The sequence below is a fragment of the Syngnathus floridae genome, chromosome 15 (assembly GCF_059516105.1).
Source record: "Syngnathus floridae isolate MCC-2025c chromosome 15, RoL_Sflo_1.0, whole genome shotgun sequence".
NCBI classification, from domain to species: domain Eukaryota; kingdom Metazoa; phylum Chordata; class Actinopteri; order Syngnathiformes; family Syngnathidae; genus Syngnathus; species Syngnathus floridae.
In genome coordinates, this window is record NC_142427.1 from 3,944,875 (window position 1) to 4,007,415 (window position 62,541).

At 43.9% G+C, this 62,541-nt stretch overlaps 6 protein-coding genes and 2 long non-coding RNA genes across 21 annotated transcripts; 2 read left to right on the top strand and 6 right to left on the bottom strand.

The window, feature by feature from the left end:
- Positions 1–1,799: 1,799 nt before the first annotated feature.
- Positions 1,800–13,332, bottom strand: LOC148385929 (uncharacterized). Its single transcript, XR_015863252.1, has 3 exons — positions 13,210–13,332; positions 13,007–13,084; positions 1,800–2,953 (listed from the first exon to the last, which is right to left on the bottom strand). It is a non-coding gene; the product is annotated as an uncharacterized LOC148385929 (long non-coding RNA).
- A 6,695-nt stretch (positions 13,333–20,027) lies between these two features.
- Positions 20,028–22,903, bottom strand: LOC148385930 (guanylyl cyclase-activating protein 1-like). Its single transcript, XM_088397615.1, has 5 exons — positions 22,578–22,903; positions 22,015–22,370; positions 21,740–21,889; positions 20,925–21,012; positions 20,028–20,832 (listed from the first exon to the last, which is right to left on the bottom strand). Exons 2-5 carry the CDS (start codon positions 22,207–22,209, stop codon positions 20,708–20,710), a joined length of 558 nt encoding a protein of 185 aa, XP_088253741.1. The 5' UTR covers positions 22,210–22,370; positions 22,578–22,903; the 3' UTR covers positions 20,028–20,707.
- A 148-nt stretch (positions 22,904–23,051) lies between these two features.
- Positions 23,052–26,078, bottom strand: LOC148385931 (capZ-interacting protein-like). 4 transcript variants are annotated; one of them, XM_088397605.1, is made up of 7 exons: positions 25,924–26,078; positions 25,342–25,450; positions 24,536–24,631; positions 24,272–24,340; positions 24,141–24,206; positions 23,863–24,084; positions 23,052–23,789 (listed from the first exon to the last, which is right to left on the bottom strand). In XM_088397605.1, the coding sequence occupies exons 2-7, from the start codon at positions 25,369–25,371 to the stop codon at positions 23,499–23,501; spliced, it is 774 nt and encodes a 257-aa protein (XP_088253731.1). In that variant the 5' UTR covers positions 25,372–25,450; positions 25,924–26,078; the 3' UTR covers positions 23,052–23,498. The 4 variants fall into 4 exon arrangements, with proteins under 4 accessions (XP_088253731.1, XP_088253732.1, XP_088253733.1 ...); XM_088397606.1 differs by lacking the exon at positions 25,924–26,078 and adding an exon at positions 25,517–25,653; XM_088397607.1 differs by lacking the exon at positions 25,924–26,078 and adding an exon at positions 25,573–25,591.
- A 566-nt stretch (positions 26,079–26,644) lies between these two features.
- On the bottom strand, positions 26,645–33,486 carry LOC148385932 (stromal interaction molecule 1-like). Of its 2 annotated transcripts, none has more exons than XM_088397604.1 (8): positions 32,899–33,486; positions 32,547–32,642; positions 28,384–28,545; positions 28,210–28,310; positions 27,895–28,130; positions 27,609–27,689; positions 27,492–27,534; positions 26,645–27,416 (listed from the first exon to the last, which is right to left on the bottom strand). In XM_088397604.1, exons 2-8 carry the CDS (start codon positions 32,577–32,579, stop codon positions 27,062–27,064), a joined length of 1,011 nt encoding a protein of 336 aa, XP_088253730.1. In that variant the 5' UTR covers positions 32,580–32,642; positions 32,899–33,486; the 3' UTR covers positions 26,645–27,061. The 2 variants fall into 2 exon arrangements, with proteins under 2 accessions (XP_088253730.1, XP_088253729.1); XM_088397603.1 differs by having other exon boundaries at positions 27,609–27,695; positions 32,899–33,468.
- A 1,511-nt stretch (positions 33,487–34,997) lies between these two features.
- rhogb (ras homolog family member Gb) lies at positions 34,998–38,487 on the top strand. Of its 3 annotated transcripts, none has more exons than XM_088397614.1 (5): positions 34,998–35,228; positions 36,696–36,757; positions 36,882–37,043; positions 37,417–37,587; positions 37,652–38,487. In XM_088397614.1, the coding sequence occupies exons 3-5, from the start codon at positions 36,915–36,917 to the stop codon at positions 37,925–37,927; spliced, it is 576 nt and encodes a 191-aa protein (XP_088253740.1). In that variant the 5' UTR covers positions 34,998–35,228; positions 36,696–36,757; positions 36,882–36,914; the 3' UTR covers positions 37,928–38,487. The 3 variants fall into 3 exon arrangements, with proteins under 3 accessions (XP_088253740.1, XP_088253737.1, XP_088253739.1); XM_088397611.1 differs by having other exon boundaries at positions 35,001–35,228; positions 36,903–37,043; XM_088397613.1 differs by lacking the exon at positions 34,998–35,228 and adding an exon at positions 36,444–36,626 and having other exon boundaries at positions 36,903–37,043.
- Positions 36,611–37,587, bottom strand: LOC148385934 (uncharacterized). The gene is made up of 2 exons (XR_015862894.1): positions 37,395–37,587; positions 36,611–37,116 (listed from the first exon to the last, which is right to left on the bottom strand). It is a non-coding gene; the product is annotated as an uncharacterized LOC148385934 (long non-coding RNA).
- Positions 37,779–41,749, bottom strand: LOC148385935 (acyltransferase PGAP2-like). Of its 7 annotated transcripts, XR_015862892.1 has the most exons (11): positions 41,444–41,748; positions 40,795–40,963; positions 40,467–40,716; positions 40,062–40,168; positions 39,874–39,982; positions 39,670–39,750; positions 39,148–39,201; positions 38,890–38,964; positions 38,748–38,797; positions 38,032–38,602; positions 37,779–37,923 (listed from the first exon to the last, which is right to left on the bottom strand). XR_015862892.1 is itself a non-coding variant. In XM_088397598.1 (9 exons), the coding sequence occupies exons 2-9, from the start codon at positions 40,960–40,962 to the stop codon at positions 38,515–38,517; spliced, it is 1,074 nt and encodes a 357-aa protein (XP_088253724.1). In that variant the 5' UTR covers position 40,963; positions 41,444–41,749; the 3' UTR covers positions 38,001–38,514. The 7 variants fall into 7 exon arrangements, 4 of the variants coding, with proteins under 4 accessions (XP_088253724.1, XP_088253725.1, XP_088253727.1 ...); XR_015862891.1 differs by having other exon boundaries at positions 38,748–38,964; positions 41,444–41,749; XM_088397598.1 differs by lacking the exon at positions 37,779–37,923 and having other exon boundaries at positions 38,001–38,602; positions 38,748–38,964; positions 41,444–41,749.
- Positions 41,750–42,373: 624 nt separating this feature from the next.
- timd4 (T cell immunoglobulin and mucin domain containing 4) lies at positions 42,374–44,921 on the top strand. 2 transcript variants are annotated; one of them, XM_088397610.1, is made up of 8 exons: positions 42,374–42,687; positions 42,969–43,144; positions 43,213–43,375; positions 43,505–43,597; positions 43,763–43,845; positions 44,190–44,301; positions 44,446–44,479; positions 44,735–44,921. In XM_088397610.1, exons 1-8 carry the CDS (start codon positions 42,594–42,596, stop codon positions 44,817–44,819), a joined length of 840 nt encoding a protein of 279 aa, XP_088253736.1. In that variant the 5' UTR covers positions 42,374–42,593; the 3' UTR covers positions 44,820–44,921. The 2 variants fall into 2 exon arrangements, with proteins under 2 accessions (XP_088253736.1, XP_088253735.1); XM_088397609.1 differs by having other exon boundaries at positions 42,966–43,144; positions 43,213–43,597.
- Positions 44,922–62,541: the final 17,620 nt, after the last annotated feature.

A 62,541-nucleotide genomic window follows, 5' to 3' on the forward strand; every position in this document is an offset into this window, starting at 1 on the left:
AGAGAGAGCTGAGCCAAAACGCAAAGCTCTCAATTTACCGGTCGATTTACGCTCCTACCCTCACCTATGGTCACGAGCTCTGGGCCGTGACCGAAAGATCGAGATCCAGGATACAAGCGGCCGAAATGAGTTTTCTCCGCAAGATGTCCGGGTTCTCCCTTAGAGATAGGGTGAGAAGCTCGGTCATCCAGGTCATCCAGGAGAGACTCGGAGTAGAGTCGCTACTCCGCCACGTTGAGAGGAGCCAGATGAGGGGGCTCGGGCATCTCATCAGGACGCTTCCTGGACACCTCCCTGGGGAGGTGTTCCGGGCATGTCCCACCGATAGGAGACCCCAGGGACTATGTCAGCTGGCCTGGGAACGCCTTGGGATCCCCCGGGATGAGCTGGATGAAGTGGCTGGGGAGAGGGAAGTCTGGCAGTCCCTCCTAAAGCTGCTGTCCCTGCGATCGGACCCCGGATAAGCGGAAGAAGATGGATGGATGGATGGATGGATGGATGGATGGATGGATGGATGGATGGATGGATGGATGGATGGATAAAAATGTGTTCACAAAATAAATTAACTTAATTATAAATCAATAATATCTTGTTTACAAAATAAATTGATAACTTAATAATAAATAAAGATTTGCTCATAAAAATTTAACTTGACCTCTTTTGGGATAAAAAACAACTTTTTTTTTCTCTTAAAATTGAATTGTTGCATTGAACATTTGATTTTGATTTGACAAGTATTGAACAAGCATTGAATAGTCTTGAAGCTTGAATGAGTCTTTTGCACTCATACTACATTTTAGTGAGAAACATGGGCTTGTACCTCACTTTGTCATTCTTGGTGGGAGGGAGGCAACTGCTGTGATCAAGTTCTTCTCCAGGCTCAGTCTGTTTTTTTGCTTTGCATTGCAGAGAACGAGGTCTCACATAAATATGTTGAGGCAAAGGGCAGCAGCTGCTCCAAAGCTTTCTGTCCCAGCTCAGGGTGCTCCTGCCTCACACACACCCAAAACTGTGTGAGAGTGGATGCGCCAAACTTCATCTGCAGGCCACGGTTAGATGCCACTTCCATCAGTTTTTCCTGGTGAGTGACAGGAAGCTTGCTTCTCTTTGCTTCAGACATTGGTTTCTCATCCAATACAGCTGTGCAGATTTCTCCTCCATGTCAGCAAAGTAGCAATGAAAGCCCTTTATCAAGTTAGCCAAATGTCCCACTATGACTAACTTCACTGGAGCTGTGTCCACATCTTCATTGGAGAGAAAAGCATCCACCTGAGGAAAGCAGGTGAAATCCTCCTGACCACATGCCCTTTTCCACAGCTCTTTTTTCTCCAGCAAACCACCCACCTTGTCATACAGGTTCAGGATGCTGGTGTCTTTGCCCTGCAGAGACACATTCAGTTCGTTCAGTTTGCTGAATATATCTGCCAGATAGCAAAGCTTTGCAAGCCAGTCCGCGCTCTCGAACAAGGTGGCATGGGGATCCATGCTCTGCCAGAAAGGTGTGCACTTCAGCTCCTAACTCCAACAGCCTGTTGAGTATCTTCCCTAGAGAGAGCCAGCGCACTTCTGTATGCAGGAGGAGTTGCGTGTGTTCAGCTCCCATGTTTTCACAGAGGCGGCGGAACAAACGTGCATTAAGTGGCCTTGACTTGATGAAGTTGATCACTTTGATGCTGTCGTTCAAAACATCATGCAACACGGGGCTCATTTTCTTGGACGCTAACGCTTCCCTGTGAATCACACAGTGAGTCCACTTAATGTTGGGATTTTCCTTTTTAATCCACGCAATGAGCCCTTTCGCACTGCCCGTCATTGATGCAGCCGCATCTGTGCAGACGCTGCTGCAGGATTTCCAGCTGATACCATTTTCAGAGTTAACGACATTAAAAATGTCCTCTGCGGTTGTTCTCCCCTCCAGACTTTTGCAGAAAAGTATGTGTTCACAAATGTCGTCAGTCTCAATGTATCTCACAAAAGCAACAAGTTGTGCGTTTCCACTGACATCTCTGGATTCATCCAGCTGGAGTGAAAAACAGTCGCCAAGTTAACACACAACTTGTTCGATAATGTCTGCACCCATTCAGTTTATTCTGCGACAAACAGTGTCATTAGACAAAGGCACAGTTTTTAATGTATCCGCAGATTTTTTTGTCTAGCATAGTTTCGGCCAATACAACAGCGGCGGGGAGCAGCAGCTCTTCAGCTATGGTGAACGTTTTTTTGGCTTTAGCTACGAGCAAAGAAACCGCATAAGAAGCCTTCAGGGCTTTGGGTGATGTGGTGGGGGCTTTTCGCATTGTGTCTTGGGATGACTTGAAGTCAGAAATTTTCCTCCTGAAGAACTCCAGTGGCTTACCAACATGGCATCCGTGTTTTGTGGTGAGATGCTGCTGGAGATGTGCCGGCTTCATGCTAGCGTTGCCTAATTTCTCCCCGCAAAAAAAGCACAGCGTTTTGGGTGGGTTACAACTTGTGGACGTAAATCCCATCAAACAATAGTCTTCCATGTACTGTCGGTACATCGTCGGCTCCGGTTTTGCCTTCATTTTTCACTTGTTTCTCCGTGTTTTCAACAGCAGCATCGCTGCTACGCTTTAGCCACATCTCCATGTTACAGTGTGTCATCAAGGCAACCGCAGGTGACTGCTATTGATTTGTGGAGAGTCCGTTTATTAAGGATTAATAAGGATCACCCCCTTTTGGATTGGGGAGGGGTATATGCTCCAGTCTGGCGGGCGTCAAGATGGCGCCAGTCGTGACGGCGCTCTCTTTGGCTGTCGCCATTTTGGTTTGCTGGCGCCATTTTTGGATGTGGACATGTATGGGCATGTATTTTTGTGAATCAAACCAGATGCAGCACCTGAGCCAGTGCGTTTAGGGATGAAGGGGAGAGTTTTGTTGAGAAAAAGAAGGGGAGGGGTGTTTGTATCAGTGTTTTGTTGAGAAAACGCATCTGAAAGAGAAAAAAATCAAGGTGTTGTCGCATGTAATTTCACAAACAATAGTAAAGTCAACGTTATTGGTGCCAAAGTTATTTGAAAGAGAAAAAATCAAGGTGTTTGACATACAATAGTTTAGGGGATCAAGGGGTGTGTTTTGTTGAGAAAAAGACATCTAAAGGAGAAAAAAATCAAGGTGTTGTCGCATGTAATTTGACAAACAATAGTAGAGTCAACGTTATTGGTGCCAAAGTTATCTGAAAGAGAAAAAGGAGAAGAAATCCTCTGAAAGAGATTGGAGGTCAGCATGGTGCCAAAGTTATCTGAAAGAGAGACTGTTGGAATCGTTTAATTTTGGAGGGAGACAGATGAAGGCCTCTGTTTTTATGAAGGTTGTCTAAGTTCAAAACATATCCTGATTAAAAACACGTGATACATAGAGGTGTGGTTTGAGAGAGGGGCTGGACCTGTTGTTGGTGTATTACGCCAGAGTATCGTGCTGCTAGTTCACAGAAAAGAGCTAAGCTAAAAGTGTGATGCTAAACTGCAAACCTGAAGCTCAAATCATGATAGCAGAAACGCCGGTCAGTATCCATCTTTGCCGTAAAAGCCCTGATGGCTTGTTAGACGCACCTAGGAAGAAACAAATGCATCTAAAGCGTTTGCAACAACGTCCTACAGAAAAACTTGAGCGGAGCTGGCATCTAACACCGGAGACTCTATGGGGATTTAAATTTTTTTACGAGATTGGTGAGTTGTCTTTCTTTATGAGAAATCAAGAGGGCTCTGGATCAAACAACAACTATGTGCAGACCGGAGCGTATGGTTCATTGAACTCAAATGACTGGGGTGTTTTAAATCAACTCCTGCCTGAGGTTTTGACCGAGTTTGTCAATGGATACGGATTAGACGGGGAGCTGAATGTAACTTGGATTTCCAGAATTACAGCCAGCGGAAGATGTTTTTTCCGGCTTAAAGTTCCTCCTCAAACTGTTGATGGGACAGAAGATAGAGAGGTAATCGACGTAATGTATCTAACGCTAGAAGTGTTTAATAGTGAATGTGGAGTTTTCCAAACAATACTGAATATACCACTGGCCGAGTGGTATGAACGAATGCAAGCATTTGGTGAGAGTATTACGGGACTCTTCCTATCGAGCCGTGTCTGGACAAACGTTGTCGGAGTGAAACGTAAACTGACTTTAGATTAACCCTTACTAAAAAAAATTAACTTTAAACTCCCCACCTCTGGCCCCTCACCCCATCCTCAGCACAGTAGCCTGCGCCCCCCTAACCCCCCTTTTTCACCTACAGTCACAGAAAGGTGGGGTTGTAGTCATTAGCATAACTATCTAAAATGTATAAGAGCGGACTTGCAGACTCCTCTTTCACACACAAGAGCTCGGTCTACACATCAGAGAAAGAAGATGGCTCAAAAAATCCTCGCCAAACGACTTTTACCAAGTTTTGTACCTATGGAACATGGGCCTGGGAATCACACTCTGGTCCAGCCCTGACAACTCTGGTGCAGCGACAGACGATGCTGACACGGCCTTCATAGCGACACCACGGCCAAGCACGGCGGCTGAACGACCGGGACCAACGCCAGCGACAGGGCTGAAAAGGTTTGAGATTCTTCCAGTGCCTACTCCCGACCCGAGCGATCGCATGTGCTCCTCAGGCAGTCCTGTCTACATTCTACCGTGGCACCATTGAGAGCGTCCTCACCAGTTGCATCGCTGTCTGGGGTGGTAACTGCAATGAACAGAACTTGAAGGCCCTGCAGCGCATAGTGAATACGGCTGGTACGATTATTGGTGCTTCGCTCCCCTCCCTGAAGGACATTTACACCTCCCATCTCGCCCGCAAGGCAACCTCGATTGCGAGAGATGTGAGTCACCCAGCTCACTCTTTGTTTGACCTTCTGCCCTCTAGGAAGAGGTACAGGAGCCTGCGCTCCTGCACCACCAGACTCGCCAACAGCTTCTTTCTCCAAGCTGTTAGGACCCTGAACTCGCTACCCCCTTCTGCGTAGCGTGCGGCACTGTTGCGCTATTTTCTGGAATGTCTGCTGTACGCGCACTTGCTCCTTTTTTTTTTTTTTTTTTTTGCTCCTCTTATTTATTTATTTGTTGTGTTATTTATTCAGCACGCTGTTGTCATACTTGTTTACTTGTTTGTCTGTTGTGGGCCATGTCTTGTCACCGTGGGATAGGGGGGAACGAAATTTCGGTTTCTTTGTGTGTCTTTGGCATGTGGAGAAATTGAGAATAAAGCTGACTTTGACTTTGAATGTCACCGGTCTGCCTCGACAATCTGCAGCCCGATTGTCTCTATGGAGCTTTGTCATCAACCTTTGATGGGTTTGAGACCCCTGAGACCTCGGCAATCACAATGGAGCAGCAGCAGCAACAGCAGCAACAGCAGCAGCAGCAACAGCAGCAGCAGCAGCGTAAACCGTGGTCCTCGTCGCGAGCCGTCGAGCTGTTTGACGACGCATGCGCACGCTATCCTGAAAATGGCATGGATTTGCCTTGCTCATCAGCCGATGACATAAGACTCATGCTCAATGCAGAGACAGAGGTGCCCCGGTGATTTTGGGGGGTATATAGAGCTGGCTGCGGGGGCGGACGACACAATCGTTACCAATTACCCCTCGCCCACAGCTGGAGACATCCCACTGATGGACCATGAGTTGGCATCATTCCTACGGTGACTTCGACGCCTGTGAGAGTCAACGCACAGCAGGAGGAACACAATATGACGGTAGAGCCTCTTAAATGGCTGATGGTTGAAGATTACATACGCGTGAAATTGATGGTCGCTCATCTTTTGTATGCTGCCTTAATTAAACATGCTAAAATGACATGTGACGGATGTGCTCTTGATGATCTTAGCCAGATGCACCATACATGTTTGTTTATTGAGGATCGAAGCTTTTATTTCTACGCGAATTATGAAGCAGTGACGGCTGAGTTGTACAATGCTGACTTCCTCCATACGTTGTCGACAATATTTTTCTATTTTAAAACCTTAGCATCTCTTATAAACATTCGCAATACTGCCATTCTCCACGTAGGTCTCATGAGTGCAAGATCTTTGCGTGGCTCCGTATGATCAAACAAGAAGTTTGTGACATTGTGTTGAGTAACAGCGAAGTCGCGCTATTATTTAGAACGTTTGGAAAGACACAATGGAAAATATTGTGAAAAAAATGTGGGCCCAATTGGTGACTATCCTAACAGTGTTTCTAGATTGCATCAAACACCAGCTGCCGAATGATATAACCGGAGAGCAGCTAAAGAAGTTTAAAACTCTAATAGGGTCCAAAGTAACACCATCTGTGTTATCTTCATTCATGCATTATGTTAAACCTTAGGGGTTGTAGAATTTCTTTTTTTACCATGTTTTTATTTTTACTGCTATGTGTTTTATACCAGTTTTTACTTATTAGTAATGTTTTTAAGAACTCGTAGATTTTTGTTTTTTTTCTGTAATAAACTATTGTGACCAGAAAAATGATTGTTTCTCTGTGTTTATTCAATTAAAAATCACAAGATGTCATACCTGTTTGTTTTATTAACAGCGTCACACTCTGATATCCATCAGAACGTACCTGACAATGGGTGGCGAGAGATGTCTTGAAAAGCTCTATTATAATGCTAAAAATCCAGCTAGTTTCGGGGGTGAGGCACGCCTACACAGAACAGCGGCTGTTAGCTGTAAAAACACTAACATTAAAAAAGTGAAAGCTTTTTTATCCGATCAAGATGCTTACACTTTACACAAACCAGCCAGAATAACTTTTCCTAGAAATAAAGTTTTTGTTCGAGGTCCTATGAGACAATTTCAAGCAGATTTATGCGATATGCAATCATTAGCACGCTACAATGATGGATATAAATATTTACTAACCGTGATCGATATTTTCTCGAAACGTGCATATGTACGAGTTTTGAAAGCTAAAACAAGTACGCAGGTCACCAAAGCATTTGAAGATGTCTTATCAGTTAGCGGCACACAATTACGCGTCCAAACAGACAAAGGGAAGGGATTTTTTAACAAACATTTCCAGAAATTAATGAAACAGCACAATATTACACATTTTGCAACGTCTTCCGATACAAAAGCGCAAACCGTTAAACGATTCAACAAAACGTTGAAGACGCGCATGTGGAGGTATTTCACAGCTAAGAACACACAATGCTACGTCGATGTAATTCAGGATTTTATTGTCAGCTATAATGACAGTTTTCATAGTAGTATAAAAATGACACCAAATGCCGTAAACGAGGATAATAAAGATATTGTTTTCACCAACCTGTATACAAACAATCCTTTCCACCGTGGGGACAGGTTCCGGTTCAATCCAGGTGAAACTGTGCGGCTTTCCAAATTAAGAGGGGTTTTTGAGAAGGGTTATTTGCAGAGTTACACAGACGAAATATTCAGAATAACACAACGTCTCCATCACGCTCCTCCCGTCCATAAAATATTGGACTTGGACGGTATGCCTATAGAAGGCAGCTTTTACGAAGCGGAATTACAAAAAGCAAAAATAAAAAAACAAAAAAAATTTCGCATACAGAAAATTCTTAAATCACGCACCGTGTCAGGCAGACGCAAGTTCCTCGTGCATTGGGTCGGGTGGCCGGCCACATTCGACAGTTGGGTACCCGCAAATAGTATTAAAGACATTTGACGTTCGATAAAACGGCCATTCTGTGAAAATTACAAGATGGGTGAAGGCCAGAGAGAATTCTACGTAACATTAGCGTCAAATGCTAGTATGCATCTTTTCAGCGAGAATAGTCTCTCAGAATTTAAAGTGGAATTAGCGCAACATATCGACTTAAAAGGTTCATGGGAGGTCGGTTTATGTGAGATTTCATACATCAACTCAATCCCTGACGTTCCTGAGAAAAAACGGAATTTCTATCTCAAACAGCCGAAGCTTCTTGCTCACAGAGGGGACGTATTCCAAGATGATTCAGAAACTCGACATATGCTTAAAATCCGGGGCGCCGTCTACGGCAACCATGAATCGTTAGCTTTGGGAATTCAAACTCTATTAACTAAAGCGAGTAAGTAAAAGATTGATGTCCAATTTGATCAACATAAACAGAGGTTCTTGTTTTCGGGCGATGAAGGTTTGAGAATTATGTTTAAGAGCCCTCTAGCATACATTGTTGGAATGAACCCTGAAGATTGGCTCTCGCTCAAACCGGAAGGCGTAAACGCACAACATCCTGCCGACAGACGAGCCGGATCATATTTCATGTTCGTCTACACTGACATCATACATCATCAGACAATTGGTGACGCCTACGCTCCAATGCTCAGGACTCTTCCTATTGAGGGTAATTACGGCGACGTTATAAACAAAACTTTTAATCCTGTTTACTATTTAGATGTGTGCAGAAGCCATATTGAAACCATTTCGGTTTACCTGCGAACAGACCTGAACAATCCGATAGATTTTAAATACGGGAAAGTCATTCTCATTCTGCATTTTAGATCGAAATAGTAAAAAATAATGATGACGTCAACAACGCATCCCGACCTGTATCGTTTTGTCGATTATTATGAAACACAAGTAGGGGGGTCATTTCAGGGGTTCCAAGGAAGCCCCGTTCAATATGGGTGAGGTCTGTGGTCTATTTTTGGAAAACTATTCCGCTTCGTGGTGCCGATGTTCAAAAACGGGTTTAACTTGGCGAAGCAACACCTTCAAGCCGCTGCTAAAAACATAGCAACGGATGTAGCAGGGCGCGTCATAGAGAGGATCCACCGGAAACAAGACACCGATCAACAAGGTTCCGGGCTAGCGGTATTGTCACGTGCGGGACTCCATCCTGGTGGGCGGAGAAAAAGGAGCGTTAAAAGAAAAAGGCGCTCGACCGATCTCAGACCAGTTGTCAAGAAAAGGCGGAGGAGACGCAAGACAGATATTTTCTCTTAAAAAATGGCTCTTCTACATTTTAAATCACTCGAGGCAACGTTATCAAGTTTGGACATCTTTACGGCACCCCTGACGCAACTCTCCATAGAAGATAGTTCTTATGTCGAATTTCTACCTTTGTCCGCAATTGTGGACCAGGGCCCCATAGAATTTTTTATACCCGGGGACAGCTCAAAACATTTTGATTTATCCGACACTTTACTACATGTTCGTTTAAAGGTGACGCGTAGGGATGGGACAAATATTCCGCCGCAAGAACAAGTTGGCATCGTGAATTTCCCGATAAACACAATTTTTAGTCAATTAGATGTTTCGCTGGGCGGGCGGCTAATCTCACAATCTAGCGCCACACACGCCTATCGGTCCATCATTGAGTTGTTGTTAAACTTTTCAAACGATTCTTTGGAGTCGCAATTCACAGCAGAAATGTTCGCAAAAGACACTAGGGGGCGCATGGACGCCATCGCTTTGGAAGAGGGCGTGGCTAACGCCGGCTTTGTACGTCTCGCGCAGCAGATTGCAGGTTCACGTGAATTTCACCTAACGGGACTGCTTCATGGAGATATTTTCTTTTCTGAACGTCATCTATTGAATAATGTGGATCTACGCCTGAAGTTAACGAGAGCTTCTGATGATTTCTGTCTCATGAGCGCTCCAGACAGCGACTCGTGTCTCAAAATACTAGGAGCATCCCTGTTTGTGAAAAAAGTAACAGTCTCACCGGCCGTAGCAATAGGCCACGCTGCAGCTTTACAGAAAGGTAACGCGTTGTATCCATTAACCAGAATCAATATGAAGACTTTCTCCATTCCTCAAAACTCAAGAGTCTGCTTATGTACTTTATTCAATGAGGTTTGAGCATATCTGTTTTTGTAGCGAGGCAGGACTTTTTGTATTTCGACCTCATTCCTTCAAGCCCTAGTAAATCACAACAGTTTCATGGGACGGAGAAATTTAAACCCGTTTAATTTTTTGCATTATAACATAAGAGTACTTGGCTCTTAGCCACGAAGGTCAACAAATACCTGCCAAAGCTTTTCAGCCCATTTTCGAAGCTGGGATATGTACACGTGAATTTCATAATCTATACACAGAAACAGGGCGTTTTTTGAAAGATCTACCTCTTTGTATCGATCAACAGGATTTTAGTCAAGGCTACTCACTTTTTGTTTTCAATTTAAGTCAGGCCAATGATTCTGGGGCTTTGTCACCCGTGAATAACGGTGTTTTAAGACTAGATTTGCATTTCCGTACGCTGCTACCACACACAGCAACTCTTATTGTATACGCGGCATACGATTCCCTTATTGAGATTAACGCCAAGAGTTAAGTATTGATGGACTATTATTAACGCCATGGACGGTCGTGAATTGGACTTGATTATGACTCGGATGCAGAGAGCGTTATTTGGAGGCGTTTTCGCAACGGACAAGTTAGCTGACGTCAGAGACACGCCCCCAAAATATTTCATCGTAAACACGCACCCGAGACATCTCCCCGGGGAGCATTGGCTCGCTTTGACTTTAGAATCGGACGGTTCAGTCACATTCTTTGACCCTTTTGGTCTGCCACCGGACAGTCCATATTACCCGTCAAGTATATACAGATTTTTGAAGAAGCATTCTAAACGGATAGAATACCAAAACGGCCAGCTGCAACACGAGCTGACAGACACCTGCGGTCAACACTGCGTGTATTATTTATGTTGAGGAGCGTATAGCACATCTGAGGTTGCACCTGTTGTGTCGATGTACCCTTGAATCAAATTGAGCATGCTATCGAGATTGGTGCTCTGACCGCTTTCGTGAGTCTGCGTGATCCCCTTCACTTTCATGACCGTCTGAGATGATCCTCGTGTTTTGTAAGCGTATGTTTTCGGCCCAGCTGAGACAAATTCTAAAATGCTGTCATTCGAAATCTTATCTGTCAAATCATCCAGATAATCCCCTAGAGGGAGAACACTTTCACCCGGTTTCACCGTGTACACGACGCTGTCTGTATCGGTGTAAAGGACACGCCTCTGTAAAATTTCTAAATAGCTGTACATTTTTAGGCGTGCATAGGCTGTTGTGAAACATGCTGCAGCCACGTTTGATGTTTTTGAGGCGGGTATCTCATTGTTTATGTTGAAACAATACTGCACAATTGAAATCTTTTCACTGATAAAATGGAAGAATTTCACATCGTACAGACCTGAAAACAGAAGTTCAAAAAAATCCTCATATTTTGTCACAATTTTTGTGTTTGTCATGTTCTCACGCTGCGCGAGTTTTCCCCATAGATTGTTAAGACAGAGTTTTGACACTTGTCTTTTGCCCGGGTTTATAGCAATTTTGGAAGGGTCTAGTTGGATACCCTGATGAATGGCGTACCTTTCTATGTATCTTTCTCTATCAGCCTGGTTGACCACGTGCGCCGGATAACCCTAAGATTCCTGTTTACCTTTTAGAAATGTTCGCATGTAATCATGGAAAATTGTGTCGCTCGTTCTTGTGTAATGCCATACTTTGGTAATATCTGCAACCGTGTAGCCGAGATCAAGTGCCTTAACAAATTCAGGGGTTGTCCAAACACCTGTCAACGATCTTTGCTCATCATTATGTGTACACGCCGTCTGCTGGTTGTTACACTCAGCGCATGTACGACACAGTGTGAAGACGAGTTTACCTTTAGCTGTTTTGAAGGGTAAAACAGGAAAATACAAACCACGGGGTGGGTTGACTGTGGCGCTGATGAAACCGAAATACGACCTGGGGTCTTTAAAATCACCGTGGATAATCGATGACCGATAGGGTAGGTGCCTGTACTGTTGATGAAAGGGTATAATGACGTCACATCAACATAAAAACACACGCTCGTTAGGCTCTGCCATGTATCTTAAAACGAATGGGTTTGTTCTGCCCCCAAAAAGAGCCTGCCTCGGTTTGAGCGGTGGAGGGAATTTGGTTTTTCTCAGGAATGCCGTCACCTCTATGTTCAACTTTTTCATTTGCAACCATTCATGCTCCCACATAATTACAAAGTGCACATCATGTTTAAGATGTAGGTCCTAAATTTTCTTTTGGGTGTTATCAAACCTCTCCTGAAAAGGGCGTTTTGTTGTCGGGCATATTTTAGAGAGGTCGTAGCATTCTGCGCAGCCATGGTGATAACACCCAAAATACTCAAACACTATTTTTACGCCCCCAATTTCAGAATAGCCGTCTACCATGCAGTTATCTATCCTAACTTCACCCCCGTTCAATGCATGTCTAATTTGGATATTTTGGCTGTGCATGATCCATTGCATGTACTGAATAGAGTCATGCGAAAAAGCTTTGTGGTGACGCATATAGTTGTCTGAAGGTGTAATGGCTAGTGTTTGAGGGGTTAGAAAATTAGTGCGAAAAACTTTCATGCACGCAGAGGCTATTGTCACAGCGTTGAATGGGTCTATTCCTGTGGCCTCAAAAAACTCGCTCCTGAATTTCTCACACCCCTGCATTAACAGGTCAACATCATTTTCGCAGTAGGTTATCGCCTGTTTAGCAAAATTAAACACATTGTTAGCTTCTTTGGCATACCATTCGTCAAACTTTGCTCGTTGAGAGGGTGACATTCACTCGATATCGTAGTACGTGGGGTCAGGGTGAGACCCTACGTAGTTTAGATGCTCTAAAGAGTTGAATTTGTGTGGGAAGTAACCCTTTGATTTGTCTTCAAACCCCAGGGCCTTAGGCATCGCACTTAGAGGCATCGTCAAGACTGAGAGAGAGTCTATGAATCGAGATTTTGTGTCTAAATCGACAAATGATAGAACTTTACTCCTTTGCATCAGAATGTCAAGTTTGAGACCTAATTCAAGCATTCTCCTTATCAGTATGTATGAATCAAAACCTCTCGCGTTATGTGCAATAAACGTAGTTTGTTTAAACCGAGGGTTTCGAGAAAATCTGAGAAATTCGTCAACACAATCTGTGCCAAACCACTGTTTCGTCAGTCTATTTGATTTGCAACAGATGAGAAAAGGTTTGTGTAAACCACCTACGTCTACATAGGTTTCGAAATCATAGTATACTACATTTTTGCACGGTGGTTGACTACATTAGATGAACGATTGACTCACCGTAGTCTGATTGTGTTAGGTAAACGTCGCTAAAGTCGTCGTCAGAAGATGCGTGGACATCGGCATGAACGATGATGTCTACAAACATTACATAAACATTACATCTTGTTTTATAAATAACCGCAGTGTATTATTATTATTATTTATTATTATTATTATTATTATCATTATTATTACGGCGACAAAGTAGTAACATGACTTACCTTTAACCATCTCGAAACAGCTTTTGACGCGCTTCAACTCCGTTGCTCAGAGCGATGGCTTGTCTTCTCAAAATGAGCGTTGGTCATTCACACTAAACCAACTTCAAATTCGACGGGGATAAGACCACGCCTATGGGATCACGTGTCGCGAGAAATCAGATAACTTTGGCCGCATACTGATGACGCACCAAAGGCTCTACCTCATCAGATAACTTTGGCACCATGCTGACGACACTTCAATGATTTTCTCAACAAAACTCCCCTTGATCCTCTAAACCAGGGGTGTCAAACGTACGGCCCGCCGGTGGGTTCAGTCTGGCCCGCAGGTTAAATCTGCATTATTAGAGAAGAATAAACTTAGTTTTCATTAAAATTTGCAGTTCCTATATTGTCCGCTGGGGGCGCTTTTTTAGTCAGTTCTATCGCTTTACCCGCTATTTCTGTTGACACTGGCACCCTCTTCAGTGAAATGTCTTTGTCAAAAAAGAGAAAAGTGGACACAGAGTGTCGGATTTTTCAAGAAAAATGGACCTCTTCCTATATGTTCACGGAGGTGAATGGGAAACCCGTGTGCCTGGTGTGCATGCAGCAAGTTTCGGTGCTTAAGGAATACAATATTCGGCGCCACTATGAAACTCAGCATGGATGAAAATACAACAGCTTGCACGGAGAACTGAGAAAACAAAATGTAAATGAAATGCTGGTGGGTCTGAGGAAACAGCAATCTGTTTTCACCCGGAGCCGAGAGGTCAGTGATGCTGCGGTGAAGGCCAGCTACGTAATTGCTAGCCAAATAGCACTAGCGTCAAAGCTGTACTGTGACGGGGAGTTCGTCAAAAACTGTATGCTGAAGGCTGCCGAAATCGTGTGTCCTGAGAAGCAACAAGCGTTTGCCAATATTAGCTTGACGAGAAATACCGTGGCAGACAGGATTTCGGAACTATCGGCAGACTTGGACAGCCAACTGAAACGCAAAGGGGAGTCATTTCTGGCATTTTCCATTGCAATTGATGAGAGTACTGATATTACGGACGTTGCTCAACTGGCCATATTCATTTGTGGAGTTGACGAGACTTTGACTGTCACAGAAGAGTTTCTCGAGTTGGTGCCTATGACCGACACCACAACAGCTGATGACATTTTCCGCTCCGTTGTTGGAGCGCTGGACAGAGTCGGGGCGGACTGGTCCTGCGCCGTAAGCCTGGCTACTGATGGTGCGCCGTCAATGATCGGGAAAAAAGCAGGTGTTGTGACAAAGTTCAGAGAGAAAGTACAAGCCGCAAATGGAAGAGGTGATTTTTGGACATTTCATTGCATTTTGCATCAGGAGGCATTATGTTGCAAGTCGCTAAAAATGGATCACGTCATGGAGGTGATTGTCCGAACTGTTAATTTCATCCGAGCCAGAGGTCTCAATCATCGTCAGTTTGACAACTTTCTCAGTGGCTGTAACATTACCCATGGTCTGCCATACCACACTGAAGTAAGATGATTAAGCAGAGGTGCTGTGCTGAAGCGCTTCTTTGATCTACGTGGGGAAATCGGACAATTCATGGAGAAAAAAGGAAAACCTGTTAAGGAATTGACTTGCCCACTTTGGCTGCAGGACCTTGCATTTATGGTTGATATTACAGAGCACTTGAATAATCTGAACAAAATGTTGCAAGGACGCAAAAAAATTGTAACACAGTATTATGACAGCATATGTGCATTCAAGTTGAAGCTCGCGTTATGGGAGACGCAGATGGCAAGTGGTGACCCTGCTCATTTTCCCTGTCTCAGAGATGTGTGCGCTGCAAGCGTTAATCCTGAAGTGACGCAGTACAAAGACAAGATTTCAGGGTTGCTGAGGGAGTTTCAGAAGCGATTTCAGGTCTTTAGCGAACTTGAGACAGAATTTGCAATTTTTCGCTCACCATTCACAGTCAGAGCTTCTGATGTGCCTGTTGAAATGCAACTTGAAATCATTGATTTGCAGTGTGATGTAGAATTGAAGGACAAATTTGCTTCTGTGGGCTTGGACACATTTTACAAGTATCTCCTACCAGGCTATCCTAAATTGACAGCACTGGCTGCAAAAATTTTGTCCATGTTTGGGACTACCTACATTTGTGAGCAGGTCTTCTCAGTAATGAACATTAATAAAACAAAGCTTCGCTCAAAGCTCACACATAAGCACTTAAATGAGATTCTGAAACTGGCTGCTTCTCAGGATATGATGCCTGACATTGATGGACTTGTGCAGGCTAAAAGATGCCAAGTTTCAGGGGCAAATATTGAGCAAGACTAAATCCTATGGAATGCTGCTTTCAACATTGCACTATAAAAATAAACAGCTCTGAATATTTGCTGTTGTAATTGCTGGAAAAGTCAGTGTTAGTCAGTTTTCTTTGCATTATTTCTTATGCATGCCATATATGTTGTGAGTTTTTTGTACATGTATACATTTTATGCATTAACAAGGAATAGGAAAATTTACTTCATCAAATGTCTGTTTAAAAGAACTGCCACTTAAGATTTCAAGTGTGTGGAGTCAGTTCATGTGTTCAGAATTGCTTCCCAGATGTGGAAATAAATAATACATAATTTAGATAAGTTTAAATAATTTCTAAATTTGTATGTGTTTGATGTAGTTTAACATGCAGGACAGTGTTTTTAAGTTCCACAAAACTGCGAATAGATGTTTTGCAACATTGTACAATGATCAATTTTTATGCATAATGCACTTGAATAAATGTTAAAGTGAGTAAAAGTGTTGTTTATATTGCACATACTTTTCTTAAAAACTCTTAGGTTGTTCATAATATATTTAGTAAAAGGGACAATTCATTTCATATAAAGATTTTTATAATTTATGTCTTCTTCTTTGCACTAATACAAAGAAAAAAAGTGGACTTATTGTTAGTTCTATGTAATTTTGGAATGAGTTTACTGGTCTGGCCCCCTTGAGATCCAATTAAGTTGTATGCGGCCCCCAGACCAAAATGAGTTTGACACCCCTGCTCTAAACTATTGTATGTCAAACACCTTAATGTTTTCTCTTTCCGATAACTTTGACACCAATAACGTTGACTCTGCTATTGTTTGTCAAATTACATGCGACAACACCTTGATTTTTTTCTCCTTTAGATGTCTTTTTCTCAACAAAACACACCCCTTGATCCCCTAAACCAGGTATGGGCAAACTACGGCCCGCGGGCCACATCCGGCCCACGGGACCGTTTAATCCGGCCCGCCAACCCTGAATAAATTGTATCATTAAACATTTTTTTGGGTCGTTTTGCCTGCAATGACTGCGTTTCCCCAGTAGATGGGGAACCGCTCGCCTGCGCATTTACTACCGGAAGCCGTGTCAGAAAGCTCGGTGCACACTCACAAGTGCGTGTACGTACTCAGTAGTACGGACACGGCGCACTCGCGCTCTATTTGTATCAGTGCCGAATTTAGAGCGTGGGCTGTGACGACAGCATTCTTGTAATTCGCGCGCTGAGCTTTCAGACACAGTTTTACGCAAAAGCCACCCACAAACTTTCCACTGGAATCCTTCCATTAAAATGAATCGTCCAAGGAAAAGCAAGGTGGACACTGAGTGCCGAGTGTTTAAAAAAGAGTGGACAATTTGGCTTGACGTATGCGGCGTGACGTTCAGCCACATGAACATCAACATCAACCCGTCACAGATCTAGGTAAACGGACCAACACCTCGGATATCTCCTAAGAATTGCCACAACACATTTTACTCCAGACTATGACGCACTAGCAAAAAAAGGGAGACCAACAACACTGTTCCCACTGAAAATGAAGGGGAGGCTCTCAAGTTTGTTGCAAAAAATGCATTTTGAATATGATTTGTACAAATAGCAGGGATTGAAACTAGTGACCATTCTCATTTTCAAACAATGCAGGATGCTCAAGGACATTGATGCACCACCTGTTTGCGACTAATCTTAACCTGTAAAGTTCTTAAGGCTTACTTTGAGGAAGTGTTTCCCGTTTCCTCACCTCTGTTACCAGGTGTTTGTGAGTTAAAATTCTGCTCTGATTTTCAGATACCCCTCACCATGTTGCCGTTTTGATTACTTTATTTGGATGTATGCTTTCACCGATTCTTCAAGATGATATATTTGGTCGTAATGTTTGCCGTTTGATGTGATCTCATAAGATAAACATCTTTCATTAATCTGACCTGCAGGCACTGAAGTGATGGAGACTGTTATTCATAATAACAGTGTCGTATTTTATGAGAATCACTGATAGCAGTTTTTTGGTGAATTTTCTTTTTTTTAATGCTGTTAATAAATGCATTTGTTTTCAAAAAACCTTTTTTGAATATCCATACTTTACTACCTACTAAAGGCCAAAACCTTTTATGCAATGACCTTTACAGGTCGTCTATATTACTTCACACAAACACTACATCCATCTACTCCTGGTTCGGCCCTCCGGTCCAAATTTAGAACCCACTTCGGCCCGCAAGTCAAAAGGTTTGCCCACCCCTGCCCTAAACTATTGTATGTCAAACACCTTGATTTTTTCTCTTTCAGATAACTTTGGCACCAATAACGTTGACTCTACTATTGTTTGTCAAATTACATGCGACAACACCTTGATTTTTTTGTCTTTCAGATGCGTTTTTCTCAACAAAACACCCCCCCATGCTGACACAAACACCCCTCCCCTTCTTTTTCTCAACAAAACTCTCCCCTTCCTCCCTAAACGCACTGGCTCAGGTGCTGCATCTGGTTTGATTCACAAAAATACATGCCCATACATGTCCACATCCAAAAATGGGGCCAGCAAACCAAAATGGCGACAGCCAAAGACGGCGCCGTCACGACTGGCGCCATCTTGACGCCCGCCAGACTGGAGCATATACCCCTCCCCAATCCAAAAGGGGGTGATTTATGATAACATAACAAATCATAAAAAGGTCATAAAATTTTATGACCCGTACCTCATTTACATATGAATAGACATTGAAGGAATGGGGTCGAAATACAAAAAGTCCTACCTAGCTACAAAAACAGATATGCTCAAACCTCATTGAATAAAGTACATAAGCAGAAAAGTATATTCACATATTAAATCAATAAAAGAAACACTTTAAGCATATAATTATACCTACACACCAAATCAATAAAGAAGACATAACTAGACATTTTTGATAAATGGTAATGAGAAAGGTTTTTATAACTTTATGATCTGATATATATTTCTGAGCACTTTGAAATAACAAATGACTTTTGATATATTGCCTAAATAGCTTAATGACCCTTAAGGAACTGTGTAATGCATGCCTGATGTTTTTTCTCTAAATCATGGACACGGCCAGAGTCGTCTTGACCGTTCAGTACTTGATTGTATCTTATGTTTTGACTAATGCTAGACGCCAGTTTTTGATTACTACTGAACACTCTGCACAGAGGGAATTATTTTGCCTAACAAAGAAAAGATACGGTTGGAAGCATGATTAAACCAAGAATAAGCAAAGACATTAAGTATCAAAAGAACAGCAATAGATTAATGATGTCACAGCCAAAGGCTAACATAATTTCGTACAAAATGACAAAATTGAAAGAATGAGGTACGACAGTGTATGTCCAAGATTGGAGAAGAATTTTCACAGGAAGGTCACGTGGAGATAAAACCAGCAGGTGCCAGAGGGAGCCAGCCAAGGACTCGGCCAAAGATGATCGCCAAGGCCGAAAGACGGGATGGAAGACAACAGCCCCCACACACACCGAATCGCCCATAACCAGCATCCGCTCCCATGGCGAACTTGCCCCACCCCAAAGACTCATCACCCATCAAACTCGGCCCACACTGGCATGTGCAGCTGATATAAGCTAACCAAAGAACCTTGAACGTTGCCTTTTCTGAATGGAGACTTTCCGCTCTTGAAGGGCCCAGTGCTGTATTGTACTTTCCTGAAAACAGAACTGTCTGAACAAGAATTGTGATTGAACTCAACCAACCTGTGTAAGTCTAATTTGTGCTTCAGTGTCTTAGCATTTTCCTAAATCTGAAGAAATCAAACGAGCACGCAGTGAGTAAATTGGATAACAGGTGATTGGCAATGGCTTTTGCCGTGAGGCGCAGATAGCGCGCTCCCTAAATTGTGGACAAAATCCAACAACATCAAGGCGAGGTGCATTCTATTATTCTCTGGGGCGAAGAGCAGAACATTCCGAGCCAACCACCTATACAGTCCTCAGGCTCCGCAACAATGACGTTTAGGATTGTGGTTAGTCTGTTTTACGGAAATGGAATTGTCGTTCAACTCAGACAATTTTTGCCAAGAAAACATACATAAACAATGTGCAGCCTGTCATTACTTTTGACTTTCGATTTTCTAGAATTGTTTTTAGAAGTTTTCTTCACAAAAATCGTGACGTCAAACACCGGTCTGTGAAAATATTGTCTGACAGTAATCCAGTCTGTGGTGGTGTGGTTGGGGACCACTGTGCTATGGGATATATTGCTTTATGTAGAACTGACCACACCATAGTGACCCCACATTGTTTCTTCCATGACAGGAGATTGTGTTACATAAGGAAGGCAGGAGCAGCCGCGGCGGGGCTCCAGACCCCTCGGAATGGGCCGGGACCACACTTCCAGAACATGCCCCGCTTTCAGTCGCAGATACGCATTGTTCTCTTGACTCACGTAAGGGGCCACATGCTGTGCGCGGTCACACCAACTCAGCACGACTAGAACTCTTCTCTCCTAACCCAAACTCATGTCAAGTAAGGTTTTAAAAATGACTGCATAGTCGGGCTTTAATTTGAAAACTATGACTGTATAGAAAGGCTAAAAAATGACCACACAAGAGTAAGGCTTTTATTTGAAAAACTAGAAAATGTGCATACAGCATTTACACAACAAGTGAGCAGTACTGTTGCTTGGGTTTCCTAAAAATGATTCAAAACAGACAGGAAGGAGCCTTGTTGGATGGAGCTTCGAATGATCTCCGTTACAAGTCAGTGGGATTAAGCTTCTTTTAAGAAGATCACAGCAAAATGTGACTGAGCCAGAGCAGACTCCCAACATGCATTACACGAGGGTGTCACTAAAGATACTTGAAGAGCAAGATAAAACGCTTAGCCACCCGTCAGCAGAAATCAGCTAATGAATGACGCTTTGATGCATTATTATTGAGCTCAACTATGTTCATGTAATAAAGAGAGCTTCTATGGTAGTGTTAGGCACAATAGTTCATTTTCATTGCTAGGAGACAATGATATTCTGCGGTGTTGTTGGACATTTTGGAGTTCAATGTTTCAGTCTCTTCCCTTCTGATTTTACAGTAAACTTTAACTGGCAAGGAGCGACTTTAACGCAAATGTCGAGGAATCGAGGTGTTGGGAGCGAGTTTTTCTGTCCACCTGATCACCAGAGACGACAGTCGGTCCATCGCAGACATGTCTCCGGGGAGGGGGGGCGTCAAGCAACTTTTCCCCACAGTTTTTGTCTTTGTTTTATCGGTCAGCTTTGCCCCTCATGGCCTTATGCCCTCCACGATGATCATCAACACGGGCGTCAAGTCCATCAGGTTCTTCAGCATATCCATGATGTCTTCGTGGTCTTTGGCACCCTCGATGAACTCCTCCAGGGTCAACTCACCTGCGTGGATGCATTAGCTTAGTATTTTCTGAGCATCGTAGCCTAACAAACATCAAGGATATTTTTCTTTCTTTTTTTCTAGCATGCTTTACCTTCCCCCTTCACGTCAATTCTTTCAAATATGAGCGTGACAATCTCCTCGGGGTCAATTTCTCTGTTTCGGGTTATGTCCTGGATGGCCTGTAGGGGGAGACATAGTAGTTAATGGTAGCCATCACAGTTCAGTTTTCTGGTTGCCACAAGCTGTCAGTCCAAAGTTTTTCATTAACCTCGAATGTTTTTCTGCTCATCTACAATCTTTTTGGTTCTTGTACAAATGTATAGGTTAACTCCCAAGCGACAAAATTAGGTCAGGTTCAGTGGTCCCTGTTTCTGGTGCGTTGATCTGATTCCGCAGATTAGCATAGGTCAGACTTCCCACTTAATCCGCTAGCCTTCACAAAGATTGGAATGAATGAGTCAGGAAGTCAAGTTCTTGCACAGGCTACTCTTGAATTCCCCACCCCCAAAATAAACAGAATGTATTTCTTTGGACAGCGTCCGGCAAACGGCACAAGCTGTGAGGTTTTCCTAGTTAAAGGACGGTCAAGGTAAAATATTGACGCAGTCACGACATTTTGCTATTTTAAACACCAAATCGAAATCAGTCCAGTCTGTTGGACAAAAAACACATATCTCCCAGTTTGAAGTTTGGTCTGAAATAAAAATCATGTTTTGTTGTTCACAAGTAGGCCTCAGTGTGTTTGTTTTTTCCAGCAGATTGATTCCTGCTTGCATGACTCTGCAAAGAAAGAACCAAAGGAAGAAGATGGCAAGTAAATCCACATCAAGAGTTCAGTTCTCGCACCGCAACTGGGACTTTCTCCGCGTGGGACTAATAAAGGACTCGCTCATCTCATCTAATTACCGAAAAGATAGTCTCCAACTCCTCCTTGTCGATTTTTCCATTGCCGTCCTGGTCAAAGAGTTTGAAGTACCACTTGAGCTTCTGGTTGATTTCCCCCTTCAGCATCAGACTGATGGCAGCAATGTATTCCACAAAGTCGATGTAGCCATCCTGCACGGAGAAAAAGTGTGACACAAGTGTCGACCACCGCCACCGCCATCCTGCTTCTTCATCGCCTTTGCCACTTAATACACGGCCAGACTGGATGTGGCCAAGTTCAAACGGGATCGGCTCACCCCATCCATGTCGAAGGTGAAGAAGACCTGGTCCACGTAGCTGTTGGCGTTCTCAGTCATACCCTTCAGGCCCAGGATGGTCTTCAGCTCGAACAGCGTGATGAGACCCGACGGTGAATCCCGCATGAATTTGTTGTACCAGTGGTGCATGTCCTCGGCCAGGATGTCGTCCAGGTTGGAGCCGTGATTGCCCATCGTCCGTCCGTCCAAATGCAGTGACAACAACAAGGAGAGTCTTTGTCTGAAAGAGTCTCTCGTCTGCGCCGGTTGAGCTTGATGATTTCACGGGGTCTGCATTCACAGTGACTCGCCGCGTGTCAAACTGCCGGACCGGGGCTCGATGATCGAGTCTCTTTCTGGAAGAAAACGCTAAAGAAGTTAGATCTCCATGGCGGATGCTGGATTGGCCGCACATGAGCGATGGTGAACGCTCTTAACCCTCTTAGGTCCTGGAGCGAGACTAAAGAAAGCTCATGAAATTAAACCTCTAATGGGATCAGGCCACCACACCGCTGCGTCCTGATCTTTTACCTGCCCTGCTCCCGCTTATGTAATATACTCACCCAAGTCGGTCCGAGAGGTTCCCCACCGGCATCGGATGCAAGCTGAGTCAATTTTAGGCGAGCAAGTTGGAGAAGTACCATCCCGGAGAGCAAAGGTCACCAAGTCTGGTCCTCAAGAGCTCCTATCCAGCCTGTTTTAGGTGCAGCCCTACTTCAACACACCTGATTCAAATGAGCGGCAAGCTCTAGAAAAGCCTGATGATTTGAATCAGGTGTGTTGAATCAGGCTAGATAGGGGCCCTGGAGGACCGGACTTGGTGACCCCCTGCCGTAGACTCTCTACCAGAAAGCCATCATCATATGACAGAGTACGCCCAAGACTAATAGACTGACCGCGCTGTTTCAATACTTTGGGCGGAGAGCGTTTCTCGCCTGTCTAGTTGACGCAAATGTCATGATTACGCCAACAGAAAGGTTGAATGCCTCATCCTCCCTTTGAAAGACATGATTAGTGAGCAAATATCCACTCCGGTAGACCTTCGACCTCACAAGTGAATGTCCACTTGTGTGTTTATTTGTAGGCACAGTGTTAGATCAGAGTGCATATGGCAATGAGATTAAACCCACGGCGGGCAAGGTTTCCCCTTTTGGTCCTTTCCTGAAATGAACCTTGGTGGGGGTTCAGGACGACGCAACTGTGTGAAGGGTGCCAAATTGGGGGAAATCCTCTTGTCAGCTGAAGACGTTCAAGGACAGGGCAATAGCGGAATGCCGCTGACGTCACTAAGTCGTGTTTCGGGTGCTTCACGCTTTCTTTTGATGATGAATTATTCAGTGGATGGTTGAGTGACCACAAATCTCTTGACAGAAGCAGGGACGAGGCTCAAAATGGGAAAATTGTGATCAGTGTTCAAAGAGGAAAAGAGTTCAGTTGCACGCGTTTGGAAAAGCTGTCCGCCGTCATCTCTCTGTCTCATTGTCTCATTCCGCCTCTCCTGAGGTTTTTTCCTGGTTCTCCTCCTCTCGATCAACCTGCCACTCACTGCCGCCTTCTCCTTGCTCATCACTGCGGCCTTCTTCTGATACGCCCTCCTTGGAACGATTCCTGTTGTCATGAGCAAAGACATCAGTCGCTCCCGGGGTCGTGTTACGGTTTGATTGGCTTTTGCCGGTGTCCAACTCCTCTGTGGCCACGCCCACTTCCTCTCCACTACCGGACTTCGCGCGGCGGCGGGAAGGAGGGCGTCGCCTGATAGAGTGGCGCGCTCGGCTCTAGAGGACAACCGACCAAAACCTATTCAATTACTTGTATTGACAAGGAGTGATGGAGAAAAATCCAGCCGACCTTGCTGACGTTCAAGAGGCATCCCTCTGCCGCCGCTGCGGGTGGAGCTTCAAATGACACCGGTCCCTCCTCCTCACTCGGCAGAGGTGTAAAATCGGGGCCGGGAGACGTCGGCGTGGACGGGGGGCTCCCTGCGGTGGGTGTCGGCGGTTTGAAGAGCGGCGGCAGCCTGAAGCTAGGGCTCATGGGCAGCAGGGCAGCAGGGGACAGAGCAAGGTTGGCCTGGGGGAGGAAGTGCCATGATGTCATAGCCACACAGAATGAGAGCGCAAACCCACCTGAAGCTTCTCAACCAGGGCAGAGTTCCTCTTGGCTTTGACAGGTGAAGTCACGCCTGAAGGTCTCTGACAAATGGAAACATTTGTTTGATAATCACACAATTTTCACACGGAGCGCACGCTTTGCTCACCTCCTGCTCATCTTCATGGCTTTTTGGCAGTTGTAAAGAGCGAGGGGCTCGACGTCTGACCGGCGCTTCCTGACAGACGTTTCAAGTGTGAAAGTAGTTCTCAAACTTTTGACACAAGAAAAACAAAAACAAAACATACACACACACAAACAGCGCTCCGACTGCTGCCATAATCCTGACAAGCAACTAAAGTGCCAGCCCTCCATCCAAAAACTTGACTTGAAAAGTACAACCAGGCTGGATGGCTGACAAACTCAAACTCACTGTCTCGCTGGCAATGGGAGGAGACAAAACTTTGAACCTTCCGGCAAGTTCAGCCACAGAGGGCCGTGAGGGCGGTGACAGCAGTGACGCTGTCTCCTGAGGGACAGAACCAAGTTGGAATCAGATTTGCACAACATTTTGGACACACATACAGCTGTCAACGTGCGGTTGATCCGTGTCAACTGCAGTCCAAGGTCTCACATTGCCCACATTCGACGGATAATGAAATTATCGCACAGCCCGGAAGTCGTGCGCGCACATGTGGACATTCATCTTCTATTTTTGTGGGGTCACATTGAGCAATGTGCACACCGAGCATTGGCATGCAGTCTGTTTGTTATCTGACAGCAAAAGGGAAACATGAAAAAACCCTCAACCGGTAAACCACTTCCTCTTTCTGCGTGAACGATTCCTGTCATCTAGTTTACAACTTTGATCATTCAAAATGTACATGTAGACAATTTTTTGGGAGGGTTGCTGTTTTCTGATGCTTCCCTGGGTCCGATTTGAACCAATTCATTCTAATTTCACATAGCGCGCAAGTGTTTCCAGAAAGCCACTTTAGCCTCACAGACGTCCCCTGGTGGCTGACAGCAGCGTTACAGCTAGAAAAGCAAGGAGTGTGACAAGTGCAGACTCGTTCGATGCTAACAAGAATGTCAAAAGCATCATCCCGAAAGCCTTTTCTCACATACCGCGATTATTGTTGATTAGCTTTGAGTTTTCATTTTGAAGTTTGTAGTTTTCATTTTGAAGTTTGTAAATAAAAGAGAATTGAGAATAATTTGAAGAGTTAAAGTCTGTACCTCCTTTTCTCGCCCATGTCCTTCTTCCATCTTTTCTTCTTGCCTTTGCAAAAACTGAAAGTTCAGCAGCCGCTTCGCTCAATCACCGATTTGTACGCCGTCGTGTCGTCTGTTGGAGGGGGGGGGGGTTAGGTGGGTGAAACAGGGCGAAAAGAGCCGGCAATAGAGCAACTACTTTTGTGGCATCTCGAGTGTGTCAAACACGAGGCACGCGTCTCGTGTGGCGCTCACAGGAAGTCAGTCAGCTCCGCAGCCCGCTATTTCGTCACATTGCGGTGATTGACGAGTTCAGCTGTAATCTGCGATTGTGTCACTCATTGCAGAATGGTGCGTTGACTTTTACGGCATGTGCCGACAATGGACGTAAGAAACTAAAGGCCATGTCTGCGATGGAAGCACTCGACGGTGCTTTTTACGATCACAAGGGAAAGTGCCAACGCCGAAGCGCTTCACCAATTAAAATACTTTGCATTCGAGCCACTTGCAAAATAAAGCAGGCGTCCAAACGAAATGCCTGGCGGAACTTGATTCCCACACATTCTGATCCACACAAAGCAGGCGCACGCAACAGAAAAAAATTACCTCCATCTCGCTGGCGGTGCTGCACGTCGTGTGGCCTGCTTTATGTCGGTCGGCGATGTGCAAGAGAGGCCGAGCAGGCCGGCGGTGGGGGTTAAAAATAGAACACTACTGATACGCGCTCGCGGTGGCTCATGTTCTGTCACATGCTGATCATTTGTCAGGCACCTTTAATTAATTAATTAATTCATCCATTCATTCAAATTCCACACATCCCGCAGGTATCTTGACCCATGCGAGACGTGGCACAGTGGAAAGCAAACATTTGAGGATGACGCTCTATGTGTTGTGCAAATATGCCGCCATCTTCCATTCGAGTATGGAGCCCAGACATCTGGCAACGACTTAGTCTGAGCATGCTTGGCGAGACAGAACACAAGGGAAGTTTTCGAGTTGCGCTTGTTGTGAAGAGGAAGCCCGCAGCTCCGAGCGATGTCTCCACCTCGAAAGGAAATAGAGTCACCGAGCAAACGTCTTCTTTCAGTTCTCCTTTGTGCTCCCTCGCTTCCGCCCTGAAAGGACCCGTCCCGCTTGCATCGGCTAACGATCACTCTCAAAACGTGATCAGCCAAACAGATCATGTGACAGTATACAAGCTACAGCTTGTCTGTTTTCCAGTCTATGTGCTGCTCGCTTGTATTTAACTTGAACGTGCGTAACGTTTGAACAGATTTATATTGAATGTGTAAATGTTACATATGAACTACACTGGTGTCTTCGTGGCTCTTGTGCTCCCATTATTTATTAATACCGTGCACAGCATGGTAACGAACACTAGTTTTGAAACACCGACAAAAAGCAGCTAAGAGAGGAATGACTTTTCTTGAAAAGCTCTTGACATAATGAATCCTTGAATCACTTGGGGTCATTTGGTTGACTTCACATCCAGCCTCTGCCATCCACGCGCTACCTGATGATGACTTAACAAGTGTGCGTATCCGTACCTCCGTATGCTGCCTTCAGGTGTCATCACAAATGTGAAAACCCGATGTGGCTGATTTAACTCACTAGTTGTCTTACGCTGCCGACTACACACAAGCAGAAAAGCAATTGTGTTGATGGCATGTGTGAGCCGAAGGTCCAGCTTTGCCACCAACTCTGTAGAGCGTGAGAGTTTGCGGACAGTTTGATTTCAGTCATGTTATTTCTTCTTCGTGAAGATTTTATTGAAGGCATTTCTGCGACGGCCACCCCCCAATGCCTCGCCCCCATCCTTGGCGGGGCTCCTCCCGGGAACTGCGCAAACACCCGAGAAGAGGACGGGGCTGTCGGCGGCCGTGATGCAAAGCGAACGCGTGGAGCGGGAGGAGGCAAAGATGGCGGCGGGAATGGTCCTTAGCTCCCCGAGACTTGAGCTTTTCTCTAGGCCTCCTCCTCGTCCTCTCATCCTGGCGCTCCGATTGGACAAGAGGAGTGTCTTGGAGCCATGCAGGCCTCGGGATTTGCCGCCAGCGTGCGGAAGGGGCGACTCCGAGTCAGAGCAATCCATAATGTCCCTGTGGGAGGAGGAAGGTATACGCTTTGTATCACTGACACTTCCACATGGGGCTGGACATTTCCCCACAACTAACCTCTGAGAGCTGAACATCATGGTCGAGTCTCCCATCCTCTGAGCTGGCAAATACAAGAGCAGCGAGTCATTGATGTTTTGTTCACAAAAAAGAGAGAAAGTCAAAAGAGGGGCAAACCGGAGAGCTTCCATGGCAACGGGTTGTCTGCAAAGCCGCTCAGTGGCCAGAGGTCGCTCGCTCGTTGGTCCATCTGCCAGGCTGCATCTGTATGAAGGGAGCCGATCAAAAGAGACGGACACATAGCGGGGCACCTCAACAGTTCTGAATGCACACAGTAGCTAGTTGTGACAAAAACGGATCGTTTAAAAAAATAAAAAAAATTAAAAAAGGCCAATATTGACCCATTGCTGAGCTCTAAAACGTTCTGAAATCAATTGCCAACTCAAGTGAAAACACAACTCACATTTCAGCGTGCCTGGTGACAGGATGTCCTCATCCATATCGTCCAGGTCGTCAGACAGGAGGAGGTGCTGTGGCGTCGCCGGTCGCAAGCCCAGGAAAGACGGGTCCAAATGAAGGGCGGCGGCCAGAGCCCCTAGGCCCGGGTTGGTAACCAGGCAGAACCCCGTCAGCGACTCGATGTTTTGCCAGCGCCGCAGCTTCTCTCGCAGTGCGGCCGTCACATTGGCCAGGGCCTGTCTACGGGACCCATCTGCTCTTGCACCACATTTGGACAGACGCTTCCCGTTGCCGGGTGGAAAGGTTGGGGGCCACTAACTTGGCAGAGAGGATCTTGTGGTCCACGTCTTCTAATGAGGAGCTGTGAGCCACGTGAAAGGTCCCGAAAAGCGAAGTCTTCTTCTTCTTGATCTTCTCCGCCTGCAACGGCGGCGGGCAGTAGGCCCACTTCTCAATTCCGAGTGCGGCCTAGAGTGCTCGAGTGCTCACTCACCCCCTCTCTGGCTTGCAGTAGCTGCCTTTCGGCACTCTGCTTCTTGACGTTGTAGTACTGAACTTCAAAGAACACCTCAAGGTCGGTGAGGAACGAGAACAACAGCACGTCTATGTGGCCGGGCTTCGAGGGGAAAACCCAACCGCCTGACCTCAGCAGCACCTGGACGGGGAGGAGATGGCCATCGACCAATCATCTCACAATATTTTGCATGCTTTAATATTCATATTGTGTTTCTTTAAAACTGGGCAACCCGGAAGAATGTGTCGTCTTTTGGTGGTCACAAAAACGCACGAGCTTTAGTGTGAGAGACCCGGGACCCAGGCCTGTATTAGTGCGCTTTGTCAGGAATAAACAATTGGTAAATTTGGTCTGATTGATCTACTGGTCTTCTCTTTGACAGAAAACGAACTCGCAAAATTGTTAGGTGCGCCAGTGTGTGGATTAGGACATAGCAATTTATGTGTTAAGTGTTGATCGCAATTTGGAGTCAGATCAATAACAAAAATCCGTAACCTAACAGGGTACGTGAGATTTTACAAAAATATATACCGGTATTAAAAAAAACAACAACAACTAAGCCTGATTGTCTTGAGAATTAGTTATAAAAAGTTTGATGAAATACAAATGTATCTTTTATATTCAGTATTCAATTTTAATCCTTAATAAACGGACTCTCCACATACCAATAGCAGTCACCTACGGTTGCCTTGATGACGCACTGTAACATGGAGATGTGGCTCAAGCGTAACAGCGGTGCTGCGGTTGAAAACACGGTGAAATAAGTAAAAATGAAGACAAAACCAGAGCCGACGAAGTACCGACAGTACATGGAAGACGATCGTTTGATGGGATTTACATCCACAAGTTGTAACCCACCCAAAGCGCTGTGCTTTTTTTGCGGGGAGAAATTAGCCAACGCTAGCATGAAGCCGGCACATCTCCAGCGGCATCTCACCACAAAACACGGATGCCATGTTGGTAAGCCACCGGAGTTCTTCAGGAGGAAACTTTCTGACTTCAAGTCATCCCAAGACACAATGCGAAAAGCCTCCACTACATCAGCCAAAGGCCTGAAGGCTTCTTATGCGGTTTCTTTGCTCGTAGCTAAAGCAAAAAAAAATAATAATAACGTTCACCGTAGCTGAAGAGCTGCTGCTCCCCACCGCTGTTGTATTGGCCGAAACTATCCATCCATCCATTTTCTGAACCGCTTAGTCCCCACGGGGGTCGCGTGCGTGCTGGAGCCTATCCCAGCCGTCATCGGGCAGTAGGCGGGGGACACCCTGAACCGGTTGCCAGCCAATCGCAGGGCACACAGAGACAGACAACCATTCGCACCCACACTCATACCTAGGGACAATTTGGAGTCTTCAATCAGCCTACCAAGCATGTTTTTGGAATGTGGGAGGAAACCGGAGTGCCCGGAGAAAACCCACGCGGGCCCGGGGAGAACATGCAAACTCCACACAGGGAGGGCCGGAGGTGGAATCGAACCTGCACCCTCCTAACTGTGAGGCGGACGTGCTACCCAGTGCGCCACCGAGCCGCCTTTTGGCCGAAACTATGCTAGACAAAAAAAAATCTGCGGATACATTAAAAACTGTGCCTTTGTCTAATGACACCGTTTGCTGCAGAATAGACAGAATGGGTGCAGACATTGTCGAACAAGTTGTGGGAAAACTTGGCGACTCTTTTTCACTCCAGCTGGATGAATCCACAGATGTCAGTGGAAATGCACAGCTTGTTGCTTTTTTGAGATACATTGAGACTGACGGCATTTGTGAACACATACTTTCCTGCAAAAGTCTGGAGGGGAGAACAACCGCAGAGGACATTTTTAATGTCAACGCATTTTTCGCTGAAAATTGTATCAGCTGGAAATCCTGCAGCAGCGTCTGCACATATGCGGCTGCATCAATGACGGGCAGTGCGAAAGGGCTCATTGCGCGGATTAAAAAGGAAAATCCCAACATTAAGTGGACTCACTGTATGATTCACAGGGAAGCGTTAGCGTCCAAGAAAATGAGCCCCTTGTTGCATGATGTTTTGAATGACAGCAAAGTGATCAACCATCAAGTCTAGGCCACTTGATGCACATTTGTTCCACTGCCTCTCTGAAAACATGGGAGCTGAACACGCGCAACTCCTCCTACATATAGAAGTGCGCTGGCTCTCTTAAGGGAAGATACTCAACAGGCTGTTGAAGTTACGAGCTGAAGTGCACACCTTTCTGACACAGCACGGATCTCCCTATGCCACCTTGTTCGAGAGCACGGACTGGCTTGCAAAGCTTTGCTATCTGGCAGATCTAATCAGCAAACTGAACGAACTGAATGTGTCTCTGCAGGGCAAGGACACCAGCATCCTGCACCTGTATGACAAGGTGGGTGGTTTGCTGGAGAAAACAGAGCTGTGGAAAAGGGCATGTGGTCAGGAGGATTTCACCTGCTTTCCTCAGGTGGATGCTTTTTCTCTCCAATGAAGATGTGGAGACCGCTCCACTGAAGTTAGTCATAGTGGGACATTTGGCTAACTTGATAAAGGGCTTTCATTGCTACTTTGCTGGCATGGAGGAGAAATCTGCACAGCTGGATTGGGTGAGAAACCCATTTCTCTTGTCTGAAGCTAAGAGAAGCAAGCTTCCTGTCACTCACCAGGAAAAACTGATGGAAGTGGCATCTGGCCGTGACCTGCAGATGAAGTTTGGCCCATCCACTCTCACACAGTTTTGGGTGTGTGTGAGGCAGGAGCACCCTGAGCTGGGACAGAAAGCTTTGGAGCAGCTGCTGCCCTTTGCCTCCTCATATTTATGTGAAACCTCCTTCTCTGCAATGACTGTGATCAAAACAAAGCAAAGAAACAGACTGAGCCTGGAGAAGAACTTGAACACAGCAGTTGCCTCCCTGCCACCAAGGATGACAAGCCCATGTTTCTCACTAAAATGTAGTACAAGTGCAAAAGACTCATTCAAGCTTCAAGACTGTTCAATGCTTGTCAAATCAAAATCAAATATTCAATGCAACAATTCAATTTTAAGAGAAAAAAAGTTTCTTTTTTTATCCCAAAAGAGGTAAAGTTGATTATTTTTTATGAGCAAATCTTTATTATTAAGTTATCAATTTATTTTGTAAACAAGATATGTATTTATAATTAAGTTATTTTGTGAACACATTTTTAGTTATGTATATTTTTATTTCCTTGCAAGAGATTACAAGAAAGATAAATTAGCAGTGTTCTGCATACAGTATTTGAGATTTGAAAGGGTTTATGCCTTCTTGGTGGTCACTGTTTACTGTTTATCGTTTTTGTTTCTATATGCAATGTTTGAAACATAAATGCGTCTGCCAGGTACATTGCTACAAGTTGTTTAACTTTAATAAATCAAACACTGATGGGACAATCCTGTACCTCTTTCTTTTCGACCAGAAATGTGTTGCGCTGGTCAGGGGGTACTTGGCTGAAAAAATATTTCAAAGGGGGTACATCACTGGAAAAAAAATTTGAGAACCACTGACCTATAGTGTATGCATGGATGGTGATTTCTTGGCATTTGATGCGCACGTGTCATAAATCCATGAAATTGTTGTGTCCATGATCGAATACAGACAATTTAACAGCCATGGTGCCGAGGTAAATTCACAATACTATGTATGAGAAACCTTGTTCCTCGGGGCGTTGCCTAAAGATATGCATGACGTCGTGGGTTCAGGCTTCATGATTGGCTGAGAAGTGTATAATGTATACAGTTGTTTTTTAAGTCACACACTGGGACTCTAACTCAGGGTGCCTGCACACAAGACAGGCGAGTGTACTGCTACACCATCAGCCATCCCCTGTATAATGCCAGAAGTATCCTACGGGGGGAAAAAAAAGAAAGAACCAGCAGCTATCTCCTCAGCACGAGATTTAAAGTACTGAACTGAGTCAAAATCTTCAGGAAAATGGAATTCTAGCAATTTTCCTTGCCGTGACTTTGGACGGAAGCTCCAGAGAGCTGCGAACCGCCAGCCATCGCCTCAATGCACTCACGTCATGCTGTCACAGCGTGTCCAAAAGAGAGGTGTGCCACAGTTGAGGCAAAATGACTTCACTGCTGGCACAGAGGAGTTTCAACCAGCTCCCTTTTCATACGCACGCACGCATACAGCTTTGTCCCCTACCTGAACGGTGATGTTGGTGGTCCGGGTGGGCATGGTCACCGTTGCCCACCCGGACACTCAGGACACACACCAGCAACAAACACACACGCGCCATGTCTGGGGATGACAAACAGGACAGGATGTGCTTTAATAAAAAGAAGTCAAGCATACAAAAGATGACGATCGAAATACTGGAGCTTATGCATATCATGAGTTATTTCAAGCGATTTAGAGGAAAATCCCCCCTCCCCCAAACATCAGCATCTTCCGTTTCCGCACAGAGTTTTTGATGGAGGTCACAAATGAGGAACCTGCTGAGCTTTACATAAACATTCCTTGTTAAATGTGCGCACAAACACCTTCAAACACTCACATGTGCAGCAAGACCTCCTCCCTAAGCCATCGGGGGACGTCAGATCAGGTCCGAACTCGTGGACGATGAGGGCAAATCAACAAAGCTGCACTGATGACGATCACACTAAACTGAAACAGCTGCTGAAAGAAAAAAAGCACCCAGAGATCTGCCTGCGCTCCCTTCAGGCGCGCTCACCAAAAAGTGCTTTCGTGTCAGGTTCATTTGTCTTTGTGCGAGGTATAGCCTGAAAAATGCAACTTTTGATTTTTTCCACTGAAGATATGCTTTTTGAATTACATTTTGTACTAACCGTATAACCTATTTGTCCTGAAGAAAAAAAAATCACAAAATAAAATATAGAATGTTTTTTTTTCTTTTCCCTCCCCCGGTTGTGTCAGGATTCTCTCATGTCCGACGCAACTGAGACTGAAAGGCATCATTCAAATTCATGTCGGTATACTATAGTTAAGGTTTGCCCCCGAACGGTCAAAGACGGGACATGCAAATCCAGCAGCCGCAGAGAGAAACCAACTTCAAGTACCGATAAAATAAATACATGAGATACAACTTAAAAACAAATATTTGGACAGAAATATAAACCAGACACCTGAAACCTGCGTTTTAGTTCACACACCAGCAACAAACACACACGCGCCACGTCTAGGGATGACAAACAGTACAGGATGTGGTTTAATAAAAAGAAGTCAAGCATACAAAAGATAACGATTGAAAACCTGGAGCTTATGTGTATCATGAGTTATTTCAAGTGATTTAGAGGAAAATCCCCCCTCCCATGGTCAATAAACTTCTTGAATCTTGAATCCATCTAAGAACCATACCAACATGGTCCAGTGATTTTCAATACAGTAATCCCTTGCTACATCGCGGTTCGTTTATCGCGGTTTCACTACATCGCGGATTTTTTCTCCAAATAAAAAAAATTAAAAGTCAAAATAAAACTTCTAAATTGAGGAATTATGGCACGAAACTTGCCCACAGGCTAGCAGAAGGCAAGGAGTGCCCACACAATTGCAGTGCGTACACTTGTACCTTATTATAAAAAAATTGTATTATAATAATGAGTTCTAAAAACATATTTACAGTGGTGTACCTTGTTATACAAAAATTGTTATAATAAAAGAGTTCTAAAAACATATTTACTGTATGTACACTTGTATCTTGTTATAAAAAATTATAATAATAAAAGCTGTTCTAAAAACATATTTACAGTATCTGTTAAGAATTCTCCATGTTATTTATGTTATTCAGCTGTGCTTTGATTTGAGGTAGGGTGATTTTTGTTTATTATTTTATTTTTGTATTGCATTTATCTGTATTTTATACTGTTATATATATATATATATATATATATATATATATATATATATATATATATATATATATATATATATATATATATGTGTGTGTGTGTGTATGTATGTGCGTGACCTGCCATGTGGAGCTGCCGAATTAATTTTGACAGTTAACACTGCGTTAACGAGACAATAAAGGAATGCAATTCAATTTATTTTGAAGGCCGTTTTCAGGCGATACCACTTCCTGTTTTATGTTCGTGGACATATGTCAGTTACAGTGATACAGGAGTCATTGACGATCTAAGTGGGTCGCCTAACAAGAGAAATGAACGATCTGTCTAACCTTTAAGACAACGTAGTATTGCTCCAAATGTTCATTTACATTCCTTTAGAGCTCCGTTTTCGCGTGTTAGCACAATCGCGAATTGGCATCTTTTCGCTAACCCGTTAGCCTGCCCAGTACTTCTTGTTAACATGTTACACGCACACACGTATATTTACATTTTCAATATTTACACAAAATGTTCTGTTATTCATACTATTAATGTATTATTTACATGTTTGAAACTATTATTTAATGTTCTAATAATGAAATATGCACTTAGTTTCATATACATTTATTGACACAAAAAATGAGATGAGAGGGTGACCGTACTTCGCTGATTTCACTAATCGCGGGAGGTTTTTGGAATCAATTATCCGCGATAAACGAGGGATTACTGTATTTGCGTGTTACACAGGCGCCCTCTAGTGACACACAAAAGAATCAATAGCTGAGTAAAGTCCAATTGCATTTCTTCCGAACTGTTTTCAAACACTAAGTGACAACGGACTCGAGTCCCAAAGTGGGCTGCTCAAGTTCTTCACCAAAGAAAAGAATAACAGTCCACACGCGCACACAACACGGAGCGAACAGTAAACTTCCTCTTCCTGGCGCTGCTTTCACCCTCCACCCGTCCACACTCACGCAACCATCCCAGCGAGTCGGAGTGAGCGGAAAGAGCGGGTATAATCGGACACGACTTCGGACGGGTGAGAAGCCTTTTCATTCTGCGTGTGTGCCTCTCATGTCATGACATTGACAGCAGAGGCAGACGTTAACTTGACAGTTTGATATGATCCATAGGCAGCTCGACTCAAACGAAGATGATCATGACACAATATTGCGCACTTCGTCGTTTGCCCTGGCCACACAAGAGAAATGAGGAACAGTCAAGCGGCAAACATGTTAAATAGATTCAAGTGCGCTTTCGCCCAAAAACATACATAAATTCTCAATTCCAGTCTCAATGAAACATTCACGCAACTATATATGGCACTTTCATCTCGCAGTTTTATCATTTACATTGAATACTATCATGTTGATCCATGAAATGTTTTGATGGTAGCCTGATTTTGCAAAAACTTGTGTGTGTGTGTGTGTGTGTGTGTGTGTGTGTGTGTGTGTGTATGTATGTATGTATATATATATATATATATATATATATATATATATATATATATATATATATATATATATATATATATATATATAAAAAGTAGTAACAACCCCTTCCAACTTCATTTTCAGCGCGTGCGCACACACATTAGTTCCTCTTGTTGAAGGGTTTATGAGTGGCACGATTGTTACCGAGATGACTGTAATCTGTCATTTTTGACGTCTTTGGCACACTCACGGATTTCGGTTGGAATGTGAAATCAGTTGAAAAGCATGTGAAAGAAGCGTTGAGAATATTGTCGTCCATTTCTAGTGCGGTTTCACGACACAGGATTACTTAGCACGTCAAAATCAAACCAAAGAAACTTCCCACGCGTGACTTATCTATTTGCGAACTTGCTCAGCGGTCACTTGGAGCTGCAGCACCTGACTGATATTCGACCTTCTTTCTCTCAAGTTCACAATACCTAACCCTTTCCTCTGCTCAACCATTTCTGTCAGACCTGTTTACTGCTAGCTGTTTTGAAGCCAATCTGCTGTTCGTAGGTCGCCATGTTCTATGCAAATTGTTGCGGAAACTTTGTTCCTCTGCAGAGGCCATTTCTGTAATTCCAAACGTGCGGTCTCGGTTTCAACACGAGAACGCCACAAGTTTTTTGCTTCAGAAAAGCTTTCTTCTTTTGGGGTTTAACGTTTGGTTTCAACATGACATTTCGACACCTTTCTTCCACTGTCCGCTGCGCGTCTTGACGCCGCGTTGTTCATAGGTCGATGAGCGCAGCCTGGGATCGGCTGGCCACCGGTGACGAGGGCGGGGTCACATCCCTGGAGTCTGGACTGAACCGCATTCTCATACTTTGTATTTCATTCTTTGGCGCCGCGTTCACTGGAATAATATGATCATTTTTTCTGCACGGCAACTATGCGGAGACCCAAGCGCGAGGATCGCTATACTATTTCCAACAAACATGTCGTGTTACTTGTATCTCAAGGTACCACTATATTAGCTTTATTGCATCATAACTTTTTTTTCATTGACTGACAAACTCATCTTTTCTCAGGAGCGAGACGATGGGACATAACGAGTCTCTGGACAATTAATTGAATCCAAACAGGCTGAAAGGTGAATTACGTCTTACGGGTCTAAATTGTTAACTTGTATTTCTTGACTTTTGGAGCTAGGGCCTCCACTCATCTGGTTTTTCAAATGTCTGTACTTGAATGCGGCTTTCTAGACAATAGAGTAGGCTCCCGTGTGTGTGTTGCAGATTGGTGCGATCATGCAGACAGTCAAGTGCGTGGTGGTGGGCGATGGCGCCGTGGGGAAGACCTGCCTCCTCATCTCCTACACCACTGGAGCCTTTCCCAAAGAGTACATCCCCACCGTTTTTGACAACTACAGCAGCCAGGTGCTTCAATGTCACAGATGGATAGAAATGTCTTGCCAGGATTCCAGCGGCTTCGCAGCATTCGCGGCTCAAGCTGAATACCAAAGCAAACATAAAAAAGAGAATGATACGTTATGTTTGAAAAACATTGCCTTAAGGAATGCCCGCTAGCTTATCAAGGAAAACGCCATTGACATGCTAAGAGTTAGTATTGAGAGTCACCGTTTGAAAACTATTTAGGCGCCAGATCTTTGAGCACAAACACTGGAGCAAGATGTGTTATTTACATCCCATTGAGTTTTAATAAAGAGATATTTCCTGAGTGTTTTTTTTTTCTGAAACAAATGAAACTTAAAACACCACTGTACTCACTGTGAACTGGCTTTGCATTCAGGTGACAGTGGATGGCAGGATCATCAGCCTAAACCTGTGGGACACGGCAGGCCAGGAGGAGTACGACCGCCTGAGGCCATTGTCTTACCCGCAGACCAACGTCTTCATCATTTGCTTCTCCATCTCAAGCCCAGCCTCCTATGAGAATGTCAAACACAAATGGCACCCCGAGGTGAGGAGTCCTGTCCGTCATGATTGGAAGCTCTTGCTTTTACCTCGTCTCGCCCCTTCCTCAGGTGTCACTCTACTGTCCTGGCGTGCCAGTCCTCCTGGTGGGCACCAAGAGTGACCTCCGAAACGACACCGACACCCAGAGGAAGCTGAAGGAGCAGGATCAGGCGCCCGTCACTCATCACCAGGGTGTCACGCTGGCTCGCCAGATCCAAGCCGTGCGCTACCTGGAGTGCTCCGCCCTCAACCAGGACGGCATCAAGGACGTGTTCGCTGAGGCCGTCAGGGCCTTCCTCAACCCAGAGCCTGCCGTCACCAAGAAGCTTTGTGCGCTGCTCTGAGAACAAAACCAAGAAAGAAAAAACAGGGCTCAGTCGAGCTTGAGAGTTGATTTGATCTTTTAAAAATGGGATAATTTTTATTTTTAAAGGGGGATCTTACTCACCTCCAGTGATGGCATCACAACTGTCTAAAAGCAGCTTTTTGATTCTAAGTTCCAGGTGGGGAGGTTGAAAAAAAGTTTACAACAGTAAAGCCCCCATTGAAAAAATGGCGAGAAAAAAGAAAATCAACCACGAAGAGGGTGAAAAATGTGAAAATGTCATCAAAGTCTAAATGAAGTTTAAATGAAATGTTCTTGGTGCCACATCAAATAGAATCTCTCGGATTGGGCAAAAATCAGAAGCTATCCGGCAGAGGCCATCGGAGAGTGGAGATAGCGTGAATTCTCCTCCGTTCTTCACACCGGCAACTTCTCGGAGGCGGGGCAGCCAGCGCTTCCTCTTCCTGACTGCAGACTCTTTTTTCGTCTTGCTCGCGAGGCGTTGTTAGCGGAAGCTACGACCTGCCATACTAATCAGGCTGAGAATGCCCCTGATAATAAATGTTGATTTGATCGTCACGCAGGGTCTCCGTCCCTCTTTAAGGTTCACAATAAATCCCAAAAGCAATTGCAGAGCTTTGTGAAATGAGTAAAAGATGTTTTCCAAAGGTGAGGGTCGCGGGCGTGCCAGAGCCTGTACATGTAAAATATGCAACCGATTGCTACAAATGGGGAAGTCAACAGCAAACTTGAAAAGCATGATTTTTTTTTTTTACTGATATGGGAATATCGTTTTCATCAAAACATACAGATTAAAAAATGCTTTCAATACAGTGTACCTCTCTGGTCTGCCGCTACCTTCAAAACTTTGCCTGCTCTTCTCTTCTCCCTTTACGACAAAAGCATCCATGAAATGGAATGTGGATATTATTTGCTGTTCTTTTTGTACAGATTTACAAACAATCGCTGCCCTTTTCTCACCTGCCTCTTTCCAGGTCTTGCACCCTGCTTGTCCCTCGTCTCTCCATCCTGCTCTCTCCGTGTAACTATCTCCTTCTTTAACAAGTATTTCAATGTTTCGTAAGGAAGTCGTTAAAAACCTTCAAAAGAAGACATCAAACAAACGAGGCCTCCAAATGTCCTACACTAGAAGCTGCCCGTCCATGTGTGGTGGGCCGAAACTGATTTTAAAGGTTCAATAAATGTTCTTGCTTGTCATGGTCTCCTGATTGTTCTCACCTGTTTCCTCTTGCCTTCTCTCGTTTTCCTCTCCTTCTATCCGCATCTTGCCCTCTGAGGCAATACAAAGCCATGGAGAGTCAACAACAACAAGAAGACAACAAAGAAGCAAAGTCATTCTCGTGTCCTCATTGGTGCGAAGATGAGTTAGCGCCACATTTAGCTCAAGCTGTTGCTGCAATGAAAAGCACCTTGGTAGCATGAACACAGACCGCATATAAAAACACAGCCGAGCTTGGCATGAAATACTTCATAGTGTCATTATATATCGTATCAGATTCACTGGGCAACATCCTTCATTTTCAGTTGGCTAGGGCTAGCTATTAGCGCCTCAGCTTATCCGCACCGTCACTGCGAACGCCTCTTTGGCTAATTTTAAGTCAAAATTGTTGCTATACATGTCAACTAAACTAAAGATGCAACTTGCGATGATGTTTTTGGGTGTGCAGTTGTAAAGTGGGTCCCATAGTTGTCAGTATCGTTTGTCCTCGGGCAGCACGGTCACCATTACAGATTCTTTACCAAAGTCCAAGATCGACGTAGTGTGGAAGGCCATGTTGGAGAACACCACCAGGTACTCGAAGAGAGCAAACAGCGTGTAGACTGGGGACAGCAGAGGATGCGGCGTCACACTTTGAAAAGTGACGTTTGCCAATATTGCGCGACAGCACCGTCAAACATACAAGTTTGGCCCACGTCTTGAAAAGCTAGAGTGGCTAGGCTCACCTCCGGCCTCGCAGTGCTTGTTGTGGCGTCTGAAGAAGTAGGCGGCAGCCACACAGCAGCCCAAGTTGCAGAGGAGAAGGCGCACCTTCCACCTGTACGAAATCATCTCCTGGCAAAGAAACAACTAGTTGGCTCATCGCCAAAGCATGGAAGAAGGGCACCGCTTCCCCTTATTTAGGAAAACGTACCTGTTTGTTCACACAGTGACTCTTTATCACGTACCACAACCTGCACGAGATCAGCATGTAGAGTTGTGAGCTCACAATGAATGTGAGGAATCCCCCTTTGTGAACAGCTGCAGAGAGAAAATCCAGACATAATGCACACACACATAATGTGTGTGTGTGTGTGTGGGGGGGGGGGTTAGGGTTAGGGTTAGGATTAGACAGGAAAGTCGCGACAAAAGCTGCCCTTTTCAATCCTGCTCCGAGGCTGTAAGCGGAAGAAGTGCATAACACCGGGGATGCACTTTGAACAACGGGAGTTAAAAACAAAAAATCATTAATCATCCTGTTAATCGAGCACCTTTAGGCCTTTTCGCACTGAATTTAAGCCATTTATTGTGCATGTGTGCTAAAAGGTATTTTGCTCACTGTAGATCTCTGTGGACGCCACATAGGTGAGCAGCAGGAGGGCGCAGTTTTCAGTCAGGTTGCACGCCAGCGCCAGCCAGCTCAGGAGCAGCTCTGGAAGCTTGGTGGCGAAACGGCCGCGGTAGAAATTGAAATAGGTGGCGGCCAACAGGAACCGCGGCGCCGAATGCATTCCGATGCAGAAGCGCCAGATGTAGAGCTCCGGCACGCGACTGATGGCGGCGCTGATCGATGGGAGGTAGTTGGACACCTGAAACGAGTCAACGGTTAACAGTTCGGGAAAACTCAGCACACAATGGGACCGGCGGTGGCTTTGGCGGGGACTTACATGACAATGTGTATAGTTGGCATCTTCAAAGTGGTATACGATAGAAATGAAGAGGGACACAATGAGGCCCGTCACAGGAAGAAGAAGCATCCCTGTGACAAAGATGGTGAAGGGAAGTTGGAAGAGGGGGCGATCCCGGTCCACGCTGTTGTATGGCAGGTGGAGCATCCTGGATAGTGGAAGAAGACAAGAAGCGGCTCACGTTTTATGGGCACTCTCACACTCATCCAACCCCCAGTTCGGGCTCTCTTCTTGCCCCGGAAGTCACTGTAGTCAGGGTTTGACCCCTAGTCAGCATAAAAAGGGCACAGTGCATATTCCTTTGTTCTCTTTTGACCACCACGTCCCTCTCATATCTCCAACATACATTTTCTTTAGTGTTATTTAACTAACTTCATATGATTACACTGCCTTCAAATGTATTTTTTACATTGAATAAGCGTTAATTGAAGTCGACAAGGCCACAAGAGCAAACTGTTAAATGACATCAGTGTTCGTCGTTGTTTACATGGCTAATCCGGTCATCTGTGTAATGAGCTACAATAATTTGGTCATCGTGTGACATAATGCACCTTTCCGTGACGTTACTAGCTGTGGTCCCGCATCACTACAGAGCGTAAAAAAACCCACACACATTAAAATGTCAAACCTTTACTGCTCTCCTGGCTTGTTTTCTCAGGTCATTCCACCGCGTTTAGCCCCCGACCGAAAGCCCTGTTAGCTCTGGTTAGCTCTCCAGCTAACGTGCTTCGAAGAAGAGCTATCTCCTATACGAAATGCAGTTGTAACATCCAATTTAAAATAGCATTCACTACATTTTTGGACGCCTGCTCAGCTGTTGTGGCTACTTGACTATCAATGAATAGTTCAACACTATTCCGCTACCGGGTGTCGAAAGTTACGATTCCAAACAGTGTCGCTAAGAATCAATTCCGGGTTGAAGAAGTAATAAAAGCAAAGTAACGGAAGTATTGAACTCCTTTCACAATAAACACACCTTAACTATTAAAAGTTCCAAAACGCTTTACAATAGATGCATGACATTGCACGGAAAACAGTTTTAAATGGTACCGCTTTTGAAAAAAAAAACAAGAAGTCAATTAGAGCCGTCAAAACTGGAGGTAGTTAACGAGACCTAAAACTTTCAAACAACTTTGTTCCCAGGTTCCATGACCACCTTTCTAAAATCTTGCATTCCCCCCAAAAATCATCTGTAGTCGTCGTCATTTAGTTCATCACATCAAAATGCCTCTGCGTTATTCAAGAAAAAAAAGTGAAAGGGGGATATTTGACACGAATAATGGAGTAGTTTGTACATGTGTGACATCGCCACACAATTGACCATTGGGTGTCAGTGTATGTGTGAGAGAGAGCGAAACAAAGTCCTTTTGTATGCCTGATTTCCTTCCATCAATTCCTTCACTTCTTGTTTTCCTTCATCGACAGTACAGTACAACCAAAATTTGTTTGATTCTGATTGGAGGGAAATAAAATTATAACAATGAGGAAATATACTTTTAACCTTCAATCACCTGTTGCCATCCCATTATATTTTTTGAACAATAAGACAAACGTAATCACCCAAACAGAACCCGAAAATGTGCAAAATATAATTGCCATTTTCTAACCATAGATCTGCGAGAGTGCAAAACGCACAGCTAACATTCAGCACGAATCAATGAAGTCTTTATGATTGTAACACCCAACCGCCCACATACACGCATACACACACGCACTCACACACACACGCACTCACACGCTCAGAGCTCTGTCATTGGGTCAGTGTAAGAGTGGTCTGAATGAGCACACAGTCAAACACCATGATGGCCTTCACGTTGCCTCGCCACGGTCTAACTCCTCAGACCTTTGTCACCGTGTTCCTCCTTCTCTCAGGTGAGATGCCAAAATCACGAGATTCATCACTGTCGACATCAACAAAGGCATGAAATGATAAGATTTGAAGAAACTCTTTGTCTTCATGGCATAGGGACGTTGCCTTACTCATTGGGGTAGGAACTTTTTTTTTGCATGCATAGCAGCAGAGCAGTGGTCAGTGCGCTTGGGACAAGCGCTTTAGAAAATGGATGGCTGGATGTTTTCATCCATCAGTCAATATCCGAAGAGTAATCCGGCAGCGTATTGTCTCCTAAGTTCACGTTTGCATCTCACAGCAGGTGCCATTGTTCCCATTTGCTGTTACAAAGTAAGTGAAGGCGGTGTGGCCTCGCTGTCCTGCCAGTACTCGGTGAAGCGATTCGGCCTGAGTCGGGTGTGCTGGGGCCGGGGCTGCGGAACCCTCTGGTGCAGCAACACCTTGATCCAGACCGACGAGAACGGTGTCATCTCCAAGGTGAACGCCTGAGGCACTTTTACATGGAGCCCGGCGGTATCGTCAAAGCACCTGTGACCCCGCCACAGGTGGATGAGCGCTACCGGCTGACGGGAGACATCCTGGAAGGACAAATGGACTTGGACATCGCTGACGTGAGGTGGAGCGACAGCGGGCCATACTGCTGCAGGGTGGACATTGACGGGCTGTTCAATGACAAGAAGGTGATCATGAACCTGCGGGTGGTCAAAGGTGCGTTGCTCAAATGCATCAGTTCGCTCATTTATTTCGAGCAGCAGGCAGACACAGAAAACATGCAGGACCCCGGGACCGCTTTACCTGCAGCACTGTCTTGCTTTGTTTGGTTTTTATCCCTGTCAGCTTCAATCAACAGTCCTACAACAACAAGCGCAACAACAACAACAACAACAAGCACAACAACACAAGTCACAGAGGCGTCGATGACTTCTGGAGGTTAGACAATCCTCAACGACACATCTTGCAAAATAATAATAGGGATAGTACAAACCCTTGCGGGACACCAAAGTGGATTTTGATGGAATCAGTCCAATTGGCAATTCATCAGTGAAATAAGTGTCTTGATCTATTTGATAACTCTTAATCGCTTTTCCTTGGCAGTTAATGGGAACACGCTGCCTCTGTCGCCTCAGCTGGACCTTGTCAAGGGGAACTCAACAAAGCTGCACTCCACCACAACCACTGTGAGTAACATGACATATTGCGTTTTGAAAACCAATACGAAGCATTCTTTCGAAAAGAAGCGGTGGATAAGTCAAACAGCTCGGCGAAGATTGTTAGACCAAGGAATTCGTTCCAAACACAAAACTAGCTTTCTAAAATTGGTCAGTAGCTAGCTACGATACTTTGCAGCCAGTTAACCCAAATAGATATGGAAAGTAGTTTTTCCCAAAAGTAACTTGCTCTGGCAGATAAAGCACACAGCCAGTTAGGAAAAGATGTTAGTTTAACTCGAGCTAAGTTAAGTGGCTAAGCTAAGGCTAAGATGGACTTGAGTAGCTTACAAGTCAAACTCGTTGTCTTTCAGGCGGTCAAGCCCGCTGCGTCACTCTCCCTTCACATCAACGTTCCTGTCCTGACGCTCTCCCTCAGCGTGCTGACAACGCTGGCGGCCATTTTTTTGTACCTGGCCTTCAAGCGTACGTCTTCGTCCTCATCGCCGGCATGAATATGAAGTCTGTCAACTGGAATGTTGTCATTGTCAATCACTCTTACACGCTTTCTTTCTCACACACTCTCTCTTGCACTCTCTCTCTCTCACTCTCTCTCGCTTTCTCGTACAGGTGGTTCTTCCAGGGCGGTGTTAAGGCGCGGGTGGTGAGCACGTCATTCTTTTCAAACTCTCTCTATTCAACTGAGTATTTTCAAGGCCAAATATCTTGACGAAAGCCTTTTCACGTATTGGGAATAGCAGATTAATCCTGTTTGCCACGGGTATTCCCGCAAGCCATCATCTGCTCAAATGAGACCACCGTTTAAGGGTTTTGATTCATATTGGTCGAAAATGAAAATTGGCCACAAATGGAAAGTAGTTTGAAGAGACCTTGATCATGGTACAATTCTCTCTTCCAGTTTTTCAAGGGAGGAACCACCTCACATCATCTACGAGATCAGGATGAGAAGACCGGTTCAAGAAAATATCTACACTCTTGACTAGATTCGACCACGTCAGGTCAACTGGACTGAAATTCAACAACAACTTTCTCCGACGTGTTTTGACGATCTGATTTATGACTTTTTTTTATTTTTATTTTTAATTGCGTCGACCAAATGATGTGTTCTTGTTCTTAAACTGTGAATAAAGGTACTTTTGCTCAGATGCTGCTGGTTTTAAATTCGACATCAGGTTTGAAAAAGATGAGAACAATAGATTCATGTTTCGAGGTTGCAACTCGCTCAACTACAAATAAACTTTCTAAAAGGACATTTTAGAGAAACCTACAAGGCATGATCATCATAAGTGACGATGATTCACATTTGTTCAGCTTGTGTGCTCAGTGTCTTCATTAAGATGACAGCCTGCAGTTCATTGCCTTCAAGTCCAGAACTCGGTGTGTGTGTGTCGTGTATATTGTCACTCGCCTCAGGAGGACAAACTTCAATGCATGTCACCTCCTCACATACACACAGAAATTAGTTTTCTATCTGGGAAAATATAGACTCGCTATTCCAGATGGAGTGCGTTTGCGTGAGTGGTGCCAATTCTTTTCAGTAAAAACATACATCAGTGATGTTTGAATAGATCTTTCTTCCCCGCTTCTTTTGTAGAACTGTGTAGAGGACGGCCAATTTTGCCCCAAACTCCAAAGTGTCTGTTGAGGGAAAACACCCCCCGGGCGCAAGAGTCGCGTGTCTCCAAACGGACAACTGGCTTTTAGATGCAAGACAAATAAAGCTCCCGACAGTGTCAACGTCATCAAAGCTCTTTAGATGAACTCCAGGTTTGTGCCAAATCGTCATTCACGAGCATCTCTCCATGGCTTCGGCACTCAAGTGGACACTGTTGGCTCATAAGTAGAGTCTACGACAGCGCCGTACTCATGTTACGAGTCGTTCAAGAAAATGCATGCTTTTGTCTTTCAGTCATCATCATAGCTTGTCACACTAAACAGCCAACGATTCTAGGGTGTTCTGATTCACATTCAGCAAATCAGCGTTGTTCAGGCTGCATGATAAGGGGCACGCTCGGAGGATATGCTCGATGGTCTGGGCGCCCTCTCCACACTCACACAACTGATCTGTCCCCAGGCCCCATCTTACCATATTATCACCTGTCCTACATACTCCTGATCTTGCCCTATTGAGGGTACACCAGCTGCGTCTAGGGAGGTGTGCCCCATCAGCAATTTCTTCGGTGGGGTCTTGAACATCACTGTTGGGGGTATTCCTTTGTTCAGATTCCTTCCATTGGTCCACTCTATACTCACTCTATTTGTCTTTCAGTGCTGGCCATCACACTCTTCATGTCAGGTAAATGCAACCTCGACAAAGTGGCCTTTGATGACAATTTTTTATCCTGATCTGATTTGGTTTTGGCCTTACAATCAATCGGTTGCACTTCTAAAATGAGTTATGTCTGTTTGGTCACCAGTAGGAAGGCGTCACTTTGTTAGCAACTGACGTCCCAAAAAAAGGAATCATACGGGCAGCCTCATGAAAGCAATAGTGAATGGCCTTACTTTTGTAATCCCACTGTTATTGCTTGTTGCCGTTTGCTTGTGTGCAGTCAGCCTGGATTCTTCTTCATCCGCCTCCTCATCTTCTCTGGAGGAATCACATGAAGAATCTAGAGGAGAAAATAAAGAATTGAGAGGAGAAAATGAAAACGAATCCGAAGGAGGAGAAACTGAAGAAGGAGGAGAAAAGGAAGGATCCGGAGGAGGAAAACAAGGAGCCGAAGGAGAAGATGAAAAAGAATCGAATGGAGGGGCTGAGAATGAAAACAAAGCAACGTCCGTGCGAGCCCAATATTTGTTGAATCTGTCTCTTAAATCTTTACTCGCAAGTTAGTGATCCTAAGTGATGACTGAAATGAGGCAAGTCAAGCAAGCAAGGTGTTTTTGGCAGCTCTGACGACACCTGCCTCACCGCAGTCATCTGTGACGGCCGGACGCCCGTCATCAACTGTAGTAAGTCATGTTATATGTAATATGACTTGTAATGTGTCCAAATAATATGTCCAATCATCCCGTATTCCGTAACGCGCCTTCTTCCCTGCGCAGCTGCTCCTCAGACGATCAAAGTACTTTTGGCCATTTACGGGCGTCGGGGTAAGACGTTTTGCTGGTCAGCAGAAATGGTGGACGCCAATCAGAACCTGAACTCCAGCACCTCTGTCACAAGTCTAGTAGCTAACAGGCAAGAATGTGTTCTGTGTGGCACGAAGATGACGTTCTCAAATTCTCAACATTTGGCTTTCATTTGTAGATGAGAAGAGAGGTCCGTGTGTGACATCTCCTCATTTAACAGCACTCTGACTGAAGACCCTTGCCAAGGCACAGAAAAGTACACATGGATTGGGTACCGATGTGGCTGACCGGTGAATAAGATTACATCCGGCGCATGCAGCGGCAGCGGTATGTTTGAATGGTATTGTTGAAAGAAAAACAATAAAAAAGGGGCCTTGCAGAACACCGTTTTCAAATAGCTTACGTTTTCAAGTCGCTGAGTAGAACGGATAGCGTCTTTTTTCCCACAAATTATTAGCTTTTGTAACTCATAAAGCCTCTCATAGTTAAAGGACTCTCACAGTTGGTGTTAAATTGAATGAATCTTGTTGTCTCTGACATGACTGCATTCGACACTGAGACATTTAACCATCTAGTCCTTTGCTCCATTTTTGTGTGTTTTACAGAATCTGCATGGATGAGTTTTCTCTTGATCTAAAATTTTAACTCACACTGTAAACCTATTAAGAACAACCGATTGTGTGAAAAGAAACCAAAAGGCTTAGAAGTGGTTAATTTTAATACAAGCGTTGTCTCACTTTTGATTTTGGTGGGTTCAGTTCACATCTCAATAATGGTCATAACTATGGAAATTTAAACCAATACCAATAATCGATAATTTTGGGGCATACGATAGCCGATGACCGATGAGAAAATGATAATGTATAGATATTTGCACCTGCACCCGATTTTGTGTGAAGAGACCATTGTAAAAATCTCAAAAAAAGTATTAACTACGTATAATTTTATTATAAATACATTTACTACAACAATACTAACTCCAGAACCATTGTTTAGAGCAAAAAGTTTGAATTTATTAATATTTCTGCTCTAATGCTGACAATCAGCAACTAATTCTGGGTTGTCCAATGAAGTTATAAAATGACAACATAGAAAGTTAGGCCTCAACATTTCAGATTAATTTAACATAGTATAACAGGAAACATTGTAACAAGTGTATTCGCATATTTTGGCCTTTTGGGCCACGATGGCTGCCTTGCACTACTCCACTTGCACTACTCCTCCTGTACTTTTGCGCTATCATACTGACTGTCTGCTGTATGCACATTTGCACCATTTCCACCAAGTTGCTCTTATTTATTCATTGCTCTTATTTATTCATTATGTGCCTTCTTACGTTTACTTTTTGTATTGTTTACTTTAATGTGTTATATGTCTTGTCACCGTGAGATAGGAAACGCAATTTCGATCTCTTTGTATGTCTTGACATGTGAAGAAATTGACAATACAGCAGGTTTTGACTTTGATTTAGCTGATTCACACACACAAAAAAAAGTAGTATAAACGGATAATTTTGTCATCAATTACTTTCGCCCTTGGGTCTTTTCTGTCAAACCTTTGCCTCTTATCAAACGCCCCCTCAATTGTCATCAATCTGGTAGATTTGCATTTACCATGCGCACCGCTAGTTTATGGTTTAGCACTACAGGCAACTTTGTATTGCGGCCACAAATCACTATGGCAACTTTTAAGGTGACTTATCTTATTGGTTGTATTGAAGCTCAGTCTTTTCCATCCTCGTGCAATTCCTGCAGAAGACGCAGTGCAAATTGCAAGTGAATTGTCTTATCTGTATTGTCTTCATCTGACATGGAGAGAAAAGCCCTCTCTAGCGAATGCCATGCCATATTGTTTCATTGATCTAGAGTCAATTCAATGGTCATCTTCGAATCCGCGGGGGGGCTTGCAAGATGGCGGCGCGAAAAGACAGACGTTTTCGAGTTTACAGCACATGAGTGCCTATTTCGCACTGTTCAATCTGATCACCACACAAGTGACGCCCTCAAGAGAAAGAGTGAGGTGATACGTGCCGATATGAAACTACTGAATGAAAGAATTACTTTGATGGAAACAAAAGTTGTAAATTGCGAGGCTCTCACTAAGAAATGCATGAGCCGCATCTCGGACCTAGAGACGTATGGACGATGCTGGAATCTGATATTGAAGGGATTGCCTGAACCCGATAGGGAAAATGTACGGGAGGAGATTATCAACATTTGCCAGAATGTAATCCCAGACGTTGTTGATATCGCTCACAAGCTGGGTAGAAAGCGACTAGATGGACAGAGATGGTGTGGAAGAAGGCGAGGAACAATGCTTATCTGCGCTCCAGGGAGCTGCGCTTGAGCGAGGACCTGTCTAAGAAGGACAGAGAGAGCAGAAAGAAGTTGTGGCCCAGGATCAAACAGGCCAAAGAGGACGAGATGACAGTTTACTTTGTGGCAGGTAGAGGTTTTGTCAACGGCATGGAGATTCACATTTAATGCAGATTATGGCAATGTACAATTACAATAATACTGCAGTTATTTATTATGTAGTTGTTCACTCCGTTATTCTAGAAGATATTACTGTTTTAAGTTAATTAAAAGGTTTACGCTCAAGCTTTCTCTTGTTTGATAAATATATTTGTGTATTGAAGTCTTAATATTTAAGATATTAGTAGACGCATAAACATATGTTAATTTTTTTATGACAGTGCTGATCTCGAGACTGAATGTCTTTGTTTAAGGTTTATTCAAAGCATTAATCACTTGATTACTTGTACTCTTTACTTTCTTCGCTCTGTCTGGGAGTTAGTTCAACCCGTAAGTTTCAAGTTCACATACACTGCTCAAAAAAATTAAAGGAACAGTTTTTTATCAGGGTATGGCATCAATTCAATTAGACTTTTCTGATAAGGTTTTGGTCAGGTACGTGGCAGAGGGGGTTGTTAATCGGTTTCAGCTGCATTGGTGTTGATGGAATTAACAACAGGTGCACTAGAGGGGCAACAACAAGATGGTCCCCAAAATAGGACTGATTTTGCAGGAGGAAGCCATTTCAAGTTCCTCCCTCTTGATCTTTTTTAACTGTTTTTCCACAAGTGTTGGCTTTAGCTAGAGTCATTATCACGACTGGGAGCAGGAGGCGATTTCTTAACCCTCCTGAAGTTGCGCAGATTGTCCAACTCCTCCAGGATGGCACATCCATGCGTCCTGTTTTTTGATGTGTCTCCCAGTACAATCTCCAGAGCATGGAGGAGATTCCAGGAGACAGGCAGTTACTCTAGGAGAGCTGGACCATTCCATCAGCAGGACCGATATCTGCTGCTTCGTGCAAGGAGGAACATGTTGTGTAAATTCATGATGAGGCATATCTGAACTGGTCTCGCAAAGGCAACAACAGAAGTCACACTGATTTGCAACAAAGGCGATTCTGATTCTGATAACTTGTGAAGGAATGAGGTCGAAATACAAAAAGTCCTGCCTCGCTACAAAAACAGATATGCTCAAACCTCATTGAATAAAGTACATAAGCAGACAAGTATATTCACATATTAAATAAATAAAAGAAACATTTGAAGCATATAATTATACCTACACACCAAATCAATAAAGAAGACATAACTAGACATTTTTGATAAGTGGTGATGAGAAAGGTTTTTATAACTTTATGATCTGATATATATATTTCTGAGGACTTTGAAATAACAAATGACTTTTGATATATTGCCTAAATACCTTAATGACCCTTAAGGAACTGTGGAATGCATGCCTGATGTTTTTTCTCTGAATCATGGACACGGCCAGAGTCGTCTTGACCGTTCAGTACTTGATTGTATCTTATGTTTTGACTAATGCTAGACGCCAGTTTTTGATTACTACTGAACACTCTGCACAGAGGGAAATAGTTTGCCTAACAAAGCAAAGATACGGTTGAATGCGGTACGACAGTGTATGTCCAAGATTGGAGAAGAATGTTCACAGGAAGGTCACGTGAAGATAAAACCAGTGGGTGCCAGAAGGAGCCACCCGAGAACTCGGCCAAAGATGATCGCCAAGGCCGAGAGACGGGATGGAAGACAACAGCCCCCTCCACACACACACACCAACAGCCCCCCACCAACACACCGAATCGCCCATAACCAGCACCACTCCCATGGAAGCAGACTCTCCTTCGAACTTGCCCCACCCCGAAGACTCATCGCCCATCAATCCCAGCCCACAATGTGCTACTGAATATAAAACTGATCTAACAACCTTGGACTTTGCCTTTTCTGAATGGAGACTTTCCGCTCTTGAAGGGCCCAGCGCTGTATTGCACTTTCCTGAAAACAGAGCTTTTTGAACAAGAATTGTGATTGAACTCAACCAATCTGTCTAAGTCTAATTTCTGCTTCAGTGTCTTTGCATTTTCCTAAATCTGAAGAAATCAAACGAGCACGCAGTGAGTAAATTGAATAACAAGTGATTGGCAAAGGCTTTTGCCGTGAGGCGCAGATAACGCGCTCCCTAAATTGTGGACAGAATCCAACAAATGGTGACCATCCGACGTGATTTCTTCAGAAGGGAAAGTGCATGCTCCACAAAGGATTCTTCCTTCTCCGCTCTTGCTCAACAGTATTGCAGTCCGATCGGCACAAAAGGTAAGGGGGAAACTTTTTTTTTTCTCTCTCCCAGTTCAGCAATATGTGAAAGCGGAATTCAAAAATTAATAATTTCAGCTCTGTGTTCAGGAATGGTGGTTGTATAGAAGTGTGTTTGTGTGGAACTTGGTAAAAGTGATTTGTGTAAAAAATTAAAAATACCAAAACAGGTGAAGGCGTCGCTGATATAGCAGTACGGATGCCGAGCGACTCCAATAGTGTGACCTTAGAACATTATAGGGCTGTCTAAGGCGAGGGACATCTGGGATGTCCGAGTCGTGGTGAATTAAGAGAAAGGTGGTGAGGACTTTGTCTGATCAGCAAAGGGCGCTCACACCGCTGGAACTTGTGGGATGCCAGTGACTAGCATATGGGCACCTGAGTGGCCTCAATAGTAGACACTTAGGAACTTATACTGTTGCCTAAGGTCGGGGTCGATTGGATCGGCCAGGCCACCAATACGAGTCGGGGACTCGTGAAAAAAAAAAAAAGGAAAAAAAATGGTGACGGCATCGCTGATATAGCAGGACGGATGCCTGGCGACCTCAATAGTGCGACCTTAGAGACTTATATTGTTGTCTAGGGCGAAGGGTAACTGGGTTAACCAGGTCGCTACATAATTGTTGAAGTGTGTCTGTGATGATATTGTGTGGAAAGCAGGCTTGGCTGTCAGATGGGACAGCGGCGCAGCTGAAGAAGTGAGTGATTAGTTGTGGTGCTGTTCATGGGATGAAAGTGATGATTTGTGGTTCATGAAGAACAATAAGTTGATTTGTATAAAATTGTTGATTTTATTTTGATTTCGCATGAGAGTTGGAGTCAGAAAAATGGCTTAACAAGAATTTGATAAAGAATGTATATTTAATTAGCATGAAGGTTATATCCCATTGTGTGGTGGGGTTAAACTGTAACCATTTTTGTTTTCAAAAGGGTGCAGCTCTAACGTTTGGGCCAAACGGTCAGGTGGGCACAAATGCACCTTTTGGACAGAGGTGGGGGGGTTACATTGTGCGACGTGGTGGTGGCGAGGCTCTCCGCACTTCAGTTGCCCCCCCCCCCACCCTTGTTATCAACTGGGAAGATTGTCATGTCTATGTTGTGGGCCCGTGTGTTTGTTTATGTGTATGTTTGTCTTTGTGTATCAGTTCATTATAAAGGATGGAATTGCGTTAAATTGGTGCACGGAAACGGTGTGCTAGACAATGGTTTATCATATTTGCATTGTTAAATGTAAATATTAGAAATGATAGAATAATCTGAGGGTTGTGGTCAGAAACTCGTCCAACGAGGAGAGTGCCCAGCCCTCATAAAAATGTGAGAGTAAGAGAGAACATACATTGTAGAATTGGATAAAATTAAATTATGATTGCAGATTTTAAATTTAGGAGGAATTATTGATTGGTTATGACATAAGACTATACAAGGACACATGTAAGGATAAGTCAAAGATTTGAATCATCCATCCATCCATCCATTTTCCGAACCGCTTAGTCCCCACGGGGGTCGCGGGCGTGCTGGAGCCTATCCCAGCCGTCATCGGGCAGTAGGCGGGGGACACCCTGAACTGGTTGCCAGCCAATCGCAGGGCACACAGAGACAGACAACCAATCGCACTCACACTCACACCTAGGGACAATTTGGAGTCTTCAATCGGCCTACCAAGCATGTTTTTGGAATGTGGGAGGAAACCGGAGTGCCCGGAGAAAACCCACGCGGGCCCGGGGAGAACATGCAAACTCCACACAGGGAGGGCCGGAGGTGGAATCGAACCCGTACCTTCCTAACTGTGAGGCGGACGTGCTAACCAGTGCGCCACCGAGCCGCCAGATTTGAATCACTTAGAGTTAAAAACAACAAATAAAAACGACATTGCAAGGGGGCACTTTTTATTAAAAGAACACCAAGTAAAGTAAGTAGGGGGCATTCGTGATTGGGATTAAATTAAGGATAAAATTAGGTCAATGATTAGAAATCAATGGTGCTCTACACAAAAAGGCTTAAATTTTTAATGGGGAAATATTTGGAGTACTGTGTTGGTCTACATAGGTCATGGGCCGAGTTTATTTGGTTTTGATTGTGGTTTGGGTTTATTTTGTTTATTGTTAGGTTTTCCTTGTGTTTATTGTTAAGGTGTTCCTTGTTATTCTCTTATCCCCTGCATTGTAAATGTCTTCTTTATGCAGATAGATTAACAGGCTAGGAATTTAGTGAGGAGAAAATTGATCAATTGATGGGGGTTAATAATTGTCCAAATCCTAGTTACATGTTTTGAGAGACCAGAGCAACGACATTATATTTAATTTGCAGGCCATTATTTCGTATGTGATGACAGTTTCTAGATAAGTAGACTGTTTTATCAAAAATGTGAGAGTGAAGGAGGAGGTTTGATTTGTAATCTGGCATTTGGGTGCCACTTTTAAGAGTCTGTGCAGGAGCATAGATTGTTTTTGTTTGTTTTTAAAGATATATTTGACAGTTTATCTCGGTGCAGTAAGGATATAGCAATTTTGAAAGACTTAAAATTAAAAGCAAAATTACATTTTAATTCTGACACATGCCAGCTAACATGAGGATGGCAAATAAATGAATAAATACTCGCTCAAATGCGGCATGTGTTTTAAATTGGGCGATAAGACATTCACTTTCAAGCACTATCATTTAGCGCTGCTGACAACAATAACTTATGAGATGGTAAACCAAGGAGGAGTGTCATAGTTGGAACACAGGCGCTGTATGACCTATAGATTGAACAATAACATTCACCGCATATACAACCATGTTGGTAGATTGTTAAATTACATTACAGTTTATTACAAAGGATTTCGGAACTTTATTTGATGATAAACACTGGAACGAAGATTTTAGCCGTGTTAATGGGTAGGGTGGATGGATTACTCGAAAAAAAAAAAAGCTTTTGATAAGGGCGGCTTGATAGTAAGATGATGTGTGTGCGCAACTGATAGGATACAATATGTTAATGGGAAGATTTGGGGTGTAAGGAACAAATACTACACATGAAGACTGATAACACGAAGATAGTTTTGTGAAATTTGTGTCCCAGTGTGTTCTGCCCTAGCGCATGGCACAAGTCCTGAACTGAGTCCTTGTACTCTACTTGCTGCCTCAAAATCAACAGAGGACTGTCCCTGGTCATGAGACACCTTTGACCTTTGGGAGAACAACAGGAACTATTATCATGCTTGAAGGAGGCAAGCACAGCTCTTCACAGGACAAGAACCATATAGTTGGTGGAATACACACAGTTGCAGATCAAAAAGAAAATGGACTGAAAGAACAAAGACAAGATGGACGCATTTGAGAATGGCGGACGGTCCAGCCCTGAATCATCATCATGAGAATCTAAGAGGAGAGGCTGCTAAAGACTTGCACGAGTCACATGAAGTCAAACTGGACACATTGCTAAAGACTGCTGAAGCATTACAAAGTTGGTGGAGTGTGGGACAAAAGGGATGGAAGTGTGTTTGGGTGCTGGGGCAGACATAACTGAGTTTTGATAAAAGTGGGAATAATAAGGCTGCTTATTGACACTGAAACTGGGATAAAAAAAATAAAATACATAGAAAGGGACAGTGAAGATGCACTGACAAATTACACAACAGCGTGATCAGAAACTTTGCAAAGTGGACATTGATCAATAGAAATTAAATCATTTGAATAATAAATTTTTATATGTAACTTAGCATTTCGAAGACATAATTAATCTAACTGAAATAATGAAATTTTATAATTGGACCAGTGAAAATTTGGATTCGGGCAACAGAAGGCTGAATTGCTAAACTTAATTGACCTTTATCAAAACAACAGAATTTAATTACACATCAACTGCGACTGACTTATAGGATGCATATTTCAGCTTGAAGGGGTGAGGGGCCATAAGAAAGTTGGAATTCTGGATAGTCGGCAAAATAGTAATACAGTAGGGCTTTAAATAACAAATACATTGACATGACCCTTGCGACAATTGATTTAAATGGCAATTTATGATAGGCATTTGGGGTTAGGATTAACAATCCATCCATCCATCCATTACTGGTGCGTCTTGTCCTTACGAGGGCCACAGATGATTAACAATAATAACTAGAATTATTCATTTCTGTAGAAATTGCGTGTGAAAGCGAAGAGGCTGAATAAAAATTCGGGGAAAGCTACAAGATTATGTTTAAATTTGGAACGTGTTGAATTGGCTAGAAAATTGATAAAAATATAGAAAGAATTTTGTAAAATTGGGCGTGAATTTTAAAGTTGAAAATTTGAAATTTGGGGAGTGGGAAGTTTTGGAATAGGTAGGCATAAGATGAACAGTTAAAAAAAAAATTGAAATGAGTTGAGTCAGTGGAAAAAAAAAAAAGAAGAAAAAAGGAAAACTAGAAGAAATTAGAAGGGAAAAAATGAAACTTTGCAAAATTTTACCGCAATGTTGGAAGTGAGGATGTGAAATTTGAATTTGAATCTAGGAGGTTAAAAGTGTAATGGAGTAAATCAGATGAATTATGTGGAAGTAGTTAAGATTAAAATAAAAGGAAGAGGAATGCAGAAGAAGTTGAATAATAATAAAGTCAAGACAATTCAAATTTATTTATATAGCCCACAAGCAAGTCTCAAAGGGCTCCAAATGTACAAAAATTGCCAGTTTAAAATACAAGAACAATAAGTGTGAGGGCCACAATGATGATCATGACAGCAAAAATATTTCTAATTGGTTTTGATAGGAACAAAGGGGGAACATGGAAGAAGGTTTTCAAAATTTGTGATATAGCGTCACTCAATTATCAAGAGTAAGTATTTCTTTTTAATTCTAAGAATTGGCATCAACAAAAATGAGAACGATAATCCAAGGTTATAGTGTAAGTGGCAGGAGGAAGCTGTGTATATTTTTTAAACATTATTTTCAGTATCATTTCTTAGGAGAGTCAGTAATGCTTGTGAGGAGATGAATGAAGGAACAAGGTGACAGTAAAAGGGAGTGCTCTAAAAATTTTTGGTTTTTTGCCAGAGGTAGTTATTTGGAGGGATGAATTTAAACTGAAAGCAAAATGGAACTGTTTAGTGGAAGAAATATGAGAAGGTGGAAATATTGAAGTTACAGCTCAACACAAAGTGTCAAATAGTCTAAGTGTGAGATGTGAGCAAACTAAAGGGGGAGTTAAATCATGTTCCAGTATTATGCATATTGGCAAACGATGTGAGGACAGGAGACCAGACAATTAGATATTAATTTTAATATTAATATTTGAAATAAAAAGGGAAATTTTAATTGAGGAGAAAATTTTGCATAGGGAGGGTTCTTTTTACAATGTAATATTGTATGTTTTATGTGTGTGTTGTGGGATGACAGTTTGTCTGTAATGCTGTATGAATGTCAAGTCTGTACTTGGGATGGGGTTTCTGTATTGTAAATGGTTAACATGATTCAAGGTTGGGGTGATGTGATCACAGCAGAGGATAACATTCCTCTCACCTGAAAAATATAAAGATACTACAGATTTGAAAAAAGCAAGATTGATCAGGGCTCATTTTGGACTAAATATGGGTTTAGGATTACTCTGGGGCACCATTGACAACAAAAGACTTCAATGGAGAAGGCCCATTTCAAGATTATGACCAGACGTGACTATACCAGCATTGACAATCAAGACTCTGAGCCAAGACAGTGTATGACAACAACTCTGGACTTACCTGACAGTGTGACGAAATGTATGTGACGGAATTTGTGATGACTTGCTTTGTTTTGATGTTTTACCTAATTGTATTGCAGCCTCTAACAGCAACCCAGCGAGCAGATTGTGCTTTATTTGTTAAACTTGCTTTACTTTGCAGGTTGTCAACTGCAGTCTTGGAGAATTTTGTGTCATGTCTGTGAACATGCATTAACAACTAACCCCTTACTTTTCATAACGAGTTTGTAAATGTGATCGGTTTCATGACAGGCTCGGCAGGCTCCAATTTTCTATTTCATGCGTTTGACATGCGCCCATGTGTGGATTATTTTTATCATCATGAATTTTATTTTTTGGTATTATGGATGTTTATTGTACGGAGAGCTGCATGCACAGCTACAGGTGGGTGGTGGCTTTTGTTCATACAGCCATGTGAGATGCTGCCAGTCGAGTTTCAGGGACTGAGAATTGGTGATTCCAGGCTAGGATGGCATCTGGAGGTACACCGAAGTCCAGCTGGCGATGGGTATGTCACCATGGATATTGTTATTTTTACTTTTTAACCATTGTGACACATTTTTTAGAATGTGTCAAAAGGGGGAGGTAGAAAAAAACAAAAAAACAAACAAAGGGGGGAATTGTGAGATTTTAAGTGTTTTCAGATTTGATGGTTTTTAAGTCTTCAACATGCTGGACGGAGGAGAAGAAGCAGCTCGGCAGAAATGAAGTGAATGGGAGACAACATCATGAGATGGAGCCAAAGCCTGGTAACAAGTGTGAAGAGTTTCAAAATAGCTCATAATAAACTGTAGACCTTCACAAGATAGGATCAAATAGGTGGGAGAGTATTAAATGTAAAAAATTAGAACAATAACATACAGACTCCAAACAAATTGGGAACAGGTGGATTATGAACGTTAAAGTTTGAATAGCACATTATTCACGTGATTCATTTGCAGGATAAACAATGGAAGGGATTGATAAACTGAACAAATTTAAGATGATTGCGGTAGTATTATGTCGAAAACAAATAGATTCAACAAGTTTTTTCCCTATAAAATGGTGCCGTTTGGGTTTGAAGTACATAGTCGCTTCAAAGGAGGAAAAGCATGATTTAAGATACGTGATTGATCAATGAGAAGGCTATCCCTTGTACCAGGGGGGTCAAACTCATTTGTTCACGGGCCGCAGTGTAGTCATAGCTTCTTTCGGAGGACCGGTATGACTGTCATACCCAAATAAATGTGTGAGCACCTCATATTATATAGAGTAAAAGCTACAAAACAAACTGACAAGTAACTCGCTTTCAAATCAGACAAATAAAAACTGGTCTAATATTTAAAAATAAAATATTATTAAAAGTGAAGACAATTTGCAATTCGAGTAATGACTCATGAATAAAAAGCACAATTTGTCTTCGGGGGCCGCATAAAATCATGTGTCGGGCTGCATCTGGCCCCCAGGTCTTGAGTTTGACACCTGTGCCTTATACAAAGGTAAAGTAGGATTAGAATTTGATAAAACAGATATGGACATCATCATATTCCATTAGAGTTTGAATTGCTTGCAATACAATTACAAATTAGTTAACACCTGTGTGATTGATTGATTGATTGATTGATTGATTGATTGATTGATTGATTGATTGATTGATTGATTGATTGGGTGGTTGATTGATTGATTGGTTGGTTTATTGATTGAGTGATTCATTGAGTGACTGACTGAAGGGCTGAGTCGCCGAATGGGCAATTGTTCGATGTCTGTCTGTCTATATGTATGTACTATATATGTATGTATGTATTTCGTTATTTGTTTTACGTATGTAATTCGTTATTTGTTTATGTATTTCTCGTTCACATTTTCTTTCTCATCTTCCACTTCTTTCGGCTGCTCCTGTTAGGGGCCGCGACTGCAAAGCGATCGTTTCCATATCTTTCTGTACCACCAACCATCTGCATGTCCTATCTTTGTCTCTGCCACACTCTCCATTATTTTGGCCAGTAGATTTCCAAGCCTCGCTTCTAACATTCTTTCCGATAACTTCATGCTTTGCTTAATCAACATAACAACACCTCTGTAGCTACTACAGTTTTGCGCATCGCCGTGGTCTGAATTAAGCAATAGAAGTCAACACCTTTCCGGGGAACTTCTCGCTTTTTAAAAAATCTCCCCTGCCATCTCTCCTTGATAGTTCCATGCTGTCACTGGAATGTCGTCTAGGCCAATTGCCTTTCCACTCTCCATCTTTTACAAATGTCTGGGTATGAATTTTATCTATATTTATTTTTCTCACTCATTGGCGGCCCCACAGAGGGACTTGTAGCGGCTCCACAGAGGGACGTGGTGTGCCAACAGAGGGACCCTGGTGGCATCAACGATTTTGGTGACCTCAGTAAAACTGAGGTCAACAGAGGGAGTGAAGGAATGAGGTCGAAATACAAAAAGTCCTGCCTCGCTACAAAAACAGATATGCTCAAACCTCATTGAATAAAGTACATAAGCAGACAAGTATATTCACATATTAAATAAATAAAAGAAACATTTGAAGCATATAATTATACCTACACACCAAATCAATAAAGAAGACATAACTAGACATTTTTGATAAGTGGTGATGAGAAAGGTTTTTATAACTTTATGATCTGATATATATATTTCTGAGGACTTTGAAATAACAAATGACTTTTGATATATTGCCTAAATACCTTAATGACCCTTAAGGAACTGTGGAATGCATGCCTGATGTTTTTTCTCTGAATCATGGACACGGCCAGAGTCGTCTTGACCGTTCAGTACTTGATTGTATCTTATGTTTTGACTAATGCTAGACGCCAGTTTTTGATTACTACTGAACGCTCTGCACAGAGGGAAATAGTTTGCCTAACAAAGCAAAGATACGGTTGAATGCGGTACGACAGTGTATGTCCAAGATTGGAGAAGAATGTTCACAGGAAGGTCACGTGGAGATAAAACCAGTGGGTGCCAGAAGGAGCCACCCGAGAACTCGGCCAAAGATGATCGCCAAGGCCGAGAGACGGGATGGAAGACAACAGCCCCCTCCACACACACACACCAACAGCCCCCCACCAACACACCGAATCGCCCATAACCAGCACCACTCCCATGGAAGCAGACTCTCCTTCGAACTTGCCCCACCCCGAAGACTCATCGCCCATCAATCCCAGCCCACAATGTGCTACTGAATATAAAACTGATCTAACAACCTTGGACTTTGCCTTTTCTGAATGGAGACTTTCCGCTCTTGAAGGGCCCAGCGCTGTATTGCACTTTCCTGAAAACAGAGCTTTTTGAACAAGAATTGTGATTGAACTCAACCAATCTGTCTAAGTCTAATTTCTGCTTCAGTGTCTTTGCATTTTCCTAAATCTGAAGAAATCAAACGAGCACGCAGTGAGTAAATTGAATAACAGGTGATTGGCAAAGGCTTTTGCCGTGAGGCGCAGATAACGCGCTCCCTAAATTGTGGACAGAATCCAACACTTGTAATACAAAATGTCTCCTTGGGTCACATGCAGAACTATACCCCCATTAAATCTGTGCTGGAGAGTGGCGACCCCTGCTGAGTGTTTGTTGCCATGAGATAACCATATTGTGCTACCGTATTGAGATTCGCCAGTAACAATAGACAAACAGCAAAAGTGGATATATAATGTCATAATTATTATCGGCTCATTAACTGTGTTTTTTTCTTTTCTTTTTTATTATTGGCATGACGTCACAGATGCCAAAATCGGTCGATAATTATCGGCCAGCGATATCGTGCATCCCTAGTCATTACGGTTTTTAGTGATTTGCAGGACTCACACATTTAAAAAAATGAAAAAATAAAGAATAAATTAAACCGTGTGTTTATTTTAACTGTAGTGCCTTTGGTAACAGTACTGCACCTAATCTTTTCTTGTGGTTCCCGCAATTATCAAGGTCCCCAGTTTAAATTTAGCAAATACGTTAGGTGAATAATAGTCAGCATGGTGTTTTCAAGTTACCCAACATAAAATCGGAGATAGAAACCCGATAACCCCTCCGCGAGTCGTCACCTTATCGTGGTGGAGGGGTTTGCGTGCCCCTATGATCCTAGGAGCCATGTTGTCGGGGGCTTCATGCCCCTGGTAGGGTCACCCATGGCAAACGGGTCCTAGGTGAGGGGTCAGACAAAGCACGGCTCACCCAAGCCCCTTATGATGAAAAACATAAATGGACTTTGTTTTCCCTCGCCCGGACGCGGGTCACCGGGGCCTCCCTCTGGAGCCAGGCCTGGAGGCGGGGCTCGAAGGCGAGCGTCTGGTGGCCGGGCCTTCGCCCATGGGGCCCGGCCGGGCATAGCCCGAAATGGAAACGTGGGTCCCCCTTCCCATGGGCTCACCACCTGTGGGAGGCGCCGAAGGGGTCGGGTGCAATGTGAGCTGGGCGGCAGCCAAAGGCAGGGACCTTGGCGGTCTGATCCCCGGCTGCAGAAGCTGGCTCTTGGGACATGGAATGTCACCTCTCTGGCTGGAAAGGAGCCCGAGCTGGTGTGCGAGGCAGAAAGATTCCGACTAGATATAGTCGGACTAGCCTCCACACACAGTTTGGGTTCCAGTACAAGCCCTCTCGAGAGGGGCTGGACTCTCTTCCACTCTGGAGTTGCCCACGGTGAGAGGCGTCGAGCAGGTGTGGGTATACTTATTGCCCCCCGGCTGAGCGCCTGCACATTGGGGTTCACCCCGGTGAACGAGAGGGTAGCCTCCCTCCGCCTTCGGGTGGGGGGACGGGTCCTGTTGTTTGTGTCTATGCACCAAACAGCAGCTCAGAGTACCCACCCTTCTTGGGGTCCCTGGAGGAAGTGCTGGAGAGCGCTCCTTCTGGGGACTCTATCGTTCTACTGGGTGACTTCAATGCTCACGTGGGCAATGACAGTGAGACCTGGAAGGGCGTGATTGGGAGGAACGGCCCCCCTGATCTGAACCCGAGCGGTGTTCTATTGTTGGACTTCTGTGCTCGACACGGATTTTCAATAATGAACACCATGATCAAACATAAGGGTGTCCATGTGTGCACTTGGCACCAGGACACCCTAGGCCGCAGTTCGATGATCGACTTTGTAGTCGTGTCATCGGATTTGCGGCCGCATGTTTTGGACACTCGGGTGAAGAGAGGGGCGGAGCTGTCAACTGATCACCACCTGGTGGTGGGTTGGCTCCGATGGTGGGGGAAGATGCCGGTCCGACCTGGCAGACCCAAACACTCTGTGAGGGTCTGCTGGGAACGTCTGGCAGAATCTCCTGTCAGGAAGAGCTTCAACTCCCACCTCCGGCAGAGCTTTTCCCA

Coding starts and splice junctions, on each gene's coding strand:
- LOC148385930 (XM_088397615.1), bottom strand. CDS start 22,209: ATGGGCAATCACGGCTCCAACCTGGACGACATCCTGGCCGAGGACATG. Junction 21,890..22,014: donor TCACCTTCGACATGGATGGG/GTGAGCCGATCC, acceptor TTCTCCGTGCAG/GATGGCTACATCGACTTTGT. Junction 20,833..20,924: donor AATTGACGTGAAGGGGGAAG/GTAAAGCATGCT, acceptor GCATCCACGCAG/GTGAGTTGACCCTGGAGGAG.
- LOC148385931 (XM_088397605.1), bottom strand. CDS start 25,371: ATGGAAGAAGGACATGGGCGAGAAAAGGAG. Junction 24,207..24,271: donor GCCATGAAGATGAGCAGGAG/GTGAGCAAAGCG, acceptor TCCATTTGTCAG/AGACCTTCAGGCGTGACTTC. Junction 23,790..23,862: donor GCCTCTTGAACGTCAGCAAG/GTCGGCTGGATT, acceptor GTTGTCCTCTAG/AGCCGAGCGCGCCACTCTAT.
- LOC148385932 (XM_088397603.1), bottom strand. CDS start 32,579: ATGCCCACCCGGACCACCAACATCACCGTTCAG. Junction 28,311..28,383: donor TACTGCAAGCCAGAGAGGGG/GTGAGTGAGCAC, acceptor CCGCCGTTGCAG/GCGGAGAAGATCAAGAAGAA. Junction 27,696..27,894: donor GTCACCAGGCACGCTGAAAT/GTGAGTTGTGTT, acceptor CCCTTCATACAG/ATGCAGCCTGGCAGATGGAC.
- rhogb (XM_088397614.1), top strand. CDS start 36,915: ATGCAGACAGTCAAGTGCGTGGTGGTGGGCGATGGCGCCGTGGGGAAG. Junction 37,044..37,416: donor TTGACAACTACAGCAGCCAG/GTGCTTCAATGT, acceptor CTTTGCATTCAG/GTGACAGTGGATGGCAGGAT. Junction 37,588..37,651: donor AACACAAATGGCACCCCGAG/GTGAGGAGTCCT, acceptor CCCCTTCCTCAG/GTGTCACTCTACTGTCCTGG.
- LOC148385935 (XM_088397598.1), bottom strand. CDS start 40,962: ATGCTCCACCTGCCATACAACAGCGTGGACCGGGATCGCCCCCTCTTC. Junction 39,983..40,061: donor GTCACTGTGTGAACAAACAG/GTACGTTTTCCT, acceptor TTTCTTTGCCAG/GAGATGATTTCGTACAGGTG. Junction 38,965..39,147: donor GAGAAGGCAAGAGGAAACAG/GTGAGAACAATC, acceptor TACTTGTTAAAG/AAGGAGATAGTTACACGGAG.
- timd4 (XM_088397609.1), top strand. CDS start 42,594: ATGAGCACACAGTCAAACACCATGATGGCCTTCACGTTGCCTCGCCAC. Junction 43,145..43,212: donor AGAACGGTGTCATCTCCAAG/GTGAACGCCTGA, acceptor ACCCCGCCACAG/GTGGATGAGCGCTACCGGCT. Junction 43,846..44,189: donor TGCACTCCACCACAACCACT/GTGAGTAACATG, acceptor GTTGTCTTTCAG/GCGGTCAAGCCCGCTGCGTC.